The 72,089-nt window shown below is 33.2% G+C and overlaps 4 protein-coding genes across 4 annotated transcripts; 1 reads left to right on the forward strand and 3 right to left on the reverse strand.

The window, feature by feature from the left end:
• Positions 1–7,730: 7,730 nt before the first annotated feature.
• Positions 7,731–9,738, reverse strand: LOC148193929 (uncharacterized). Its single transcript, XM_088095626.1, has 2 exons — positions 8,347–9,738; positions 7,731–8,164 (listed from the first exon to the last, which is right to left on the reverse strand). The coding sequence occupies exons 1-2, from the start codon at positions 9,649–9,651 to the stop codon at positions 7,925–7,927; spliced, it is 1,545 nt and encodes a 514-aa protein (XP_087951752.1). The 5' UTR covers positions 9,652–9,738; the 3' UTR covers positions 7,731–7,924.
• A 5,674-nt stretch (positions 9,739–15,412) lies between these two features.
• LOC148193930 (uncharacterized) lies at positions 15,413–15,968 on the forward strand. The gene is made up of 2 exons (XM_088097046.1): positions 15,413–15,598; positions 15,711–15,968. Exons 1-2 carry the CDS (start codon positions 15,413–15,415, stop codon positions 15,966–15,968), a joined length of 444 nt encoding a protein of 147 aa, XP_087953172.1.
• Positions 15,969–24,593: 8,625 nt separating this feature from the next.
• LOC148193931 (putative glycosyltransferase At5g03795) lies at positions 24,594–28,334 on the reverse strand. Its single transcript, XM_088097324.1, has 4 exons — positions 28,108–28,334; positions 26,119–26,357; positions 25,637–25,985; positions 24,594–25,496 (listed from the first exon to the last, which is right to left on the reverse strand). The coding sequence occupies exons 1-4, from the start codon at positions 28,306–28,308 to the stop codon at positions 24,813–24,815; spliced, it is 1,473 nt and encodes a 490-aa protein (XP_087953450.1). The 5' UTR covers positions 28,309–28,334; the 3' UTR covers positions 24,594–24,812.
• An 18,180-nt stretch (positions 28,335–46,514) lies between these two features.
• Positions 46,515–51,238, reverse strand: LOC124831818 (threonine dehydratase biosynthetic, chloroplastic). Its single transcript, XM_047305904.2, has 9 exons — positions 50,738–51,238; positions 49,978–50,157; positions 49,584–49,853; positions 49,287–49,493; positions 48,102–48,350; positions 47,957–48,027; positions 47,607–47,724; positions 47,213–47,347; positions 46,515–47,058 (listed from the first exon to the last, which is right to left on the reverse strand). The coding sequence occupies exons 1-9, from the start codon at positions 51,173–51,175 to the stop codon at positions 46,918–46,920; spliced, it is 1,809 nt and encodes a 602-aa protein (XP_047161860.2). The 5' UTR covers positions 51,176–51,238; the 3' UTR covers positions 46,515–46,917.
• Positions 51,239–72,089: the final 20,851 nt, after the last annotated feature.

A 72,089-nucleotide genomic window follows, 5' to 3' on the forward strand; every position in this document is an offset into this window, starting at 1 on the left:
ATTATAATAAACCTTGAATAAAATTAAAAAAAAATAAAAGTTGAACTATTAATAATTGAAATTTATCATAGGTTATTCATTTTTAAAATTTTAATATATGTTGGATGATGATAAAACCTATTCATGATAATGACATTAAATTATTATAATATTTTATATAATTACAACGATAAAATTACACTTATAATAATAAGTTAGTAAATAAAAATAATTATATAAAAGTATCCGAAAAGTATTTTATTTTATTAAAATAAACAATAAATAAAATTATTTTAAAAAGTAAAAATGATCAAATAAGTGTCTTAGAAACAATGTAATAAACCATTGAATGAAATCATATAAAGGAAAACAAATATCACTAGTAAAAAAACTGGTTTTAAACTCACGTTATAGGCACCGATTTAGGTGAAACCGAAGTCTATTAAAATACGGTGTCATTTTTGTAGTTTAAGCGAACTTATATGTCTCGGTTCAAAATCAACCGAAGTATATAAGTCATATTACCTCGGTTAAAGCATCGACCGAAGCCTAAAAGCCCACATGTCCCCTGACAATCTTTGAAATTTGAATTATGTGCAGAGTCTATGGCTTCGGTTTGTTCAGAACCAGTACGAAATAGTGTTTATGCCTCGGTTTAAACGGAAAACGAGGTATATAGTCATTTTATATTTTTTTTTTCATTTTTTTTTAGGACTATATGCCTCGGTCAGGTGTAGAACCGAGACCTATATGCATGTATTGTTTCGGGCGAGAGAGAACTGAGTCATATGTGCAGCACACACTTAACCAAAAAACGTAAACTTTCATTTCCTTCTTCCTCCAGATCTGCAACCCACCCTCGCTCCCTCGCTCTCCCTCCTTTCCTTCTTCCTCCCCACCCTCGCTCCCTCGCTCTCCCTCCTTTCCTTCTTCCTCCCCACCCTCGCTCCCTCGCTCTCCCTCCTTTCCTTCTTCCTCCAGATCTGACTCCCTCCCTCCCACTCCCTTCATCGCTTTCTCGCGTCGTCCAGTCTCGTTCTCGTCCAGTCTCGTTCTCGACCATTCCGGCGGCATCATCTACTCCAACTGCGGCCTCGTCCCCGACCGCGCCACCGGCGACATCGCCTTCTCCAACTGCGGCCTCGTCCCAGACCGCGCCACCGGGGACATCCTCTGCTCCGAGTGCGACAACGACACCAACGTCCTTGAGTCTAGATCCCGTCGCGACGACGACACCCACACAGCCAGCACAGCCGCGAGATCGGTGGTTTCCGGCGAGAGAGAAAGGATGGTGGACGCGGCGACGGCGAGGACGCGGGGACGGCGAGGACGCGGCGACGGCGAGGACGCGGCGGCAGCGACAATTCCTCGATCTCCCTCACCATCTCTGTTTTCTCTCCTACCGTTTGAGTTTCTGTGATTTGATCTTCGTTTCTCCGATTTTTGAGTTTCTGGGTTCTGTGTGCAGGTTGGGGTGGAGAAGATTGAATCATGGAGGCACAATTTGGGTTTTGGGTTGCTGTTATGGTGGTTCTGGGTTCTTGTTTTGGGTTGCAGGTTGTTGTTCTAGGTTATGGGTTGCGCTTCTGGGTTCTGCAGTTGCATTTTTGTGAATCTCGGTCACCAAATCCTCCTGCTTGAACTGAACTGGGTTACCTAAATTAAAAAAAAAAGTGTTACGGCCTCGGTTATCTAAAATTCGGGGCATAATCTTACCACTTTTGTCTCGGTTCATGACCGAGGCATAAAATCTATATTTTTTTAACTCGTCTGGTTATGCACCGGTTGTAGAACCGGTGTCTATAACCAATTTTAACCGGTGCTATATCCTCCTCCTGTACTAGTGTATATAACTAAGGGTATGATGAGATGAAAAATAACTTAGAGATGTAAAAGAATTTCTATATATCAATGGTTTATTAAATTGTTTTATAAAAAAATAGTTTTTAAATAAAATAAAAATTAAAAATAAGAGAATGAAAAAAAATAAGTATTTGTATTAATAAATGAAAACTTTATGCTATTGAAAAATTAAATTAAAAGTTAAATATTCTCATGTGAAAAAAATAAAAAATAAATAAAAGGGAGTAAAAATATTTAAATGTGAGACGTAAAAAATATTTAACTGCAAACAGGTTGGGATAAGAGGAAAAATATTGTAACATCCCAAATTTAGTAATGTAAAAATTACTAAAATGAAACATTACATGCATAATGATAAAATAAAACTACAAATTTGGTGAATAAAAGTTTTCACCAGAATAAGAAAAATAACTACCTATTCTACAAGCTTAGCTTTTTCCCCTTTGACTGCTCCATGGAAAACACTACATCCCTAAGCTCACACCATTAAGGTGATCATCACAAAAGAGTAACAACATACAACAACAAACCATAGAAAAACAAGGGTAAGCTAGAGTAATTTAATTAACGATGTTAACATATAATTCAAACAAATATATAATACAATCATACATATACAGACATCATACAAGCATGTTATAACCGACCACTTTTACTCTGACTGTCCGGATTGTATGAATTATGTAGTTACGACGTTTGTGCACCCGGATGGTGTAGTAGCTGGGATGCCCTCAACAGCTGTCACCCGAGGTTAGTCCGTTATACCTCGCCCAAGTTCACCTTATGGACTAGGACCTCCTACCATTCTTGCACATGAGTTACTATTCTTTACTTGAGAATGAGTAATCACAGAATATTAGGATAAATGTCAGCTTAGCATAACCACATTCATACTTTACAATTCCATAACCATCCACGAGAGATTCCTCCTTGGAACTCTCTTTCATACAAATTGGAACATAAAACCTTATTTGAATACTAATACTAATAGTGAAATCAACCTTTAAAGACCAAATAACATTTCGTAGTAGAAGACCGAACGATAACAACACAACCCCCAAATTACGACCGAACGGTAAATGACCAGTCAGACCTAAACATATTCCAAACTCAGGTATAGGAACGAGTACTTAGACCATACCGAACACCTGGACAAGGCTGATTACTGAACACCTGGACAAGGCCGATTACTAAAACTACAGTAATCATTGGTACAAAACCGAACACTTATGTAAACTAATCAATAATACAAAACCGAGCAGTTTCTCACTTCCCCAAGAGAGAGGACCGAACAGTTCATAATAGATAAGACTGAAGGAGTGGCCGTACACTATTTATAACCGACCACTAAGAGAGACCGAATGGTCGTTAACAGGTAAGGCCCATCAGAGGTCGAACGTAGTTAAGACCGAACACCAATACCAAACCAAGTACCAGTGCAAGACCGAGCACTACCAAAACTGAGTGCTAGTACAAGACCGAGCACTACCGAGACCGAGCGCTAGTACAGAACAAGCACTACCGAGACCGAGCGCTACTAAGGACGAACGATCAAGAATTGGGAGGACTCCAAAGAGACCGAACCCAGTTAATGATCGAGCACAGAACAAGGCCGAACGACCAAATCAGCGCATGGCCGAGCGGTCAACAGCGAACCCTCAGTTTTCTGCATAATTTTGTAGAAACTTCTGCAGAATTATGAACACATCAAATTTTACCAAAACTAAACATTTTTCCAAACTTCTAATCTTCCAAACACGAATCATATACAGATATACACCTATCCAAGAGTACCTAAATCTTTCTAACATCATTTCAAAGAGTCTCGTTCCAGATTTCACTTCAAATTCTGCATAATCCACAACCCAAAGACCTAAAATCTGTTTTCCTACTTTTTACACATTTTTAAAGGTTCTAAGAGCTCTAACAGGTGCAAAACAACTTGTCCAGACTCTTCCTGTCAACCAACTCCATACCCAATCTAAATTCCCCAATTTCACTACTCCAATTCATAGAAATTCACACGACACAATAACAAAACACTACAGAAGCAAATCAACATGTTCACAGAATATAATAGTTCATGGGACAATGCCGAGCACACCAAAAATCTAATTTCATACACATGTAGGGTCATCAAACATCATTTTCATACTCAGAAAATCGTAATTATATTAACTAGCTTCCCTTACCTCTCAACCGCACAGCACAACTTGACATATTTTAACCTTCTTCACAGCTTTGCTAAACCGCAAGTGATCCTAGAACATCCTACAGACTTTGAATCGGTGAAAGGAAACCAACCACCGAACTAGAAGCAGAATCAGAACCCAGATGAAGAGCTGATGAACACATGCAAAGCCGAACAGTGCTTGCATGTACCAGAAATTGCAGAAATTTCAAGAATCAAAGAGAGACGCACTTACCGGCTCTAAACAAGAAATTGACCGGTGGAAAAGGAAGCCCTTGACACCAGGATGTCGTAGGCGCAACATGATTTTGAATCAGATGAAGTGAGATGAGAGAAATCTAGAGAGAAGGGAGAGAAAAATTAGGAAATAGTGGTTCTAGAGAGATAAACAATTTTAAGATAATGAACTGAGTATTTAGAAATTTCTATTTATATTGTTGGTGTATTTCAACCTTAAAAGCTCATTTTAGTCTTTTTAATACCTCTATCTACTCTATTATTCTATTTTCTGGGTTTTTACAAATATCTTATGTAAATGAATTTTATAATAAGTCAAACAATTAGAAGAAAAAGAAAAGAGTGTATGGCTAAAAAAAATATATATTGAGTTATCTAGTAGATTATGAATAATTTAGTAATTTAAATAAGGACGAGGATAAGGGTAGGGATGAGTATCAGGACGAGTATGGAGACGAGGACGACACAAATATGTACATATCAATTTCTAGAGATGACAACGAGTCAGTTAGACACAAATAATGTCTTACTCAATACCCGACTCGCAACAAAAGAATTCACGCTCTATCTGTACGCTACCCGCGCGAACACCAGTTTAAAAAATATCTACGGATATTTTAAAATGCGCGGGTATCCGTGAATACCCACAAATATTTAAAAAATATATTTGATAAATTTTAAAAAAATTACAAAGCTTATATAAAATATATATAAATTAAATTAAATTTTAATTTAATTTAACCTCATAAAATATAATTTAATTTTAATTTTAACTAAATTTAACTTAATAAAATATAAATTAATTTTTTAATTTTATTTGTTGTGAATAAGAAATATTGGTGGGTACGAATAGTATAATACTTGCACCTGATTTGTTTATAAGCTAATATTAAAATACTTGCTATCCATGAGTACTAACTATCCGTCGCAAATTTTATCTATATATACCTACGAACATGAATATTTTTGCCATCCTACTCATTTTGATCTTCATTCCCAATTGCTAAATCCAAGTATTACTCATATCCATCAATGTGGGGGATTTTCTATCAAATCAGGAACAAATTTAGATAGTATTATAAAAACGAGTTTATTTGTGTGCAACTGCGTCTCTTCAAGCTCTAATATCTGCCTTTTGCGTTTATTTTGAGTATCTGAAGGATCAAAATTCAAAAATTTTAGAGCCCACAAATCTTTATGCTCCATCTCCACTGGCAAATGACATGCTTTCCCATGTACTAGCTGAAAAGGTGATAAACCCATTGATGTCTTCATTGTCATCCTATATGCCTAGAGAGCATCATCCAGTTTGTGTGATCAATCCTTTCTTGACGAAGCAACTGTTTTCTCCAAAATCCTCTTTATCTCCTTGTTAGACACCTCCGCTTGCCCATTTGTCTGTGAATGATAAAGTGCAGCCACCTTATGTCTCACACCATAATGTTTGAGTACTTTTGCAAGCTGAAAGTTACAGAAATGAGATCCTCCATCATTAATAAGTACTCTTGGAGTTCCAAAGCGTGAAAAAACTTGCCTCTTCAAAAATTTAATCACAGTGCTAGCATCATTCTTGGGACAAGCCAAAGCTGCCACCCATTTACTCACATAATCTACTACCACCAATATGTATTCATTGTTGAAAGATGATGGAAAGGGTCCCACAAAATCAATACCCCAACAATCAAAGACTTCAACCTCCAAAATGCCTTGTAATGGCATCTCATGACGTCTTGAAATAGCCCCAGTCCTTTGACATTTATCACAATTTCTGGCATGATTATGAGCATCTTTAAACAGGGTAGGCCAATAAAATCCTGGCTGGAGAACTTTTGCTGCTTTTCTTTCTCCATTAAAATGTCCCCCATAAGGTGAATCATGACAGTGCTAGAGAATTCCTTCTGCTTCTTCATTTGTCACACACCGCCTCAGAAGGTTATCAGCTCCAATCTTGAACAAGTAAGGATCATCCCAAATAAACTGCTTGGTATTATGTAAAAAAATTTTCTTTGCTGCCAATTAAGATCTTTTGCAATTATTCCTGCAACTTTGAAATTAGCCATATTAGCAATCCACGACCTTTGTTGGATATACATGAGTGTTTCATCTGAGAAAGATTACCAGATTTCAGCTTCCTTGCTTGTAACTTCATTGTTAACCAACCTAGATAAGTGATCAACTATTATATTTTCACTTTCCTTCTTGTCACGGATTTCCACATCAAATGCTTGTAGTAAAAGCACCCATTTAATCAATCGCGGCTTAGAATCTGGCTTGGTTAGCAAATACTTTATAGCTGCATGATCTGTGTAGATGATCACTTTAGACCCAATGAGATAAGGTCTAAACTTCTCTAAAGCATGCACAATAGCAAGAATTTCTTTTTCTGTGGTGACATAATTCAATTGAGCTTCATATTCAAAACCTTGCTAGCATAATAGTATGGAATACTTTCTCTTTTCTCTGACCCAACACAACACCTATTGAATAATCACTGGCATCACACATCAATTCAAAATTTTGATTCCAATCTGGGGCTACAATCACTGGGGCTGAGATCAATTTGCTTTTCAAGATGTCAAAAGCTTTTAAACATTCTTCATTCATCACAAAAGGTACATCTTTAACCAGCAAATTACTCAATGGTTTGGCAATCTTTGAGAAGTATTTAATAAATCTTCTATAAAACCCAGCATGGCCTAAAAAACTTCTAATTCCCTTCACATTTGTTGGTGGTGGAAGTTTCTCAATGACCTCTACTTTGGCTTTATCCACTTCAATCCCCCTAGTAGAAATCTTGTGACCTAACACAATTCCTTTTGTTACCATGAAATGACATTACTCCCAGTTAAGCACAAGATTCTTTTAAGCACAAGATTCGTTTGAACATATCTCTTGATGACAATATCTAGATTTTCCAAACACCTTTGGAAAGAATCTCCAAACACCGAAAAATCATCTACACTTCTTTGTGATCTCATACACCTTTGAAACGTAGCTGGAGCATTATATAACTCAAGTGGCATCTATCTACGAAGCAATTAAATGCCTGATCGATGATCTAGTGGCCTTGTTTAACTTCCTTTATTATTATTTAGTAATGATAAAATAATGTCAAATATTTGTGAAAGTATAGAGTAAAATAATGATAAAAGGGTAAATAATGAAGTAATTATTTTCAAGACTCTCAAAATATTATATAATTATAAACCTCATTATTTTATAGACTTTTACTGTAGTAAGCAGAATTATTAATTCTAGTAATTTGTAAAGTTTTTATTGAATTAATTAACACTAAACATGTCAAATCAGAATTGAGTTTACTCAAATCAAAGTGTAGTTTTAAGATTTATGCATCACAATGACTTCAAAGAGTTCTAGTTGAGAGCTTTATCCTCAATTAGACCATGCCAAACCTAATTTAAGTTAGGAAGTTCGAGATGAAGAGCTTGCATATTCTGACTTATACAAAGAAAGAGAACAATGTTTATTGATGTAATAATGGTTCCATGGTCACTACATGAACCTATACAGAACCAATATTCAAAACCATACACATATTTTGAAAGAAAACCACAATTTAAACAAACAACTTTTATAACATAACATATACTCCAAATACACTAAACAGTGATGCTATATATAGTAAGTATCGCATCATTTCTTTCTCACGACCCCGTCTTCATCGAAGCGTCCCACATCGTTGAAGGTCTGCCCCGCCATCTGATCCGCCGCTTTCAGTGTATCCGCCATTGCCCCTGGTCGACTCTCTTCCACTTTCATCACAACCTTCTTATTATCTCCACGCCCCTCAGATAAATCTTTGAACCCTTTATCTTGTAGCCGTAGCTCCTCCATTTTCCTCCTTGCATCTTCATCTACGCCTCTCACATTCTCCTGTGTCACATATATACACAATGGTTCCATTCTTAAACTGATTTTGATCCTTTATGAGTACATTTTTCCTTGAAAAAATTTTCCACATTTGAAGAAAAGAAAACCAGAACTACAGTAAAACATTAACAGATTCTAAGACATGTTAGGCTCAAGAAATTTAAAAGTGAGAGTGAGAGTTAGACCTTGTTGGTTCTGTCCCAAGCCTGTGCAGTTTTCTGTTTTGCTGCCTGTGTGGCATCCGCAGCCCTGTCCGCAGCCTTGTCCTTCATCTCCATAGCCTTATACCTCGCAGCATCAGTTGCTTCTGAAGTCTTGTTCTTTGCTGCCTCTGCATTTTGTGCAGCCTTGTCTTTCATCTCCACAGCCTTATTCTTCGCTGCCTCATTAGTTTCAGCAGTCTTGTTCTTCGCTGCCTCAGTAGTTTCTGCAGCCTTGTCCTTCATCTCCCTCCCCTTGTTCTTTGCTGCCTCAGTCGTTTCAGCAGTTTTGTTCTTTGCTGCCTCCGCAGTTTCAGCAGTTTTGTTCTTTGCTGCCTCCGCAGTTTCAGCAGTCTTGTTCTTTGCTGCCTCCGCAGTTTCAGCAGTCTTGTTCTTTGCTGTCTCCGCAGTTTCTGCAGCCTTGTCCTTCATCTCCCTACCCTTGTTCTTAGCTGCCTCAGCCGTCTCAGCAGTCTTGTTAATCGCTGCATCAGCAGTCTCGGCAGCCTTGTTCTTCGCCGTCTCTGCCGTCGCCGCAGCCTTGTTCTTTGCGACCTCGGCAGATTCCGATACCTTCTCTTTGGTTTCCTCTTTCTTGCCGCTCAAGTATTCCGCAGCCCTCTTAGCAGCATCCGCAGCTGAATCCTTCAGCTCCCCAAGCTTCTCCATAGCACTGTCTTTCCCTTCTTTCGTCTTCTCCGCAGTGTAGTCCTTGTACTCTCCCATCTTATTCAGGGTAGCATCTTTTCCTTCCTTAGCCTTCTCAGCAGCGTAATCCTTATACTCCCCACCCTTCTCCATAGTCTTGTCCTTCGCTTCCTTCGCCTTCTGAGAAGCATAATCTGTGTACTCACCAGCTTTTTCCATTGCTGCATCCTTTGTTTCCTTCGCCTTCTGGGCAGCATAATCTGCGTATTCACCAACCTTGGAACCGGTTTCGTCCGTGGCTGAAGAATCGTAGATCCCAGGATTCTTGGCTACTGATATGTCTCTCACTTCCCCAGCAGTCACGTCATCGGGTTGGAAATTAACATCATGAATCACCTCTGTGGTGTGTGCTTTCGCAGGAACTGATTCTTTCTTCCCAGCCACTGCCTCTTGCACCGCCCTTAACATGGACCCTATCACACCACGCTTTTCTTGATCTTGATCGTGTTGCTTATCCACAACACTGACATCATCCACAACACCCACACCATCACGCACTCTCTCTCTGTTGGCTTGTTCAAGCTCGTTGGCAGCAATTTTCGAAGCTGCCTCAGCCCGATCCTGATGTTGCCCCGATGCCATTGAAAATTTGTTCTTTTTTTTCTCACACTGTTTTCACTACTTTGTGGTGGAAGTTTGATCTGTGTATATAGGATATGATATAGAAATGTTGAGGAATGGAAGCAGGATTTGATGGTTTATATACGAGTGAATGGAATGAGAAATGGAAAAGGAAAGGAGAAGGTAAAGTGACACGTGGGTGCAAAGAAGAGCAAGGTGGACATGTGGGTGCAGGCATGGTTGCAAAGTGACACGTTAGGATGAGATTGTTCTTGGTGGTGACATCTAACGTTAGGTAAAGGATATATATTATATGTGATATGCATGCATTGGGATTAACCTAGATATATGAGGATTAGTAGGTTGTTCGGTTGCCTAGAAACCTGGCATTGTCTGATGAAGGTGCTTAGTATTATCTCAAAATCGTGGCACATGTTAGGGGAAGGAGTAACCAAATCGAAGAGTCAAACGATTGTATACGGATTCTTGTTTAATTGTTCATTGTAGTGGAGTGGTGAAAAATCAGAAAGATTTTTCTTTCACTGTTCTTTATCAGAGATTCTTAGGTAATTATGTGTTTTTTTACTCTTTTTCCTGTGACACATACAAGTCATATTTTGAAACTTCTGTATCATTACTATATAATTAATTTAAATTTTAAATAATATTTCTTTTATTAATTTATTTATTAAGAGTTTATTAATGAAAGTTTTCATTGTTTATAAAAATTGGTTGTAAAAGGATAATTTTCTATTTTTTTTACATTGACAAGGTAATATAAGGTGTAGAAAGAGATTTTTCTATTTTTATGACAGTAATAAATGTTGAACAACAAACTTCCTAAACATTCTATTAGTATTTCTTTTTTTTTCTACTGTTATATTTTAGTATGTGTCAAATGCATTATCAGACTCGGTATTATTTCTTTAATTTAGAGAGAAAAAAAAGATGATGATTATTAATTCAGTATTCAAAAGTAATATATACCAGTATTTTATTTTATGTATCTTTTTCCTTGTTACATTGTAACACTCGTGTTCTTTTATCTCTAGGACTTATTTACATAGTATTTATAATATTTTGTCTCTTTCCATTTATTTGTTTTTGGCAAATATCAGTATTTTTTTAAATGATAGAATGAACAAAAAAATATAACTATGATGAGATAATTTTCTTTTCTTGAAAGATTAAAACTCGAATTACACTTCACACAATCTATCTATATCAAGAGACTTGAATATCAAAAATTTAATTTTTAGTTACCGCTCGGCGACTCATTTAAACTCATGAAAAAGAAATTTACAGAAAACTTAGTTCTCTCCTATTCCGGAAAAAAAAAGAAAAATTCTTAATACAATACGTTATATCATGAAACCAAACAAAAATGCTATATATATCCAAAGTTTCAAGGTAAGTAAGAAATGTGGATAACTTGAAAATCTACCTCAACACAAAAATTCATAAATTATGATTATTTTTATCACATATATATTTTCAAAAATAAAACAAAATTCATAAATTGAAATTAATTAACCCTAAACCCTAAACCCTACCTCAACACAAAAATTCATAAATTATGATTATTTTTATCACATATATATTTTCAAAAATAAAACAAAATTCATAAATTGAAATTAATTTATATGTAAGTCAATAAAAAAAATATTTCTTATTAGCTTATCTAAAGCTTAATTTTTATTTTGTGTATACATTACTTCTATTTTATAATTGTCTTATTTTTATTTAAAAATAATTTATAAATAAGCTTACTTTGAAACATTGTGTGTTAATCCTAAGAAAATAAAAGAGATGTTATGTTTCCTTAATGAACTGTCTCTTCCCTGTGTCAAATGAGATGTTTAGTTTCTTAAATTTGCACCAAAATTTTGCTCTTCAAAGGAGATAACCATATATTTGCACCAAAAATTGTGTTCCAAATAGTCATATTTTGCAAACTTTTTGAATCCTTAAGGATTCTTTGAATTTAATTTCTCCTCATCAATTTCGTCGAGACGCACCACGTTTGCTTGCGCTCTGAGTTGACCTTGAGCACAACTTTTGACCCGCACACCGCTCGGCGCCATAAGTGGGGCGCTGAGCGCCAGTCTCGTGGGCTTGGACCCATTTTCTGTTATTTTTTATGTTCTATTTAAGGACTTGTACGTTCTAGGGTTCACATCTTTGGACGGAATAGACTCAGAAACACACTCCTTGCTCTCTTGAAGGCGGATTTGGCTGCGGAAGCTCCTATCTTCAATTTCTAGGGTTTTATCTTTCATTCTTTTTTCATTGTTCATCTAGTTTCACCGTGTCAATGGTGAACTAACTCTATTTGTTATTGGGGATGATGTAACCTTTGTAAACTCTCATGTATTGAATTGATTCTTGATTATATATGCTTCTTTCATTAATTGTTAGAGTAATTCTTCTTTGCGTAATGCTTGCTTCGTTTAATTCATTCTTTAGCATGATGTATGATTTGCATGAGTACTAGAACGTATCTTACAATTCATGGCCGGAGAATTATTCCCAGAAGCAATATTGCTCAGGAATGGGGTATGAGTTTTGGTTGTTTTAAGCTTTTGTTCTTCAGAATTAATTATTAGGAATACTATGAATCGTATGAACTAATAGTTAAAGATAGGCTTTCTTCACCGAGGAATCAGGTTTTAAGTACTTTAGATAGTGACATTAACATTAATGAAGAAGTAGAATTCATATATGTATGAGAGTAAACTAGGTGAAATCTAACTCCAATAACATATTCATTCCACAATATCAAACTCGTTCATCTTTGCACTTTTGTCCAATTGATCAAATTGCATGCATATCTACTTTTCAGTATTTGCATTCTAAACCTAAACGAGTTTGTTTTCAAGTCTTATTTAATCAAGAAATCACATAACTGTTTAGGCCGTGAGTTCTTTGGGATACGATACTTGGTCTTACCATTTTATATTACTTGATACGATTCGGTACACATGCTGAAGTCTTAACAATATGCAAGGTTGTTTGGGTATTGGTAGGTATTGCATGTCTTTGTTTGTTGTAAAATATTATCAGGTTTTGTATTGGTATGGAGAATAAAGATCAATGCACTAGATACATATATTAATGTTATCGATAATTTTTTTTTTGATAATGTCACATAAGAAATCTTTCAACTTACAAACGAATCATAATTTAGTCGATAAGTCCATGTTCATCATTGCTTCCCATTACTGACAGAATTATCCTTCGCTTATAACCGAAGATCATTACCAATTATGGAGTATGTCTCACCGATAATTATCGATATATTTGATAAGTCCATCAGCAAATTTTAGAGATGAGCCAATTATCGACATGTTTTGTTTTGTCAATTTTTTGTCAGGAACTATGAATTATCGACGAATTATGGTTGTTGGTAATAACATACTTGTTTTATATCCTTTATCATCTCTTGAGCATTATCTTCATTATTATCTTTCTTCTTCTAGTAAAATAACCCAAACTTCAACAATTTTCTAATCATTTAATTTCTTTCTTGTATAATATTCAATCATTACATATGTATCTTTTCATACTTCATTCCTATATGTTAGAGGTTTATCAATCACAATATACTCCCACAATCCTTGTTATTAGAAGTCCTTGTTATGTGTTTTGGCAGGTTTGGGTTAGTTGGAATAAAATTTAGAAGTCCTTGTTATGTGTTTGGACTTTTCCTTTGTATTTTGAGTCCTTTCTTTTTCTTTTTAGTTTGTCCCTGCCCAGGAGGGAAGTTGTCTAAGTGTGAGGTGTGATAACTCTCCAATTTTACATCTTTTTATGTGTCTAGAAGTCCTTGTTAGTGTATTTTTGTTTCTAATTGTTTAAAATTAGGCTAGTTTTAAGTTTTTCTTTTAATTCTTTAGTTTTGTAAAATTGTAGTTAAAAATAGGTTTTTAGGAGTATTTTTAGTGTTTGTAAATAATTAGGAAACTAATATTTTTTTTTTAGAAAATCTTTTAATAAAAAAATATTTTTCTTTACTTTTCTTTTAATTTTGAATTGCTGAAATGCCCTTCAATTGCTAATTGGTCCCACTTTTTTGATGCAGCTTGGTTGATTCTTAATTGGGCCGTTGAATTGGGCCACTAGAGATGCAACATTGGATGCTGCAGCTACACTTAGAACTGGACTGCTGCATGGGCTGGCTTCAACTAAGTGGAATGCTGCGTTTTTGAGGGGCTTTTTCTGCTGCACCTGCACATTTGGGCCGCTTGTGCTTGCACTGCATTGTCGCTGCTGTTGATAATTAAATGGGCCGTTGCTGATCTAAGGAAAATGCATTGGAATAGGCATAAGTGGTTGAGATTTTTGATAGGAGGAGAACTAGTTTAGCTGAACCCACAATCTTAATAATGTCTGAGTTTTTGATGATGACAACACATAATTAATAACACATGTGTACTTTGTGTTACATGCTCTATGCTTACATGTTATATGAGTATATGAGAACATGATTGTGTTGATTGCTGTGTTGTTCATTTCATTTCACTGAGTTATATATGTGATTTTATACATGAATGCATGACATGTTTTTGGATGAAAAACCACAAACACTATTGTTGAACTTTAAAATGTGTGGAAAAACAACAGTTTGAAATCGATTACATTATGGGGTGAATCGATTAAAACTCGTGTATTTGCACAAACTTTTTCAAGTGTGCTGTGAGAGTTTTTCAAAGAGAAAAGTTTTCAAAACTTTGCATAACACCGTTGCATAATCGATTGCATGCGATATGTATTCGATTAAGTTTGTTACTGTTTTGAAATCTATTAATACTTGATATAACTGTTACAACGACTATATTTTTAAATATGTTGACCAATCATTAAATGTTATTCGACTGCATTAATTGTGAATTCAATTAAGTGCTTTGACTGCTACTATCTGTTATAATTGAATTGGTGTATTTGATTACATTAGTAGCAAAGTCGATTATGTTGCGTCTGATTTCTGTAAGAGACTTTGTGATTCTAACATTTTCATATTATTTTGCAGAAAAGTGCAAAGCTTATAAAAAGGGAAAAAGCTCCAAGAAACTAGTTTGACCGTGGTGATCAACTAGGTGTGATTTCTTGAAGCGCAAGATTGCTGAGTTTTCAAAGTCTGATCTATCTGCACATTTGGGTGTCTACTGCAAGATCAGGTTCTACAATCTGTTGAAGATTGGGTTGAGTTCCCTGTTGTGATTACAGGAAGAAGGACGTGTTGCGTTCTTGACTTTGAGGGTGCCTCAAAGGGGTTAGACTACAGGAGAAGGGATTCTTACTACTAGTCTGTTTGTATACTACCTATATTTTGATTAGAGGGTTAGAGATGTGTTTTATATTTTTTACGTGAGGTTTCTATAAAAACCTTGTTGTAAAAACCTTGATCATTATAGTGCATTGGCTTCTTGTGGTTGGAAGGACACTAGATGTAGGCTTGGCCAAACTAGTATAAAAACTCAGCGTTTGATCTTTCTTATCCCTACTCTGTTACATTCAATAGATTATACTTTTTACGCATTTGATTAAATTTTCGCTGCATTGAAAATCTTTTAACTTGCGTTTCAAGAAAAGTATAAAGGCATCTCTTTTGGTGAAAAAGATTTTGAAAGTTTTAAAATTTTATACTTCATCTATTCACCCCCTCTCTTGGTGTGAGAAATTGAGCCATTCTATTTTAACAATTGGTATCAGAGCTGGTTTTCATAAAATATTTGAAAAACTAGTTGATTACGATTTTCATTCAATCGACTGATCCTGGAAAATGGCTTTCAATTCTCAAACCTTTGGTGAAGGGGCATCCACAAATAGACCACCACTATTTGCTGGAGAAAACTATGATTTTTGGAAAATAAGGATGCAAATCTTTCTTGAATCCGTGGATAAAGGAGTTTGGGATGCAACTCTAAAGGGTCCATATGAACCCACTCAAATTGTGAATGGAAAAACTGTTTTGAAAAACTTTTCTAAGTGGACTCAGGATGAAAACCATAGAGCACAATATGATGTTAAAAAGTTAGGAATATAATTGCTTTTGCGCTAACAATGGATGAATTTTTCAGGATATCACAATGCAAGACTGCCAAGGAAATGTGAGAGGTTCTTATGTCACGCATGAAGGAACAAATGAAGTGAAAAGGGCCAAAAAGAACTCTCTTATACAAGAGTATGAGTTGTTCAGAATGAAAGCTGGTGAGACTATCTATGAAGTACAGAAGAGATTCACACACATAGTCAATCACCTCATGACTCTCGGGAAAGTGTTTGATAAAGAAGAAATCAACATAAAGATCCTGAAAAGCCTCAATAGAAGCTGGTAACCGAAAGTCACTTCAATATCCGAATCAAGAGACTTGACCAGCATGAACATGGCTACGTTATTTGCTACTAACCTTGCCTTATACTTCTCTATAGATCCATCAGAGTGATAATTTTTCTTAAAGATTCACTTACAATCAATGGGTTTTGCTCCTTTGGACAAATCTACTAAGTTCCAAGTATTATTTTTGTTAATTCAATTTCAGTCCTAATGGCCTTATCCCATTGTTTTGCATCAGGAGCACTAATAATTTATACAAAGCTACTTGGACCATTATCGATACGATAAGTATAGAAATCATTACCAAAGAAAGTTTCTTTCCTCTGTCTTTTACTTCTTCTTAAATCATCACACAAGGCATCATTATTATTATTATCTACAGGTTGATACGTCTGACAAACCTTTAAGGGAAACATATGTTTAAAAACCTTAGCGTTTTTTGTCTCCACTATACAATTACTCTCAAGTATATCACTTTTAAAAACTAGAAACATATAGGAAGCACTACGTTCATTATACCCTATGAACATGCAATAAGAGATTTTAGAGTCTATTTTTCTTTTCTTAGGATCAAGTAACATCACCTCAGCTAGATACCCCCACACTCTTAGATATTTATGATTATTTGATAACATCTCTACATCTGTAAGCAGGCTTTCTCCCCAAAGATTATCAGGTGCACTAAAACTAATAAGCATGACATTCATCATTTCCTTAGGGGTTCTATTCTTTCTCTCGACTACTCCATTAGACTCAAGTGAATATTGAGGGGTTACTTCATGGATAATACCTTCTCTAATACAAATATTCACCATATCTATTTGATCTAATCCTCTTAATTTTCTTATATAGTTGATTTTCTATTTATGCTTTATAAGTTAAAAACACATCAAATTCTTCATCTTTATGTTTGATTTAGTACACTTTGGTGTATCTAGAATAATCATCTATAAAGGTTACAAAATAATTTTTACCGCCTCTAGACATGGTTTGTTTTAAATCAACTATATCTGTATGAATTAACTCTAACAAGATGATCTATGGAATAACATGTTTTCTTTGTTATTTTAGATTCTACACATATGTCACATTTGCTACTATGTTTATCATGCATATTAATTAATACATTAATTAATCATAGTCACTGTAATTTCATAACATATGAGGAATTTACATGTCCTAATCTATCATGCCTCATGTCATATGAATCAACAATATAATTAGAAAACAAGATTCATTAATATTTTCAAAAATGTTGAGTACAAAGAGAGATACCTTGAACACAATGTCTCTTTCCCACAAAACATTATTTTTTGTCATTACAATTTTGTTAAACTCGAATGATACTTTAACCCCACGTTTCCTAGTAGTGCTATAAAGATTAAATTAACCCTGATTGATGACACATATAACACATCACTCAAGGCCAAAGTCTTTCATGATGTGAGTTTGAAAAAAACTTTACCTTTTCACAGAACATAAGTCGTAAAGGAATCACCAAGGTAAGCGAGTTCTTCTCCATCCGCTACACTAGTGTAAGAGGTAAACACACTTATGTTTGCACAGATATGCCTAGTAGCACCAGAGTCTACCACCCACTTGCTCACATTGGTCATCAAATTTACTTGAGAAATGACCGCAAAAATAATATTATCTCCTTCAACTATATTTGCTCTAGGAGAATTGTCATTTCTTACTCTGTGCCTGCACTATGGTGTTTGATGGCTCGACTTTCCACACACAATGCAAGTTCCTTTCTTCCTGTTGGGACGAGATTTTCAAAAACTAGTTTTTTTTTGTGGTCAAGTTTGTGTTCATACCTTTTTGAACAAGTTTGTCTTCTATCATATTTGCTTTTCCAGACAAGGCTTTTTCCTTTGTAGTCAAACATTCTTTTTTGTTGGTATCTTCAATAATTATGCGTGTAATGAACTCTGAAAGTGACAACTGCTTGTGTTTTTGTTTCAATTGTTGTTTGTAATCAATCAAGGATGACAACAATTTTTCGATTAGAAGTTTTGAAACAAATTCATCCGGTAGAAGAATGTTCTCCACTTTGTATCTTCGAGCATCTTGTGGTACTCATTGATTTGAGATTTTATATACTTATCTTCAATCATTTCCTAACGGTCGTAATTCCTAATGATGAACCTTTGTGTGATGTCATCTTCAGTAGTGTATTTTAGAATCAACGAATCCTAAATATCTTTTTCTTCCTTATAGGAACAGTACATATAGAATAAATCATTAGAAAGTACATTAAGTAAAGTATCTTGGCACACCTTGTTTGCATAAATCCAATCTTCAACTTGTTTTAAATTTAAAGGAAGACTAAAGTCAGGTTTTGGAGATGAAAGAGCAAAAGAACCCTATAGATGTCTAAAAGGGTAGACAAACATTCTTGCCAATGACAAAAATTCTGACTAAAGAAGATTTCGATTTTTGACACATCCAAAAAAGGTTTACAAAGACCATATGAGTTCCGAAAACAATGTTTTGATTCTCCAGGTTTATGTTGTTGGTGTCTGCCATAAGTCCTTAATATTATTGTAAAATGCTGGCAAAAATAATAAAACCACAAACAAAGATTTCTCGAGACGTGTAAATTCACTATCCTTAAGGACTTATCTGCAACATGTTGTACAAATCTCCAAGATACAACAAGAACTTCGTAGAAATTTTTGAGTCTTAAACGAAGATGAAGGTTTTCTTTACATGATTGGTCCAAATTTGACTAAACATTACACATATAAACAAATTTAAAAAATATTACAAAATTTAAGTAAGTTGTGTGAAAGAAAAAAGATTTTAAAATATAAGTCGAGCCTTATACACAATTTTTGCAACAGCGTAAAAGATAAAGTGAAATTATACTCGTAAAGACTTACAATTTCTAAAATTTATATATATATATATATATATATATATATATATATATATATATATATATATATATATATATATGTTATTTTTATGTAAAATTAATTTTTAATAATTATATTAATTGGATTTTAAAATTTATAATCATATATGTTTAAATTTGAAGATATTCCTTTTAATAATTTAAATTTTTTTATAATATTTAATATATTAATTTTTTAATAATTTGATTAAAAATAATTTAAAACTTTTTAATTTTTTTTGTAATTTGTTTATCTTTTTGAGATATTTTTTAATAATTTAATTCACATATTAAAATAAAAAGTGCTAACTTTTTTATTATTTTATTTTTTTTAACTTTACAGAAATCATGTGAGACACAAACTCGTTTTTCCAACTTATTTAAAATCTATAATTATTTTTAAGTCAAATCTACATCATGTAAAAATAACCCGGAAATAAAGAGGAAGAAAGGACAAAGTAAATAGGATATGCGATGGAGAAAAACGGAAGAGGATAAAGAAATTTTTCACTTAGAAGTTATTGTCCATAAGTTTATTCTCACCATATTTTATTAAATTTTTAGTTTTACAGAAGTCATGCCAACGATTCTCAACTTCTCTTTCCTAACTTTTTTTTTTACCTTTTACAGTTTCTAAAATTTTAATATATGTTATTTTTTATGTAAAATTAATTTTTAATAATTTGATTAATTGGATTTCTAAATTTATAATACTTTTAATATATTTATACAATTATATATGTTTTAAATTGGGTTAAAATATGTATTTAGTCTTTCAACTATTAAACGTTTTTAGGTTTAGTCTCTTTTTCCAAAGTTTGCTTGACTCTCATCGTTCTCCTCAATGAAACTGATATTTAGTCCATCAAAGCAACGACGTTAATTTTTGAGTAATGTGACTAATAATGTGTCACATTTCATGTCATATGTACAATTAGAAATTGCGAATGAGAAGGTTATTCACGATAAAATAAGAAAAATTAGGCTATTTTACAAAATCTTCAATCCAATTAATGAAATTGCGATTAGGATTATTTTCTACCATCAAATTGTGGTAGGAGTAGTTGGTGTGGTTATAGTGTTTGGTGTGGTTGTGGTGCTTCGTATAGTGTCATGCTCTGCAAGTGTTTTTCTGAAATTGAAAGTTTCCTTTTGTTTTTTCAATGGAAGTTCATATTAGGATTATTAGGATTATTTAGGGGTTCTTTAATTGGAAATAACATCAGTTATTTTGGCATCATGAGTGTCCAAGTTATTTTCGTTCTGCTACATTTTTATGAGCTCCATAGTAGAACTTATCTGTCCTCTTATTATAGCTGAAACTTTAGCACTTCAACTGGTTTTCATAGATTTATTTGTTTCCATCTATTCAAGATTGAGAATGACCGGTGGTTATCAGTAACACAGATAAAGGCGAGAAAAAAATTCTACCTCACCAACAACATTTAAACATTTTTCTTCTTTATATTACAATACATCAGTATTATGCCCAGCAGAAAAAAAAAGTGGATGAAATTTAAGGTAAAGGATTGAAACTTTGGAAGCCATGAATATGATGTGTGAATGAAATAATTATTTGTTTAACGTATAGAGTTTTTGTACTTTGGCTTTTAACATAATTGTGTTGCCTATCATATTAGCATTGATGATTATCTGCTAGTACCTTTTCTTTGTCTTTAAATATTAATAAGAAAAGAAATCCAGAACTTTAATTTCTGCATAGGCAAAGAGAATGAAAAGTTCACTGTTTCATATCCATCTATTGTTGGTACATGGCCATTGGTGTTATCGGCATTTATCAGTCTTAAAGCCATGGATCCATCTATTTCTCAGTCTTAAAGATTTAGCGTTCACCTACTCAATGCTTTCGCAGTTTAACTTTAGTTTCCTCAATGTTCTCAAGTAACAGAAAACAGAGAATAACAAAATTCGACAAGTAACATAATTCTGGACAGTTATCAGCTGAATTTATCTTTGGCATGTAGGTTTCTTCTTTCTGGTTAGTATATATTGATGCTATTAACATTTTAATAATACAAAATGAATAAAATAGGGTAAATTGTTATAACCATATTTGTATTATGTTAATAACACGATCCTGCATGGGTTTCAATTAAATATAATATGTCATCAATTGTAATTTGAGTACTCCGAAAAACATGTACATTGGTTACTTTATTATCTTCCAAAAACAGTACATTGGTAGTTGATCTAAACATAAACATTCTTGCTGACACAAAATGCAACAATAACAGTTTACAACTCATTCCAAAATTAGATCATTCTACCGTAGCAATCCAATTTCATGAAGCATAATACCAGGTACAACGTTTAGTGTTTTGGTTCAGAATACAATAACACTGAATTGAAAACTGTTTAGTGTTTTGGTTCAGCCACATAAGCCTCTTCCTCAGCCATGTTTACCTCGTTTTCTCAGCCACATTCGTCTCTTCCTCAGTGATGTTGACCTCTTTCTCCATGACCTCTATATGTCCTGTCTCTCGCTTTCCATCATATTTGAAATCCTTAACAATTCCCACTGCTTCAAAGTAGGACCACGTATCAGGATCAACTTCTTTAATTATGTGTACCTCTCCTCCAACATATTGTAAGTCCCTTGTTCTTTACGAATTTGTCCATGTGATGCAAAGAGACTTTAAAAACTATTTCCAAACCTACATTGTAGCATAAACAATTTAACTCAAATAACAATAACCCTAAACGAAAACGAAAACATGAACTTGCTTACACATTTCTTCGAATAACAGCTCCATTGAAGATGTCTTTGACAACAACCACACCAAGCATCACAACCACACCAATTTGATGGAAATAAATAACCCTAATCATGATTTTATTAATTGGATTGAAGTAATCGTAAAGTTTGGAAGTAAAGAACCCTAAGTTTCGTTCCACTGAATAATCCCTAATCTGAGCTTCAAGATCAATTTCAATTTCTAACTGTACACATGGCATGAAATGTGGCACACTGTTAGCCACATCACTCAAAGATTAATTGCTTCTGGAGAGTTTCGTTAAGGAGAAGGATGAAAGTGAAACAAACTTTGGAACAGGGACTAAACCCAAAAACACTTGATAAAAACATATTTAATCCTTTTAAATTTGAAGATATTCATTTTAATAATTTAAATGTTTATATCTTTTATATCTTAACTTTTTTAATAATGTGATTAAAAGAAATTAAACTTTTCATTCTTAGTTTTTGTAATTTGTTATATTTTAATAATTTAGTTCACATACTAAAATAAAAAAGTTCTAACATTTTTACTATTTGATTTTTCTTAACTTTATAGAAATAATGAGACAAGAAATCATAAGAGACACAAATTCGTTCTCTTAAATTACTTAAAATTCATAAATGTTTTTAAGTCAAATTTACACAAACTATGCAAAAAAATCCAAAAATGGAGGATGAAAGGAGTAAGTAAATAGGGTCTATAGGAAGAAAAAAAAAACGAAGAAGATAAAGAAAACTTTCACATCATGTGTGAAACAAAATTTCGCGCACCAAGCATTTTCTTAAATTCATATACTAATTTTTTTTGGTAGGAGAAATAAAGAAATGATAACAAAAACAAAAATACAAGTGCTACAATAAATAAAAGGTTTAATGTCTCAATAGGTCCCTATTTTTGTTCAGAATTTGAAATAGGTCCCTTTATTTTTTGGCGTCTCAATTGGGTCCTTATTTTTGTTAATTTGATGCAAATAAATCATTTCCGTCAATTTCATCAAACGGCGTTAATGAATGTGTGATGTGGCCTTACACGTGTCAATACTGTCCTCGGGCCACGTCACACATTCATTAACGCCGTTTGATGAAATTGACGGAAAGGATTTATTTGCATCAAATTAACAAAAATAAGGACCCAATTGAGACGCCAAAAAATAAAGGGACCTATTTCAAATTCTGAACAAAAATAGGGACCTATTGAGACATTAAACCTAAATAAAAGAAAGAAACTAAAGGGATTAAAGTAAATGAAAATATATTAAGATAAAATGACATCAAAGATAGTTGAAGTTCATGAAAAGTTTCCATAGCTTACTCTTCTTACTAAACACGACAAAAACAAAACATTAGAAACAAACATGACAAAAACAAAGACCACATAAGCAAATAAGACTAACTCAATATACTATTATTGTCAAAGTGAACTTGTATTGAATAATTCATCAAACATAGCCAAGTTACTAACTTAAGAAATTTTTTATCATCGTGAACTTCGAAATTGTGTCTCTTAATCCACATAGAATGAAGAATAATGTAAAACACATCGAATCGCTTGAGAGTATAATGTACTTCAAAATGTCTTCTAATTCATTTCACTCTTCTTTGCATTCTTATGTAAAACTACACTCGGAAAAGACGACTTCCAATTCAATAATGTTCATATTAAAAGTGATTATCGTATTGAAACTTCATTAGTTTTTTACTATTTTATTATACTTTTAATTTTTATGGAAATAACATGAAAGTTTCTTAACTTCTCTTTCCTAACTTTTATTTTTTTACTTTTTACAATTTCTAAAATTTTAATATATATTATTTTTTATGTAAAATTATTTTTTAATAATTTGATTACTTGGATTTTAAAATTTATAATACTATTAATATATTTATATAATCATATATGTTTCTAAATTTGAAGATATTCATCTTAATAATTAAAATGTTTATAATCTTTCATATCTTAATTTTTTTAATAATGTGATTAAATTTTTTTTAAAACTTTTTAAGTTTTTTTTTAATTTTTTTCTCTTTGAGATTTTTTTAAATAATTTAATGCACAAACTAAAATAATTTTTTTTAACTTTTTTACTATTTTATTTTTCTTAACTTTATAGAAATTATATGAGACACAAATTCGTTCTCTCAACTTGCTTTAAATTCATAATTTTTTTAAGTCAAAATTTACACTAACTATGTAAAAAACATCCAAAAATAAAGGATGAAAGGAGAAACTAAATAGGATCTATAGGAAGGAAAAAAAGAGAAGAAAATAAAACAAAAATTTCACATTATGTGTGAAAGGAGATTTCGCTCACCAAGCATTTCCTTAGATTTACATACTAATTTGTTTTTTAGGAGAAACAAAGAAATGGTAGCAAAAACAAAACCACAAGTGTTGCAATAAATAAAAGAAAGAAACTAAAAGGACTAAAGTAAATGCCAATATATTAGGATAAAAGAACATCAAAGACAAGTGAAGTTCTTGGAAAGATTCCATAGCTTACTCTTCTTACTAAACACTATAAAAACAAACACGATAAAAATAAAAATGACAAAAACAAACACCATATAAGTAAATAAGACTAACTGAATATATTATTATTGCCAAAGTGAATTTGTATTGAGTAATTCATCAAACATAGCCTAGTTACTATCTTAAGACATTTTGAACATGGTGAACTTTGAAGTTAGTCTCTTAAGCCACACAAAATGTATTTCAAAGTGTCTTCTAATTTTTTCCACTCTTCTCTGAATTCTTATGTAAAATTAGACTTGGAAAAGACAACTTCCAATTTAATAATCTTCATATTAAAAGTGGTTATCATATTAAAACTTCATTAGTTTTTTATTATTTATTATATTTTTAATTTTCTTAAATTTGTACATACTAATTTTTTGGTAAGAGAAATAAAAAATTTATAACAAAAACAAAACAACAAGCAATAAATAAAAGAAAAAAACTAAAAGAATTATAGTAAATGCAAATATATTAAGATAAAACAACATGAATTACAAGTGAAGTTCTTGGAAAGGTTCATGATTTACTCTTCTTACTAAACATCACAAAAACAAACATGATAGGAACAAACATGACAAAAACAAACATCACATGAATAAATAAGACTAACTCAATACATTATTATTGCTAGAGTGAACCTGTATTGAGTGATTCATCAAACATAACAAAGTTACTGACTTAAGACATTTTGATCATTGAAAATTTTGAAGTTGAATCTCTTAAGCCACACAGAATGAAGGATCATGTGAAACACATCAAATTGCTTAGGAGGAGAATGTACTTCAAAGTGTCTTCTAATCTGTTTCACTCTTCTCTCCATTCTCATGTATTGTGCTGGAGAAATACTCTTCAAGATCTCCTTCAAGTTAGGAATGTCCTTCACCGAAACCTGAACTGAAAATGACTTCCAATTCAAAACATCACTGAAAGGAGGGACATAGTGCTCCGAAATCAGCACAGGAACACACCCACTGTAAATTGCCTCCACCACTCTAGCGCTAGCCACCTCAGACCCACTTGGACAAAGGCAAAACTTGCTCTTCCTCATCATCTCATGGTAAGAAATACCCTCTTGGAGATACTTTTGAACTTGAATACCTTCATCCTTGTTTTCCCAATGCTTAAGAAGATCTGGAATGATGGGGCCCTGAACTCCCCCAGCAAAGAAAGCCAAAACTGAACGTTTAGATGCAGATGGCCCACCAACGAAACTGTTTGTTGAACCAGTTTTGAGATTAATTTCAGGAAATGAAACATCTTTTGCAGGCTTAAATCCTTCAGCTGTGTTGGCATTACAAAGTACTCTAATAGAGTTCTTGAGCGGATCAGATAAGGATAATGATGTCCCTCGGCACTAAACAAACAGAAAAGATGAACAGATGCATGTAATCATCTAACTATTATAATAAAATGTAATGAAATTTTAAGTCTAAATATTTATGCCTTTTAAATCAACAATGCAAGGAAAATGAACAGTGGTACTGAGGTGTTTACCATGTCATGGCAAGCAAGGGTGAAGTGATCTGCTCCAAGACTTCGATTCCAATAAGGATATCTTGCAGCAATGACATTGACATAATCTGTCACAGTGTTTCTTTGGGGACTAGAGTCTTGTGAGACTCTTTCGTAGCCATATCGAAGCCCCGTTACTACAGTAAATGGGAGGAAAAACACATGTGCTTTCTCTGGATCTTTAGTTCGAAAATGGTCATTCCTTTCAATAGCATGCATGAAGTTACCCTCCATGGAGTATATGCTTTTGCATGGTGGATTGAGGAAAATTCGAGGCTCCCCTTCTCCATACACAAATACTTTGAACTGTTTTTCCATTTCTAAGTAGCTCCTGTCATAGCAAGTTTTTAAGAAGAGAATGATTAATGAGTAATTTGCTATGAACAATGAACATCTGGTCATTCTCCTGATTACTAAACATTTAAGGGGTCATTATAATCAGCAATGCATGGAAATAATTGTACCTGTGAAATGTCTTGGCATTCAGATAGACTGGACCTAAGGGAACATAATCTGAATCTTGTGTTCTATTTCCATTTCTGGCTTCTCTGATTGCAGCTCGAACTTGTGCTAAACCAATTTCGGTTTTTTCTAAGATGTTTGACTTTCTGGTTTTCTCCAGTAGTAGGTGAGGTTCACTAGTTTCGTCCACATAAGGTTCATTGAACGAAGGTTTGGAGTCATTGAAACCTCCTGTTTCATTCTGTTCAAACAACACAAGTGAGTGATTTAGTTAAACTATCAAATATTAATATTATATATGTTGATATAAAAGCTTAAAAAAAAGTGTTTGGAACTTGATGATCTGATAATCATTACAGTTTATTTCTAAGTGTTAGATGTATGGTTTCCATTTAACGAATTAATGTTTCTTTTAGTATTTTTAAAAAATGCTGATAAAAAAAAGTATCTTAAAAATAAATATATGATAGTTGAGTTAACAACATTTTAATCCATTTAAATTCCTCTTTTAGCATTAGTAGTAAAACCCACATTTAAGATGTCACACATTGTGACTCACATTTTTTAAAACCCACTTGTTATTAATTATAAATTTGTCTACACTTCTTATTATAAAAGTCTTAAATATTTATTTTAAGACATTAAATATAATTTTATAAAATAATATTAAAAATATTTATAAAAGTTTTTATATAACTGTTATGTAGACAATCCCAAAAGTCTACAAAATTTAAACCAAAATGTAGGATTATATATATATATATATATATATATATATATATATATATATATATATATATATATATATATATATATAAATTTAAACCAAAGTATTTATGTTTTAATTATGATCAAACTTTAAAAGTAACTAAATTTTAATTTTATGTAATAAAATAAATTAAAATATTTCTAATTATATTTAAAAAATAATATGTTATAATTAATTATTAACATTAATAAGAATATATAAATATATTTTTAAAATTACTATATTTTAATTACAATATATTTATATTTATTAGAATATAATAATTGATTTTGTCTTATAACTTTTAACTATATCTTATTTATAAATATTAAAAAATAATTATAAGTATAATAGTTATTATTTAAAAATTATAGTATGTCAGTTCAATTAAAAAATTTATTATAAAATATTTAATATTTTTTGTTTGAAAAAGTTACATTTTGTAAAATATATTCAATAATATATCAGTAATAAAATTACAAAAATCAATATAAATTAACATACAAAATATCTGGTTCTTTTTACATTTTATATTAAATTAGAACTGAACAAAATAAGTCACCTTAAAATAGACCAGTACATAAAAACTAATTTTCCATAGGTCAAATGTTTCATATGCAAAGAAATAGTTGGCAACTGCATTAAATCTACATCATTAAAGCAGCAGCAATGTTTTATGACAATAACTATTTTAGCAGCACAGATATGAAAGGTCTGACAACTCACCAGCAAGTATTATTTTTTAAGCATAGCACTTCATATTACATTATAATTAATTATTAAAAAAAACAAATTACATTGAATTTACATCTAATTAAAATGATCCTTTTTATTATCTAGTTTTTATTGCACATGCATGCATGAAAATAAAATAGTGTTGTGTCTATCTTTAATCAGTGACTTTTCTTTAGAAAATTATTTATCCTTTCAAACATATACTATTCTCCAATTATCCAATGGATTAAGTAGTTTTGTCTTCAGATATTTTTAGTTAATATTTTTTTTGTGTTAAGTAAAAACAGTAGATAAATTAAAGAAAATTAAATGAATAAAAAGCAAAGAACTAAAATGGCATTTATCTTGGGATTATTATTTTTTTCTTTTGCATCAGCCTTGACATGAAAAAAAGAAAGAAAATATAATAAATTTGTTGAGTATTATGATAATGATTTAAAAAATGGAATGAGAGAAAATCAGCATAGTGAAAGATTGAAAGATTGAAAAGAGAAAAGTGAGGTCTTACAAAGGTGGGAGGAGATGGAACATCAGCTCCTGTATCTCTTTGATAACAATTTACAACCAAACTCCATCTGCAAATGTGTGAAGTCTTCGCAGTGGCAATCGCTGTAAGCACGAACAGAGGCACAATCAATATCGCTATCTTTATCGTTTGAAGGTCTTCCGATGAAATCCACCATGCACAGTTCCATTTTCCACTACTCATTATTTCTGATAACTCAAGTATCTCTCTGGAGCAAAACCACACCACAACATCTCTATTTAACGACCACAACAACTCTTCGTTTATACAACAGCTGTCTCAGATTCTTTACCACACCAGTTACATTTCATCGTAGCAGAAGAATTGTTCGCATGTAACTGTTTGGTCTTGTCTCTTTCCCACCAAATTCTGAAAGACGTATTTAAGAAAATTTGGAATCCAAAGTCGTTTAGTATTATTTTTGTATAATGTAATTTTTGAGCTAATATTAGAGAGTTTCAACTTTATAGTTAGATAGATGAGTTTGATGGAAAATTATATTGAAGCAATTTCATTGACAAAATATAACATTAAATTTTGTTCTATATAGTTAAACCTGTTCACTCCTATTAAAAGTATGTTTGATATGATTTTTAATTAGTTGATCAAATGGACTTTTAATACTAACAATATTTGAAGGTTAGAACCATAAAATATTGTTTAAGAGTGCCGTTTTCTTACTTAAGTGTAACCTTGTATAGACTGAAAGAATCTTATATTAGGGTTTTCCTTATATTTGTTTCCACGTGTCGTTTTTGCATGTATTATTTTCTTAACGTGTCATTTTAATATTGAAGTGAAGAATTAAACAACATGCATTGAGCGATCAAAAAGAGAATTCAGAATTTCTTTAACGCATTTATTGTTTTCAGAATTTCTTTAACGCATTTATTGTTTCTTTCTTCGTGCAGCATCTGATCTTTCATGCAGTGGTCAATTTTCGTATCAAATATATTCTTCTGAGAAAAATATATGTTGCTAATTATTTAAAATTGTTGAAATTTTTTTAAATAATTTATTTCAAATATTAAACAATTTAATATAATAGTGTATAATTATATCATAACATGAACCTATCAATTGCCCAGTAAAAGAATATCAAATGTGTTATATTCTATTATTTTATTAAGTCAATACAAAATTATAATACAAACTCTTTACATAAACTATATAAACTCTTTATTGTCAATCCAACTTTGCATTACATTACTTTTATGTATTTTTAAAATACTTAATCCGTTCAAATAATAGTACATATCTTGAAGAGAAGGACACTCAGACATCTAATTTTAAAATGCATATTTATATATTTTTCTATATTTTTAACGAAACAATACTCATCTTTCTAAAATTTCATAAATGATATTTATTTATATTTGTAATAAAATGATACTTGTTTCACTTATTTTCATTTATTTATATTTAATAAAGTTTGACAACTGTTCTACACCTAGTATTTTTCTTAGTTTCAAACCAAACACTACCTCTTTCTTAACCTTCAAATGCATAAATTTTATGTTTTTAATGATAATATTCATTTTTACCAATTTTTGTGTCTATTGTCATGAATAAATCAACTTTTTCCTAGCTTTAATCTTGTTTTATCCTCAAATTTAGTATATTTTTTATTGTTTTGTATTTTAATTGTTTTATGCTTGTTTTACCTATAATTTCCTAGTTTATAAGTGTAAGATAAACTGATAGAAAGTTTTTTTTATGAAGGACAACAAGCTAGAACTTAAGGGAGCATGTTTCTAAAAAGAATTAATCATTTTTTATCAAATACCCGCGCTGAGTGGCACCAAAATTGCGCCAAGCGCTGCAAAGTCAAAGAGCAACCAGTGTTGCAGATGAGCCTGACAATGAGCGACACAAAAGTGGTGTTGCATGCCATCTAGTCCAGCAGCCTTGCCATTGAACTGTGAAATTGCATTGGTTTGACAGAGAGCCCATTTTCGTGTTTTAACTGATATTGCATTGAATGGTGTTGATATGGCATTGAGAAACGACGTTGTTGACATGTCAAAATGAGATATTTAAACATGTTTATCGCGAGCTTCGAAAAATCCTCTTCATCCCATATTTCACTCTCGACCTAAGGTGATTGACAAAGACCCCTACAGATTGTTTAGGGTGTTGGGAAGCTACCCCACTCCTCCTTGGGTATTCGATCTTCATCCATGGTTTTCTCCCTCTTTAGGATTGATGAGGGAGAGGAACTACAAATTAAAGGAGTTTATGCAAAGGAGATGCGCAATTAGAGCTTGGAGCAACTACCAAGAACCTTGGGAGAGAGCTTGCATCTTCTCTTTTGTTTCCATTTCTTCCATATCTCTTCAATTTATAAAACCCTAAGTTCTCCACCATGGAGGTCTAGCCTTATTTGTTGAAATTAGTATTAAAACATGGAACTCTTGTGTAATTTTATGCTATTAATTATATATGTTTTTCCAGTTCATGTTTGTATTCAATTTCCATGCTTCATGCTTGACGTGGATTATTCTAATGCTTGATTTGTGGTTCTTGATGTATTGGGAAATATAACTTGAATCTATAATTGAAAATAAATGCCTAAGGATGCTTGTATCTAAGAATAGAACATGATTCAATAGAAATCTTAAGACTCTTGAACTTAATGCATGATTGCTTATTGAAGATTCAAGGTATTGAAATTTGATATAGGCTCAAAGTCACTAGGGATAGAATTTGAGTATGTTTGTGAGTTGATTTTGACTTGATTATGGAATTGATATGTTTTTTAATGCATGAGAGTGAAGTGAATGAACTCTAGTCTTAACAATTTGTAAATAATCTATGTTACATTTCTTTGCACAACAACTATTTGATAAAAATACCAAAAAAAGTTTCTTGTGTTTTTTTGAACTTTGTGGTCTAATTTGAGTTAGAATGCAAGAGTTGTTAAGTGTTGCACGAGTACCTTGGGAGAGAATGATATTTATCATTTGCTACGTTGCAATTAATGCACTTGTAGTTGGTTTTGCAACCAACATTCTCGTAATATAGTTTTCCATGAACATAATTTCCCATATAAACAAAAACATGATACCAATAACTCTTTGTCTCTCCCTATACCAAATCATTATAACCATAACTATGGTGACATTTTTCATCCTTCTAACATTATTGTTAACCTTCATTTGCATGACACATCTAATACTACTGATATATTTCCTTTTGAACAACTTACTTATGATAATTCTTCAATTAGCCCACCTATTGACATTTCTAGTGATAATAATTCAAATCTCGCTAATCCACCAGATAACGTAAAACACTTACACACCTTCATGATTTTCACATAAATGCTATTTCCCGATACCCAATAATAAATTATCTATCATATGATCATCTTTATAATTCCTTTAGTGCATTTAGATCTCTGAATTGGTTGGTGCCATGAAAGACGGGCTTGATGCTTTACATGCCAACAACCATTGGGTTTTAACAACTCTTCCATACAACAAGGTTGTTATAAGATGTCATTAGATCTATAAAGTTAAACATCATTCTGATGGTTCAGTTGATTGATACAAAGCAAGGCCCGTAGTCGAAGGCTACAACTAAATCGAAGGAATAAAATTTCATGACACCTTTTCCCAATTACTAAACTCACCACCATGCTCTTGGTTTTACCTTTTGCTGCCTCTCAAAATTGGCTCCTCAAACACCTAGACATAAATAATGCCTTCCTGCATGGCAAACTTACCGACCTATACATGAAACTTCATCCTGGCATGAGTTCTACTTCACCTAACCAAGTTTGCAAGTTACAAAAGTCTTTCTACGACCTTAAACAAGCAGGACATTAATGGTACAACAAACTACACACCTTTTTGCTTTCTCATAATTATAAATGCTCTTTGTTGATCATTCTCTTTCCCTAAAACATGATGGTCATATTATTACTGCCATTTGCATCTATGTTCACTAGTGTAACAAAGGGAAACGACAACAGTTGTTTTTGACAATACGGTTCGGTTTTCGAACCGAGGCATATACTAACAAGGTAAAAAGGTAGGGACTTTTAGCCTCGGTTCCAACCGAAGTAATATCCCCAAGGTTTCTGCTTCGGTTCTTCTGCACCCGAGGTCATAACATGGATCTATAGCAGCAGTTCAGGCTAGAACTGATGTCAAAGTCCTTTATTTGTTTTTTAAATCACGTGCTCTTATATGAAATTTAAAAAAAAAACCCAACTCAAACAAAAATTTCCAAAACCAAAACAATTAAAACCCTAATTACAAGAAAATTTTGCAAGCATAGAAACAAAACAAGAAGAAAAGAAAAAGATGAAGATGGGTACTTCCCCTTTCTTGTGAAGCCGCGACAGAGGAGTGAAGAAGAGAACAAAACATTGGCGAAGAGAACCCTAAGGGCAAGAGAGAGTAGCAGCACAATTTAAATCGAAATGAAGGCCTTCTGTCTAAAAATGTCTATGTTTGTGAAATTTAAACCTAAACGCATGTTATTACCTCGGTTATTTTTTTAACCGAGGCAGTAAGCCTCTACCGACTCAGTTCTTTATAGAACCGAGGCTTAAAGTGCCTAGAAAAAAATTCAAAAATTATATTAAATGGCTTTTTTTTATTTTAATGAACCTTTTTACCTCGGTTCCATGTAGAACCGAGGCCAAAACCCCTGCACAAAATTAATTACCTTCTGTGAAAATCTAAACGTTACAACTGTCTGACTTAATGAGAGGAGAATATGGTCTCGATCCTATAGGGAACCGAGGCCATAGCCCCCTTTCAAAAAGTCTGTCAGTTCAAACGTCAAAGTACAGAGCGGGAATGTTAGTGGAGCAAAGGGGTTTTGGCCTCAGTTCAGAGGAGAACCAAGAACAAAAACCCTGCATAGAGATATTTGTCAGCTGAAAAGTCTTTTCTTGGCAACTTTCGCGGGCTTTATGGCCTCAGTTGCCCTTGTAACCGAGGTTGTAGGTGCTTGATGGCTTCGATTAAGATAGAACTAAGGCATATACTTCCCAATAATATCAAAAATGCCACCGCCCCATTTTATGCTTCGGTTTCTAACCAACCGAAGCATAATGGCCGCGTTAGTAGCCCCATTTTTTACTAGAGGTTGATGATGTCGTTGTTATGGGCAACAACATTGAGGAAATTCAATGTATCACTACTTGGCTACATTTCACCACATCAAGAATATGGGCGACTTGATGTACTTCCTTGGCTTTGAAGTTGCTCGAAACTCAAATGGTATTCACTTAAGTCATAGAAAGTATGTTCTAGACTTGCTTCATGACACTAACATGCTCAATGATGCTCCTGTTAATACTCCTATGGTTCCAAAACCATCCTCATATCGAACTAATCAACCTCTTAATGATATTGCCTTTGTTTCATATCGTCGGCTCATCGAGAAATTAAGTTATCTCACTACTACCCGTCCCGACATCACCTTCCCCATTCACTATCTCAGTCATTTTCTCTCAATTCCAATGACCTCTCATCAACATGCGACACACCTAATCTTAGGTTATCTAAAAGGTTATTCTGGCTTTGGCATTTCCTTTCACAGTAAGTCAGCTCTTCAGCTTAAAGCTTTCAATGACTCTGACTAGGCAATGTGCCTTAACACTCGCAAATATATCACAGGTCTTCTATCTTTTTGGGTGACTTTCTTATCTCCTGGAGATTAAAAGAAGCAACAAACTGTTTCTTGAAGTCCGTATGAGGTAGAACATCGAACCCTTGCAACCACCACTTGCAAGTTTCATTGGTTGACCCTTTCTTCTTTAAGATTTATGAGTTTCTCTTCAAATTCCTGCTCTTCTTTACTATGAAAAGCAATCAACAGTTCAAATAGCCTCAAATTCGATATTCCATGAACATATTAAGCACATATTGAGATAGATTGTCACATTATACGTGATAAAGTTTTCAATAACTTTCTCAAATTACTTCCCATATAAACCACCCTTCAAATTGTTGACATCTTTACTAAACATTTTCACCATACCACTTTTCATGGTCTTCTTTCCAAGCTAGGCAAGCATAATATATGCCCAACTTGAGGGTAGTTGATAAGTTTGGTACAACCCAATACAACTAGGTAGTATAGCTCGACAACACTGCTAGGCAGCACAATTTGACTACATACCAGATAGATCATTCATAGTTGTTACTCTCGTTTTCCCATTTCTGTTTTTCCTGTTTTTCCTTTTTTTCTATATAAGTTCACATAGAACCAGATAATACCTTTTTTTTACTTCTTTTCAATAATATTCAAGTTTTTTTTCTTTTCTCTTCTCCCTCGGTTTACTTTTTCCCTTCCTAAATTTTGAATGCAATAACCACTAAATAGTTGTAGTTTTAAGATGTCAAGTTAACTTATCCAATAAATTCCTATAATATTTGAAAGTAAAAGACTAAAATATTTTTAAAAGTATACTTTAAAATATTAATTTATGTTTATAAAATAATGGTAAACTTGTTTCAAAATTAAATAATTAAAAATATTATATAAATTAACTTTTCTTTTTAGCTCTTTTGTTCTCATGTGTCTTTTATGCGTGCATTTACTCTTGACGTGTTATTTTGAAACCCAATAAAAGAATTACGAAGCGTGCATTGAATAGACCCGAAAGAGATCAGAGAAGCTATTGACTGTCGTTGCTTTCCACCATGAATGTGATATATTAAATAATAATTTATATGACTTTATGATGTAAAACTCTTTTTTATATTTTGTGAATATTTAATAAATGTTATGCAATCAATTTCTCCAACCTGTTTAATTATTCTCCATCCTACAACAAGGAAGGAAAAATAAAATGAAGGAGGTAAGCTGGTACTTTATTTGTTTTTGTAACTGAGTTTGGATAACCTTCGTTAAAACTAATATGAGAGTTCATTTAAATAAATGTTAACTATTTATTAGTAAATCTAACTGTCAAAATAAAAACAAATAAAAACAATAAAAAGTAGTGGAAGCATAAAATATCTAAATTAGTGGAGATCATGGGTTATTACTTTTTATTTCAACTGCGTGAATATTAAATGATAAACGCAAAAAACATGAATTAAATTTAATAATTACGTCTTCTCTTAATACTTAATCGTGATCTAAATTTATTATAATTCATTATCGTGTAATTTATATCTTAGTGCGTGTCTCAAAAATTTTGTCTTGATCACTGTTCATTCTGAATTTAATTATTGGTAATCATTCCTTACTTTAAATTAATTATTGTTAATGATAATTAAACTGTTCAGCATATGATTGATAGATGATCGTCCAGTGTCTCGCGTGTAAACACGATCTGCGATCATCTCGTTTAAGAAGCATATTTAAATTTTAAGTTGTATGGAGTTTTATCTCCAAAATGTACCAATGTTAATGTTTTGTTACGCGTATAATATTTTAAATGCATATAAAATATGTTTTGGAGTTGTTATGCGTCTTTTATGTCTCTTTAGAGAGTTTTATTGAAAGTACAAAGAACCTAAAAAGAGACTAAAGAAATATGTTCTGATATAATTTTTTTTTTTCTAAAACAGAGTGATGCTTTATTTTTATAGGCTTTATACCTTCTGAATGTGTTCAATAGCATAGGTTTCCTTCAATGGTGAATTTTCTTCAAGCTTAGGCCTTTGCTTTTGGTAATCAACACTTTGGATTATTTTTACCCATACTAAAATTTTTGTCTATTTTCTTAATAATACTGAAATTGTTATAAGTAGTTTTATTTTGGACAACATTATCAATAATATTATGGATATAAATAATGTTTGGAAGTTGTCTCTTAAGTAGGTCAAATTTAGACTAAAGTGATAAACATTCATTTCTTCAAATTTAAGCATTGTTATTTTTGTTTTATAAACTAATTAAGAGAGAATAACAAATAAATTACAAAATAAATTAATTCTATTTATATAATGTTTGTTATTAGCTAAACCAAAAAGTTGTTATTATTATGTTATGCATTCTATTAAGTTTTTATTTTGTTTTATCATACATAAACTCTTGCATCTTCCTTAAAGAATATAGGAAACTTTTGAGTCCAAGTTTGATTTTATAAGCTAAAATAAATTAATAATTAAAGAATAATAATACATAAGAATGTTATTAAGTTTTTATTTTTACAATATTGTTCATCCGGTCTAAAAGATCAGTAAGACCATAAGTTTGTTGGCAAATTTTAGATAAACATCTACTCCTTTAAATATTTAATGAAAAAAAAGAAATAAAGAAAAAAAATAAGGAGTAGATAAGAGAAAAAAAAAAGAAGAAAGAAGAAAAATAAATGAGAAGTATTTTTAAAATTATTTTACATTGAAAACAATAATTATTATTATTATTATTATGATTATTTATTAATGTAAAGATCTATAAAATAGTTTTAGAGTGATAATATATTAAAAAAAATCAATTATTTAATAATAAAAATTTTAAGTATAAATAATTTTTTTATTAATCAAGTTTCATTTTATAAAGTTTTATCATCTCTAAAAACCTTTTTAAGCCCTCCTTTAACATTTCTCTAAGATTTATGAGTCATTCTTCATTTGTTTCTTGACCAGAGGTTGTTGTTAGACTCACACCAAAGAATTCTACTACTCTATCTAATCAGATTTTTGTGAATAGAATAAGTTCTTTTTTACTTTTTTTATAAAGTCAATTTTGTGTACTCTTTGCATGTGGATATATACTTGTTGCATGTCTCTCCATTATATTCAAAGTGACTCTCACTATGTGTCTGGTGTTAGTGGTGTGTTCATATCATTGATTATGTGTATATAGAATAATCTCTGAGGTTGAGTTATTGGAGGAGTACTTTGAGAACTCTAGGAGCATGAATCTAAGTAAGGGAAGTTAGATTAAATTTAAATAGTACTATTAAATGTTTGTTTGATATGATGACTGGTTGTGAAATTGTGATTGGTATAATGAAATTTATTTATTTAATCATATGTTTGTATGTGTGTTAATCTAATATATCTAATTGGGTATCTGATTGCTTGAGGTGGTCTGTTATAGTCTTTGAGTTACAAATGACTAGAGATTAGCGACACTTAGGCATATTGGATAGACAATTTGAATGTTAGATTAGAAGTTAAAAATATGTAGTTGAACTACTCATGTATTGAATGGATATTGATGAGAGTTTCTTCGTGAGATATCAAATTGATCAAAGTGGTGCTTATTGAGTTGAAATAGAGTTATATTGTATTCAAATGAAACATAATAAGTAGTAAATAGCTCAAAGAGAGTCAAATTGATAACAAAGAAACTCAACTTTTGTAATGCAGCATTAGGCACCCCTACATCGTTGTTTGAAGCCAACCAAACAATGCCCATTATCTCAATTAGACAATGAGCTTATTGTTTTGTTAGCATTGGGTGCCACTTGGTGACCACTAGGTGCAACTTGGAATCTAACTTCAAATGAGCTCCAGGGAGTCAGGTGTTGGACATAATTTAGATTTTGTTAGGCATCAGAAGGGTGATGAGCACCACCTTAGTTGCATTAGGCACATATCTTCTAGAGGCCCCCTGTTTGGTTTACATTAAGAGAAATTCTAGGGGAGCTAGACGAAAATTCTTGGATTCTTAGCTTTGATTAATGCTTTAATATGTTTATATTAGTTGTACAAGTGATTTAATATGTTTATATGTTTATATTCCTAGCATATCAGTAGGTGTATTGAATTGAGATTTTGGAAGGGACTGATCCTGACTCTACTTGTAATGGACTTAAATAGAGGAAAAGACTTAGTTATGGGAGTTGAAGGAGGTCTTTTCATCTAGATATGGGGGAAGGCAGAACCATACAAAATTAATGTACAGATTTATCCTGTCATACTTGTGTGATGAAGAACAAAGTTTCACATTTCTTTGAGTATAACTATAGTTCACGGTGTTAGCAGGTATCGAACGATGACAAGTGCAAGGTTCCCGAATCAATTCAATATACTAAATTTTTGAAATTAGAATTTTATGTATTGTGTCAAGTTATGCCATGAGGGCTTAGGCCATTAAGGTTATCTGCGTGTGACATGTTCATATTATTTCTGATGCTTGAGTTGAGAATGATGTGGTATGAATGTTATAAATTATATTTCTATAAAAAGTAGTTTATTAATAATTTACCCTAGCTTACATTGTGTATTGTGGTATCCACTTCTGATGATTGTGTATTTTCACATCAGTAGAGGATAAAGGCTGCTTAAGTAGAAATAAGTGTTTAGGTTAAATATGTAAATATATTTTTTATATTGCTAGTGATGGCAAAACAGGCTAGTTCAGCCTGTTTTATCTTGACCCAATGTTACAACATTGATAATTGTACCAAATTGTACAAGTAACAAAGTACAAGTAATAAAATAGAAATCTAGATATAATTTTTCCAAGAAAAAAATTTTGTTTAGTGAAATTATAATTATTTACTAATTGAGGCTAAAACACTTTGAAATAATGAAAGAAATGAATTTTAATAAGATAATTTGAAATTCTAGAAAAGAATTAAATTTAAGACTTCATCGATGTTGGATTCCATGTTCCAATTCAATGTGAAAAAAACACTAAACAATATATTTCCAATTTTTACTCTAACATTTACACCACAAGCTAACAAATCCTAATTCCTTATAGACAAGTCAACTCCAATCCTTTAGATATTTTTACCAAAAGTTTGCATAAAATTCAGTGGTTTAAAATGACTAATTGATAAAACTATATGTCTAAAAGCAAAATTTGTTCTATCCTAATCAAGGATCTAAATTATTTTCGAATAAGCAGATACCATCAGATAAGCAATCAATAATCATGCAATTAATAGCAAGACCATAATACAAGAATAATGGAAAAGAAATATATTAAATAATAGAAATCACAAAGAGTAAAGGTAAATTACATCCAATCCCAATTAATAAGGGTTCTTAGACATTTTGAGCACTAGAAAAAGGTTAGATGATGACAATAAAGAAGATGATGAGTGTGTCTAGCCTCTTGAATGTGCCTATGTCGCTTCTCCCTTAGGGTTAGTTCCCTACTCCCCAAAAAGATACATTTTCAATCAATGACCCATATATTTAATAGGTTTAATACATCATTTGGTCCCTACTTTTGGGGGTTTAGTTCAAACTGATCCTACTTTTTGAAAAAGTTCAGTAAGGTCCCATATTTCGTTTAAAAATGTTCAATAAGGTCATTTTTTCTAATGCCGTTAAAATCATAACGGTGCAGATGTCACCGTGGTCAAACCTGAATGAACTTTTTTGTTTGATAATTATGTGGCACTGTGAAGTGATGAAGAAGCAAATAACTGACCCCTTTTACCAGTATTATTATGATTATTAGTCATTTCACCATTGTAGACTCTGTCCTTTCTCTTTATTGGAATCTTCTGCTTCTATCTATTAAGCATTTATCAATCCTATGATATTTTTTTCATCTATGTTCAATACTAAACTACAGATCCTTGAATCTTTTCTTGTTATTGTGGGTAGAATTTACCTTCCTTCCATGGGTTCTGTAATGTCACACGCTCAGATCTACACTTTTCCCTGTTTGCTTTGTCATTCGTTTTCATATCAATTTGTAATTAAAAATTAATAGATCTGAGCACCATTAGTATAGAATAGAAAAACCCTTTTGAAGTATGGCTGTATTTTTTTGTCTCTATTGCTGAACGTTGTGAGTTTTTCAACGGGCAACTTTAAATTTTTCGTCTTTTTAATATATCTCATTTGATAGTTGAAACCCTAATTTGCACAATCATAGAAACAATGTGCAAGATGGTTCCTTTTTTATCGGTCTAGTTTTGATGTTGGCAGAGAAGAAGTAAAGGCAAAACGAAACTCCCATCATTAATAGTTACAGTTCTTCGAGAAAAAGGAACAACAACAACACTTGTCCCATCACTGTTTTGGTAATTATCAGTCCACAAGTGCAAATGTTGTGCTTGGCGTCCACTTCTCAAGGATCGAAATATATTATCCAAACCCACTGAGTTGTTCTCCAGTGAACTATCTGAAATATTTAAACAAGATACCAAAAATCCCAAATGTCATTAAAAATATCAAGTCTTGAAATAACTAATAAGCTAAGAAAAAACCATTGTTGAAATAGATTATCAATAACAAGAAAACTCAGAGAAACTAGCCTGAGATCCCAGTAAGTGGGGGAAAAGAAGAAGGTTCAAGCAATAGTGGATGACGAGAAGGCAACGTAGTATCACCAGTTCTGCCCAAAAGACTATAAATAGATGTTGTTTGTACAGGACGTTTAGATCCGAAAACTTCAAGTGCAATCGCATGAAACGCCTCATTTTCAAAACTATTATCTCTGCCAAAAACGTCAATATGGTCAAAAACATTAATTCCATTAATTCCCTCCTCAAGTCGCAGTATAACACCATCTTCATCTTCCTCATCATCCTTATCCTCTTCCTCCATCACTTCATCATCAAAATCTTCATCGTCAATCTCATGTTCATCTTGATCTGTGTCAGGAAGTGGCAAATGATGGACTTCTTCCAAATCATTGTGTTCCTCGTCATCCTCCTCGTTTTCATCCACATCCTCACCTTTATCACCAAACATATCATCATCATCTTCATCAAGGTTTTCTTGGCCACGAGGTTGAATTTCAAACTGTAGACCCACATTTTCCATTCCATTTTCAAGATCTCTTGCATCCTCGAAATTCTCATGCATGTAATCATCCTCATTACCAGGAGAAAAACTTCCATCAAGATCTTGATCATGTTCCATGTCATCAGTAACAACTTCTGAACCATCACCATAGGAACGAACTGCATAAGATCTGACATGGTCAACTTGAAGGGAATCGGGATTGGCTTGTGAGGTCGTTTCCATGGACTGAGAGATCTCACCAATATTATTAGTTCTTCTAGGTTGACTTAGAACAGAAGGTTTTGCAGAAATATCACCCTTACTAGATTCAACTAAATGGACATGCCGGTTACCAATTCAAGAGCTTTAATAATACCAGTACCAACTTCAGATGAATCAGGATGGTCAAGGTCCAAAACTTGTAAAGTACAAGTGAATGGTTTAACCAATCTAGTGGCACGTAATCATTAAACAAAATAGTTCACTCAGGTTTGACCACGATGACATCTGCACCGTTATGATTTTAACGACGTCAGAGAAAAGGACCTTATTGAACATTTTTAAACGAAATATGGGACCTTACTGAACTTTTTCAAAAAGTAGGATCAGTTTGAACCAAACCCCCAAAAGTAGGGACCAAATAATGTATTAAACCTATTTAATAAGTCTCGCAACACATACTCGCAGGACGAAATAGAGTCATGAGACTACTTGACCGTAGCTCGTTCGGAGAATTGGACAAAACTAAATGGATCTGAAAAATTTACTTGAATGAATTGTAACTTAATGTTAATCCTAGAGATCTTCTTTAATATTTTAAGATTTCTATTTATCTAGAAAATATTTTATAAATAAAAACCAAATACTTTTATTTCCAAAATTATTTAATAAAACCTTAATTATTTAATAAAACCTTAATTATTTAAAAAACACATAATAAAAATTCCAAAGATAAAAATGTACAAGAAAAATTAATGATAACAACAATTATCACCCACCCTTAATTCAGAAAAATTAATGATAATAACAATTATCACCCACCCTTAATTTGTTAAAAATATCATGTCAGATGACTCATCATCGAAAAAATGTCTAAAAATTATGACTCGTCTCGTGATACTAGTGAGTTGTCACTCTTGTATATTATTAGTATAATTTATGTAACATCCCAAAATATAGCCTTAAACCATATTATAGTAGTCACATAAATAATATAATAGAACAATTATAGACTAGTAAATAAAACATTAACTTTACAGTCATCCAAAATAATCATAAAATTTAAAACTTTATATACAAGAGAGTATTTCAAAATTTAACACCAAAATAAACATTCTAACGACACTAAGCAATTGCATCTTCGCCATCCAGAGCCTACTCCAGAGGCACCTCCTCTCCCTCTGCTCACACCTACAAGGTGACATTGCAAAAGAAGAACACCAAATATACAAAACACAATCACAAACAAAAGGGTCAACTAGATATAAAAGAATTCATACAATTGCACAACATATAACATATTCAATATTAAACAAGCAAGATAAACTAGTTCAAACGTCCTAACATGTTATAACCTAGACTTGACCGTCCAGACTTAGAATTATTACTGAGCTATGGTGGGTTTTGCACTCGTGGTGGCCTCTACTACTTTGCAAAGTCATTGTCAATGGGTTTCACCCTACCACACTCACGATGTTAGCTTGTACCACACCTACGATGTTAGCTTGTACCACACCTTGGAGCATACTGGAAGCCTCAAAGACTAAAACCTCCTGCTACTCCTCACGACATGGATCAATCCTCTCTATATGAGAACGAAAGTCCATTGGAGTTTCAGGATAACCCCTAAGATTGAGCTCTTGCATTCATTCTAAACAAAACTTGAATCTCACCAAGAGAGTCTACATTGATACTTACATTCATCACTTTGATTCACATACTTTTACTTGGAACATGACTCATAATCATACTAAATCATATACCATATTTTATACATCAGACAAGCTTTACAATGCATTACAATTCATTCAGGTTTAGTGAATACCAGAAAGAAAAAGGTGAACTAAAACTTGGACCATTCGCACAACGCACATATTCGCAAAGCGAATCCAGAGGTTTCTCGCACAGCGACCCAACTCACTATGCGAATCCACAGATAGAGACCCACCCCTCATAACCATTCACACAGCGATTAAATTCGTTGTGCGAATAAACTCTTAATTGTATCAAACCCTAACCCCTCGCATATCGCCCCAATTTGCTATGCGAGAGCCCCAAGCAGTGGCTCAGACTCCCCAAACACTCGTAGAGTGCACCTATTCGCTATTCGAATAAAAATGGCAGTAGTCTGAGACCGCAACCAAGCGCATAGTGCCCTGATTCACCATCCGGATCATCCGATAGAGAGCATCTCGCCAGGGTGACTCGCTATGCAAATCCATTCGCTCAACGAGTCTGCATAATCTGCAACACCAAATTCTGCAAAATTATGCAACTCAACACCCTTTACCAATTCTAACTATTTTTCCCAACTTCTAACCATCCTAATTCATGTTATACACCTAATTAGATTTGACTAATTGATTTTAAACCTTCCTACCATTAATCTAAGGCATTTTATACACAATTTCTACTCCAAATCATCAATTTCATCAACTTAGAGACTGAAATCCCATTCTACCACTTTTGACACTACTTTCAACCACTTAAGGATTCAAACAAGTCCTAATTGACCTATCTAACCTATTATAACTTACCAATACAACCTACAACTCCCAATTTACAATTTCACTACCCCACTTCCTCAAAACTTACCTAAAACCAGTATACTTCATTCAAATTTCTCATAAGTCAATCTCATAACAGATTTTAACATTTCATCTAGTCTATAACATCAGAATCATCATCCAAATCAGTTCATATTGATAGTTTCTTCACACACACTTACAACAGCCACAATAAGCACATTCATTCTAAAATCAAAGTCAACAATTCAACTCATTATATATAACTAACATACTCTTCACACATGCACAATGTAGTTAAATAAACAGAGATAAAATCCAGCTTCCCTTACCTTAGAGAAATACTACCCAACTCTAGAAAACCCCAACTTGAAACTTGTGCCTCAAGAAAACTCTACAGAAACCTACAACTCATCGATTGGTGATAAGAAATCAACTTTAGGACCTAAATTGAGCTAGAAATTGAAGAGAAAACAACCAGATACATGCAAACAGGAAATTGATTGGTAGAGATGGTAGCCCTTGACGCCATGATCGTCTAGGTACTCCCTGATCGTCGAACAGATACCCCGAGAGTGAGAAAAAGTAGAGAGAAGTGAGAGAAAGAGAAGAGAACAATATTTTAGAGAGATAAAAGTATTTTAGATAATGAACCAAGCTTTAGAAAGTTCTATTTATACTATAATGTTATATTATAATAAAATATTCGGTCTCATTTTTTTAATACGTCTATCTACTCTAATACTTCATTTTTCTAGGTTCTTACAATTTAATTATTTTAAAAATTTTATTTTAAAATATATATGTTTTATGAATTTATTACGGAAGATGGTGCAAGTTATAATTAGTCCCGTTTAAACTTTTAGTATGCTTTAATATTAATCTTGTGATAACCTAAAGAGATTTTCTCTATTATATTTGGAGTGTTACGATTAACATTGTTATTTGCTTTATCCTTTTAGTTTTAGTAATATGCTTATTTACTTATTATTATTATTATTATTATTAATATTATTATTATCATAAAAACTGAAAAAAAATCAAATATAATAAATTATGTTATATTTTCAGAAAATTTTTGCTTAGGTTTCGCCTAATATAGCGTGGAATCAGTTTTGGTGGGTTTCAAATAATATTTTGTTCTTTAACATTTGTATTCATTTATAGCATGTTAACACACTGTGGAAGGGAAAGAAAAAGAAATATTGAGAAAATAAATTTTATTAGCAATGGAGTTTTCTTACAAAAACAAATAATTGATGAAATAGGTAAATATTTTACATCAATAACATATTTATTAAAAAATATATATTTCCACGTACTCTTTTGTTTTTCACTTACATTTTCTGACTAAGCCGTGAGGCAGAGGGTGAGAGTCCGACAACCTTTTTCGCATCCTATATGGCTGCTACAGCCTAACTCTCCGGCTTTAAGAGTCTGTCCGTTTCAAGGAGATGCACTGTTTATAATAATTTTTTTTATAATAATTTTTACAATTATATAATATTAATAATTATTATTTATTATTTATATTATTAAGGATATTTTAATAATCTTTAATTTCTATTAATTAAATTTTTTTTTGTCATTTTTACTTCTAAATTGATTCACATTCTCTTCCAAATTCCTTATAAAAAACAACCATCAACTGTCAAATATTGTCAAATTTATTCACTTCCTCTTTCCAAATCTATTCTCTAAAATGAACACAGTCTAAGTTTTAGAAAATTACTTCCTGCACCCTCAAGTTTTACCCGCACCTCTCCAAGTTTTATCAGCACTCCCACAAGATTTTAAATTTCAATTTTGCTCCTTCTATTTGATCAGAAATGGTGTCTTTCATGGAAGTTAGAAGAGAATTATTCCGGCAAGGGGTGGTGGAGTTTGTGGTGATGTTTAGAAGTCAGTAAGGTCTAAGGGTGGTGAACCTCGTGGTGGTTTTTCAAAATGGTGAAGTTCTGGTTACCGGAATTAAAAAATATGCTTCTTGATTGGTGTTTTCAGGAGTGTTGGAGGAACCTTCCAGAAAAGAAAATCTAGAATAGTAGTTGGAGGAAGTCTCTACCCATAATTTCGTCATTCACCTTCTTAATCTTTAAAACCATCATTTTACTTCTTAATTTTTGCCATGAGTTTTCTTAAACAAGCTTTCATCAAGTGTCTTAATTATTTTAGGTTAAAAATGATGTTATGTTGTTTTCATTTAAACTTGTTCAATTCATATTTCACTAGTGTCGAATCTATAGAATCTTCCGATAAACTTAACAGTAATATTAGATTCAGTTTGAGAAATGATATTTCAGTGTTTTTCTGTTCATAATGATGAGGGTGTAGTAAGCAAAAGCCTGTGTATTTAGGCAAGCAGCAAGGAAACATTTTTTGTGTGCAAAGTTTCAAGCCCTAAGGGAGGTAGGTTTTCGAAGCTTCTGAGTTATCCTAAGAGGGAGTGACATACCTGAGAGATGTGAGGGGCAAATGAGAGAGAAGGTAAGGGTAAGGATATTTAAAAAGATTTAATAACCAAAGATAGAAAAATGCTGTTTATATTTAGTAATTATGGCAGGTTTGTTGTTTAACAAATTGGAACGAAATCTGTTGTGTTTTAGATGAAAATCGAGTTTATCAGAGTTGTAATTTCTAGGCATGGCTCTTTTGTTAGCCAATGTTATATTTCTGATTATTTGTTTAAACTTAATCTCATGTTCTATTTTGTTAATAAAATTCCTACAAGTTTGAATTCGAGCTATGGAAATTCTCAAACTATTTGGTTGAACTCAATATGATAATATATGTGATAGCAGTAAAATGTTAAGTGAAAAAGGAACCTCACTTTTATGAATGACTTGAAATATTACTTAGTTTAATTAGTTATTTACAAAAGTTATCTGAAATTGTTTCAGTGGAAGAATATTGGGTCAAAGATTAAACTCTGCGCTATCGGCATTTGAGGTGCTAAATAGAATGATGTTTGGATTGTTCTTTCCTTTGAAGGTGTTCTAAGATTAATGCACAACATTAAATAGCATTTAATTAAAGTAGGGCCAACCCCATATCATGGTGTCAGCATTGGCACCCGTGATCATTGTTGTTCCATTAATGCAAGACGAAAAGTTCAAGTTTTTCAAACATATTCAGGCTGCTGAGTTTAGCAGACAACACTTTCGAAGACGCTTATATTACAGAAAAAATAAGAAAAAGATCAGTCAACAATATTATATAGGACTCCAATGCTTTCCAAAATAAACATAAAATAAAACTACACATTATAAGGATACCGCACTAGGTAACAAGAGCTACTTCCTCGAATCAACCGATGACATGTCTGAAGAGCCACTTCTTTTGAACTTGTAGAGGTTATTGATGAAACATTAAATATGGCCATGTTGTCCACTAAAATGAACAGTAATGACAAGTGCTTAAAACCATGATCAGTGCATTAGAAGCTGGAAGTCACCATCATTGTTCACCACTTGATAATCATATCCAAGTCTCTGAGCACGGTCATGGAATTCATCCATCTCACTTTTGGGTACCTGTATTCCTACTAGAACATTTGCTCCAGTCTCACCCTGTTGGTTACCAAAGTGAAACTCTAATTAAGATCAAAGAACAACACCAAATTGACCTAATGAACTGCTTTTAAGTTTTTTTTTTCAACATTCATAATAACTTCATGATGCTGTGTGTTTGACTAAAGGAATAGAAAATAAAATAACTTCCCACCTCCCCTCGGTAATGGAATAAACTAATATTCCAACGTGGACTGAAGGAGTCTAAAAATTTCATCAAGGCACCGGGTCTTTCAGGAAATGTAAAACGACAAAGAACCTCATTCTGAACATCTGATCTGCCTCCCATCTGAAATTTGTTCAAAACAATACAAACACAGATTCAGTCATTCAACTGTTTGAGAGATAAACAAATTAATTGGGGAGGCTTAGCTGTGTGGTGTTACTTCATTTTCAACATCTAAGCTTAATTTGGACAGGGATCATCAGAAAATACAATATACCTAACAATAATAATGCTACACTGTTTGATGGTTGGGAATAGTGCTGAGAAAAGGGATGTGATACAATAACTTTCATTATGAAGGAAATTTGTGAGGCCAACATACCAGGTAACGCAAGTGGTCTTTCACCAAGTCACTTTCTGTGAGGTTGTAAGTTTGGAGTTGAGAAGATTCCATCCTCTCCTGCATTGCTCTTAGTTCGGAGACTGTGTGAACCCCAACGCTGCACATTTACTATATGTTATGGGTCATCTTAAAATAATACTAGTTGTTAATAGAGATATATATCAATAATAATAAAAAGTTGATAACAGATAGTTCCCTAGAGAATTTTATAGTCAATGAAAACTAATAAATTTGGATAGAGAGATGTCAATATTCAGCGAACATATTGCTCTATAAAAAATTGATTGACAATGGATGACGAGAAAAAAATCAGGGAATTATGATCTCACCTGTATAGGACAACCGCCTTTTTATCAGAGTTGTATCTGTATTTGAATTCTGTGATATTCACCTGCCCCACCTGTCGGACAAGATAGAAAATAAGAATGTGAAGAAAACTTCTAGAAGAAATGTTTGCCAAAGGAGCAGACATACCAATTGACAAAATTGTTTGAAACTGCCAGGTTCCTCAGGCATAACAGTGGCCAGCACAGCCTCTTGTTTACGACCAACATTGGCGAGCTCAGTTACAACGCGAAGTTTATCAAAATTCATGTTTGCTCCACTGGTAATTACTACAATGTTTTCACCCCGGATCCCATTGTACCTGCAGTATGCCTCAGCTCCAGCAAGTGAAAGTGCACCTGCTGGTTCCAATATGTTCCTTTTCTCCTCAAACATATCCTGCAATAAGTTTGATCCTTGTCAAATCCCAAAAGTCCAACTTATACAAAAGATGCACTGTTTTTCATTAAATGTACAAGACAGAGGGCTATGTAAAATTAAGTCCCTAATTCTGATGATACAAATAGAAGAGCTACATTTGGATCTATTGGAAGTCCTACATCGACTAGAGATAAGGTCAATTTATAATATAAAAGTGGGTGGAAACTTCACCTTACAAGTCGGTTTTGTTGAATTGAGTTAGGCTTAAAGTCCTTTTCTTAATACGGGTCATTGTTAGAGTCTATCCTACTAAGATTTATATAATATATAAGTAGGTGTAAACCTTGAGTTAGACTTAGAGTCCACTTCTCAACAAAACCAATATAACTCGCACAAAAGAACAACCTCTAAAAGTACAGGTGAATTTAGTAGCAAGTTCATCTAAATATAACACATGCCTCCCTACTAAAGCTTCTAATTTTAACTAATTCCGTAAAAGGTTTTTCCAACTACTACCAACATTCTCTCGAGTCTCCTTCATCCAGCCCAACCAAGATACAGAAAAAAAATACATCCCAAATATAAAAAAAAAAATTGGTAATTCTTTAACTACACAAAAACTAGAAATAGTTTGTCAACATATCCTAGTTCCCCTAGATATTATATACACTATAGTCCTCCCGCTACAAATTTAAATTTGATATTACTTGTTGGCTCAGGTTCATCAATCATTGGAACAATTAGCTTGAGCAAACGATCTCTACTCTTTTCATGAGTAGTGAGTATAGATTTACTTCATTTGACAAGAGAAAGTAAAGTTCCTAAAATATGCACAAAAGATGCTACAGAAGCATATATATCATATATATATATGAAGTAAAAAGTATAAATCTGGAAAATATATAATGCATCAGAGATTAGGATGTAAACTTCACAAGCAAAAGAAAATGTTACCTTTATTGACGCACAAATTGAATCACGGCTCACAAGAACAACACCGTCTACCAACTCCTTGCATATTCGGAAAGTTTCTTCACCAACCTCTTTAACAGCCACACCATCTGCAAATCCTCCAACCTGGTCCAAAATCACTCTTTGATCATGATGAAATGACAACGCCATTGCATTTGCATCAGAGGGCTCCACCCCAATAATCTTCACCTAAGAATTCATACTAGCCATCAATAATCATCTCTTAATAAAGAAAGCCGTACAAAATCACAACAACCAATAACATAAGATCATGTAAACCTGTGGATTAACCCTCTTCACATAAGCAGCAATACCAGCAATGAGACCACCCCCTCCCACAGGAACAAAGATTGCATGCACTGGACCCTGCATTTGGCGCACAATTTCCATTCCAACTGTTCCCTGACCCATGATGACATCGGGATGATCAAAAGGTGGTACGAAAGTCCTACCCTCCTCTACCGCCTTCTTCTTAGCATATGCTTGTGCTTCATCGTATGAATCCCCCACAAGCACAACCTTAGCACCCAGCGCCTCCACAGATTTCCACTGCAAATTTACGAGAAACAAAAGCGCATAACTTAATTGAACAAATTTTCCTTCCCTGGGATATAATCAAAGACACAAATAAAAAAGAAAGAAGGCAAAAGGAAATATATAAACAAAAGCACACCTTGATTTCTGGGGTGGTAACAGGCATAACAATCACCGCACTGCAATTCAATCTCTTGGCAGAAAATGCAACTCCTTGAGCATGATTCCCAGCAGACGAACAGATAACTCCCTTTTCCAACAACTCCCTGGGAAGCTTTGCCATCATATTATAAGCTCCACGAATCTTAAATGAGAAAACCTACACCCCAATCTCAAATACTTATTCAATAACACGCACGAATCTAGTTCAACTCCCCCTAAAAAATATACTAACAACTAACATTTGTCCATAAAAAACAAAGAAAAAAACACGCTCGTACATTGTCCACTCATCTTTCACTGAACCATATAGCATATCTTAATGATCCACTTGTTTAAAAATCCAGGAAATGCCTTAAGCCCTTCACTACTAAAAGTTAAAACCAAAAACTTGGGTAAAAAAAAAAAACTATGACTGAACCACAGTTCCTTCAATCTCAAGCAAAAATTATAGCCAATTACATCACTGAAATATTTTATTAACAATAATATTCTTTCCTTAAAACTGGCAACACATGTTGTCATGTATAGTAAAGTATTGTAACGATATTTTCAAAATAACTGAGAAGTTATATCTTCACGATTAATAAAAGACAAAGATGATATCTGGGGAGTTCGGAAGTTAAAACTCTAACTTTTTTTAACAATATTAGGCAGGTAATGAAGCATTTAAACACCCATTGCACATAAAAATCAAAAATTGATATCAACCAGATGAAACAAAGGTGGTGGGAACTTACGGGTTGCAAATCCTCTCTCTTGAGCCAAACCTTAACCCCGAGTTTCCCAGAAAGCTTTGTCGCCAATTGCAGAGGGGACTCAATTGCTACATCGTAGACCTTCGAAGTGATAATATTCGTCAAATAACTCAGCGCATTCATCACGCCGTCGCCACCACTGTCGGAGCGTGACCGGTGGGGAACCGCACCGACGTATCCCGGTGGGTACTGGAGGGAATCTGGCGAGACCCGGGGGCGCGGGGGAGCCACTAGCTGGGTATCCTCAACGACGGCGGCAGCGGAGGAGGAAGAACGCGCGGCCTCCGGAGGCTTGGAAAGCGTGGCGGCGATCAAGGGCCTGGGGCTAGGACGTGCCGCGAGTGGGTGGCGTGCCATTTGGTAGAGAGCTTGTCGGCGGAGGAGAGGTGGCGGTGTAGTGGCGACGCGCAACGAATCCATGGCAGTGAGGGAGGCTTGGGTCTGCGGAACAAATTGTTCAGGTTGAAGTCGAAGTCGTTAAATAATATTTACAGACATAAATATACACACATACATATATATATATATATATATATATATATACATATATATATATATATATATATATATATATATACGTATATATATATATATATATATATGTATATATATATATACATATATATATATATATATGTATATATATATATATATGTATATATATATATATATACGTATATATATATATATATATATATTTATATTTATTAAGATTGGAATCTCACGTGTCTAAAATCATTAAATGATATAAAAAAATTTAAGTAACACTTTCTTAACAAGTAATTTTTATGAGTATTGATAAAAAGAAAATATAACTAGCATTTCCTTTTAAAAAAATTATTTATAAATAATATATAAATGTAAATGTTTATATAACGATAATCTCAAACAGTTGTGATTTTAGAATTGAACTGACAATCACGTATAAAATACTAGTATTTGTATCTGTAAAATTTTAAAAATTATAGTAGATTTATTAAATTAATTTAAAATTATAAAAATACAATTAAATTTAATATAAGTATTCTATTTTATAAAATTAAATAATAATATTTTAATTATTTTTATGATAAAAATGTACTGAAGTTATTTATATATATTTTTAATAAAATATATTGTATATAATTATTTTAAACAATAAATATAAATTGAGTTGATCAAAATTAAGAAATCAAATTCAATTTTAAATGAATTATTGATTAGATAATGTAACATCCCCAAAAATACAGTAATAAACCATACATTAGAAATAATTACAATTGGTAATATATCAGTTCAGTCTTATACTAATCAAGCGTACGATTTTGGCCGAACGACCTTACATAGAGCTATAAACTTAACTGCGCAAAATAGACAAGACTAGACCGAACGGTTTACAAAAGGGGTTACCGAACGATCATTCCTACCGAAAGAAAAGGTGATCGAACAACACCTTATACTAACTAAACTATACTACTAACCGAACGTTCTACGGTTCGGCCTTAACTTCAACTTCTACGAGATTATCTTCCTCCAAATTTCCTTCTTCCAGCGCCTCTTCCAGTAGCGCGTCTCCTTCTGCTCACATCCACACGGATGATCATTGCAACGACAAGACGAACGTACAAGACCAGATAACACAAGGAAAACACAGGGTAAGCTTATGTAATTTAATTCATGCTTCAACATATACGTTAAACAATCCAACACAAGAACATTTCAACATAAGTATCATTGCAACGCCTATCACTAGACCGACCGTCCGGACTGTATGAACTCTGTGTAGCTACAAGCGTTCGTGCACCCGGGTGATGTAGTAACTGGAATACTCTCATCAGCTGCCACCCGAGGTTAGTCCTATTCATCCAAAGTACCCCTAAGGACGGGACCTCCTACCGTTTCCACACATGACCTACCCTCCTCTATGTGAGGAGGAGTACCCACGAAACATCAGGATGAACAATCAGCATTAACATGCCTACAGTCATACTTTACCAATTCCAATATTCATACATGAGTAATTCCTCCCCGGAACGCTCGTCCATAAACCATAACATTTCAATATCACATTTTCTTCATCGCTCACTAATACATATCTCATTTAATCACATCGTTCAAAGATTCATAAGGATTACAAATAACGAACGTTCAACCCGAATGTAAAACTGGGCCGAACACATAGAGCGAGACTGAGAGATCTCCAAATTTGAGAATGGATTAAGACCAAGGGTTGACATCGAATAATAAGAAAAGATAGTGAGTATAGTAATAGATTCCAAGGAAATTGGGGCGAACGTCCATTTCAAGTTGAGTCAATTTAAATAAACGGACTCTTGATAATTCACTCAGAACGTAAAGAGAACAAACCAAAGACGTAGACTCTAGGATGAAATCAATGAATAGGAATATTTCAAGACACGAAAGATAAGACTTAGAATTGTCTCATATGAAGAAACCAAACGTTTGTGAATACTTTGTTTATTTGAGTTTAATACTGGACACTACAGTGAGCGAACCCTAAAGGGCCTGAACGAACGCTCATATCAAGAAATTTAGCTTAAAGTGATAGGACAAGTACCTGGTGTACGACCAAGCACTACTCAGCACGAGCGCTTGGTGTAAGACCGAGCACTAATAAACTTATAATAAACGTTTTGATAAATATAGTAAGATACTATTGAAGTAGTGCTTACGAACAACAAAATATACAATTACTTATATTCTTAGATCTATAACCGAACGGTAATGCCCAACTGTGTTTGGTCGAACGCTCATACACAGTACTCCGAAGTGCGGACGTTCGTCCTCAACTAGAATCCTTCCCAAATGAAAGAATTCACTACCAATTCAATTTTACTAGGAAACCGAACGGTCGAGGACCGTTCAGTAACGTACGTATACACTCGTAAGGAAAATTTCTTATCATAATCAATATTATTAAATTTCAGTTCTTAACATATAGTCTCACACATTTATATTCATACCATATTCAATTAATCATATCTTATATCACCAAATCACAGAAATCTCATACGTTTCATGCATCATAACATATCACCTTCATTTATCATAAAAAATCAAAACAGCGAACATTCATGCATCATATAGTCAATAAATTAAATTAATAAGCTCCCCTTACCTCTTCTGTGAACGTCCTAAACGTAGGTTCTTGGTTTGTCCGACTACAACTTCTACCCTCACGATCACCTAACTCTTCCAAACTAAACCAAACAGCAAGAAACCAGGATAACTTAGTCTACACCCTCGCATGAAACCAAAACGTGGTTTGCATGTAACAAAAGAACAAACCACTAAGGGGAGAAGACTTACCAGCTCAAACTTGAAACTCGTTCGGTTCAAGATGAAGCTTGGGACGCCGGGAATGCTTCCACGGTACCTGAACGGTGATCGGAGTAGAGAAAGGTAAGTTACAGTAGAGAGAAGGAAGGGTTTTCTAGAGAGAAGAAGGAGGAAAATGAAAGATCAGATTTTGGAAAGAGGGTGCATGCAGAGGAGAGTGGGCAGGGTTTTCAGAAAATCATTTTTGTTTACCCCACGTCCAAACGGACGTACGCTCTCCTATCGACACCTGCCATCCACTAATTGATTTTCGAAACTTCGATTCTTGACACCTGGCGTTTTCGCAGAGGATTTGGGTGCGTTTTTAATGAGTCTGAGCAGGGGTTTTTGGGTGCATTTAACGAGGCCTGACAGATAACGTAGAAAAATATAAATAATAGATTTTCTAATAATAAAAATAATGAATGATACAAACATTATTAAATAAACTCTCTAAAATTACAAATGTTAGATGATAGAAGGAAACTATGTGCAACATGTCAAAAAGTAAAGCAAGTTAAGTCTTCTTTCTATTCAAAAAATGTTATTTTTACTTCAAAACCTTTAGAATTGTTGTATCTGGATTTATTTGGTTCTTCAAAAAGATAAAAAGTTTTAGTGACAATTACTTTGTTTATGTAATTTTTTATGATTATTCAAGATATACATGGATTTTTTTTTAAATTATGTAAGGTGAAGTGTTCAAGGCATTTTAAAACATTTGTGAAAAGAGTCCAAAATGAAAAAGGTTTAAAAATCAAAATTTTGAGAAGTGATAATGGAGGAGAATTCCAAAATGAATTATTTGAAAAATTTTGTGAAGAACATCACATCACTCAAAAAAAATTTGTATTTAGAACTCTTAAAAAAATGGAGATGTAGAGAGAAAATAGATCATTGGAAGAACTTGCTAGAACTTTATTGAATGAATCCTGTATTCTTAAATATTTTTGGGTTGATGTTATGAGCACTACTTGTTACATATTAAATAGAATGCTCATTAGACCCGTTCTAAAAATTATTCCTTATCAACTTTTTAAAGGAAGAAAATCCAATATATCTCATTTGAAATTTTTTTGTTTCAAGTGTTTTGTCTTAAACAATGAAAAATAGAATTTAGAAAAATATGATTCTAAAATCGGTGAAGCGATATTTTTGGGATGTTCTCTTACCAACAAAGAATATAGAGTTTTTAATAAGAGAACCTTATTAATTGAAGAATTTGTGCATGTTGTCTTTGATGAAATTATAAACCATAAGGAGAACCTTATTGAGTCAAATAGACCACTTACAAGTAATGAAGATTACTTAACATAAATGTGTTGAAGAGATGTAAATCACTGACAATCCTCCTTCTCAACCTGAAGATGTCCCTAAGAATTGCCTAGAACTACATTGATTGTCTATGGATAATATCATAGGAGATATTTCAAAAGGGATAACTACTATAAGTACTTTAAGAAAGGCTTAATTACCTACTTAGTCCCCATGTTAGGAGGTAATTTTCTGTTCAGTACCCAGTTTTAAAAATGTAGGCATTTGGTACCTATGTTTTGAAATTTGTATCAATTCAATCCTATCCAGTTAACGGCGTTATAATTGATGCGAGAAATTAAGGACGTTAATGATAGTCTGGGTGGAATAGCTATCAAATGTTTGAATGCATCTTCATTAACGTCCTTAATTTCTCGCATCAATTATAACGGCGTTAACTGGATAGGATTGAATTGATACAAATTTCAAAACATAGGTACCAAATGCCTACATTTTTAAAACCGGGTACTAAATAGAAAATTACCTCCTAACATGGGGACTAAGTAGGTAATTAAGCCTTTAAGAAATTTTTGTATGATTGTGGATTTTATTTTTCTCAACTAGAACCCAAGAATATTGGAGAAGCTCTTCAAGATGATAAGTGGTGTGTTGCAATACAAGAAGAGTTGAACCAATTTGAAGGGGATGATGTCTTGGAACTCATTCCAAGGAAGGAAAAGCATAAACTTATTGGAACAAAATGGGTGTTCTGAAACAAGTTGGATGAAGATGGTCATATTACCAAGAACAAAGTCAGATTTGTTGTATAAGGATATGGTCAAGAAAAAGGTATTTACTATGATGGAACTTAGCTCATGTTGTGAGGTTCGAAGTTATACGTTTACTTCTTGCTTATGCCTCTATTATGAAATTTAAACTGCATCAAATGGATGCTAAGAGTGTTTTTTAAATGGGTTTATCAAAGATGATGTTTATGTTGAGCAACCTCCTAGTTTTGAAGATTATAAATATCCAAATCGTATTTACAAACTTAAGAAACATTGTTTGGACTAAAATAAGGTTTTAGGTCTTAGTATGAGAGACTTAGTAACTTTTTGTTAGAAAATGACCTTTCTAGAGGAAAAATTTCATTTAACTTTGTTCATAAAGAGACTAGGAGAACATGTCCTACTAATTCAAGTATATGTTGATGACATTATTTTTTGGATCTACTGATAATTCTCTTTGTAAAGAGTTCGCAAGTATTATGCAAGGAGAATTTGAGATGTTAATGATGAGAGAATTGACATTCTTTCTAGGACTTCAAATTAAATAGATGGAAGGTGACACCTTTATCTCTCAAGCTACATATTACAGAGAGACTTTTAAGAAATTTGGAATGTGAAGTACCCAAGAAAGACTAGGGGGGAGGGGTTGAATATTATCAATGGAAAAATATTTTCGTAATTAACCTTTCTGATAACTTCTTTGAGATTATGAGATTTATCAAATCATTAATAAGCGCTCGACTTCGTGTGATTATAAACGATAACTTCTTTTCATATGTTATTCAATATATATATATATATATATATATATATATATATATATATATATATATATATATATATATATATACTGCAGAGTTTGTAAGAACTTTCTTAGTTAAAGAATAATCGTTTAGTATGGGAAGATTCTTGTTTTATAAATCTAAAGGGCAATTGAAGGTTTTATGAGAAAAACGTTTAGGAAAAGGTAGATAATAAATGCACATATAGATTCACTCTAACTGAGCTATGTCCAGTCTCCTGTATCCACAAAGAGTTTCACTATAATTTTCAACAAGATTACACAATTGAGTATTCTCACCACTCCTGGTATTCCTAATCAGCGAATAACCTTTTGTACCTTAGACTGGTTGAGTATTTGCATCATTCCTGGTATCCCTATTCAGCGAATAACCTTCTGTTACCCTAAACTACTTGAGTATTTGCACCACTCCTCGTACTAGACAATCCTTATATCCTCTTATACGTTGCCTAGATTTTGTCAAATTCTAAGAGTTTCAACAACACGTGTTTTAATTCTCTTCAAAATTGCAATCAATGCTTACAAGTCGCTTAGACTATTACTTTCGTAGAGAGGATGTGTGTACAATATAATACAGTCTAGAAACTCGTTGGGTGTTTCTCTCTTTTCTCTTTTTCTTTCTTCTTACAATAGTAAGCAAAAATTACAATGAAGCTCGAGAGCGTTGCTTGACTGTTCTTCTTTTTCTCTTGCTCAAATATTTTCTTTTCCTTGAGCTTTTCTTTGCTTATCTTTTAAATGCTTTTCGTAGGATGAATGTTTTCGTTGTAAGCTTTTTCTTATGTTATCCTCTTGATTCTTCCTTTGAGTGATCTTCTATTTAAAGGCTCTTGAAAAGATATCTGTTAGATTGAGTTATAGGCCTTGAATCTTGTGTCTTCTCTTTCTTCCAAAGCAATCGTTGGTTAAAGTCAACTTTTCAAAGCAAACATGCTTTTTCATTACTTTGCTTGAAGTATGTTGTACTTTCTTTTAGACACTGCTTCTTATGAAGAGAACATTACGTGAATGTCTCTTATGTTTCTAACGTCCACTTCTGATATATTTCAAATAAAGTAGTGGATGCATGTAGTAGGCTATCCACACATAATAGAGTAGATTGTGCATGCAACAAATATGTCTTATCTCTTATTACTTTTGTTATTTTGTAACGTTAAGCATTTAATGACTTTTAATACTTGTTCAAAATAACAAGTGTTTTTTCTATTTTCAATCGTAGAGGTAGCATTTATAAATAAAGTTTTTTTTCTATGATACCAAGCGTTGAGTTGGAACTTCATCGTTGACGAAGTAGAGATTTTAGCTTATGGTATCGTCTAAGTTGATATAAATGATTTTCGGAATATTTCCTTTATGGGCTTAAAGGTTTAGCAGTTATCTTTTCTTTCTTAATCTTTTTTATGCTTATTGAGGGTTTGGTAAAAGACATTGTCTTGACACCTTTTTGCTTCTTGAGAGTTTAATTGAATACCCTTGGGTACAAATAGCTCATTTGTTTAGCATAACTCTCTTTCAACACTTTGACTTGTGAGTCGTTTAATGTTATGTTTGGAAGCTTTTATCCTACTTGTTTTCCTAAAGATTTTCTATGTTGACGGATGATTTGGGAATCTTGTTTCTATCCTTTGTGTTTAGATAAATTTATATTCTCATCTCGTTTAATGTTATTTGATTAAACTTCAAAATCTGATATCATTGGGGCGCGTAGACGATTTTGGCTTAATAGAATGGATATTGCAAAGGAGGAAAACACGTATATGGCTATCTCTTGCTATTTAGATAAAGATGATCAGGTACTAAGGTTAATTAAACCATGCTTAAAGGTATGATTGGTTCTTCTATATCTTATTGCTAGTAGGCCTGATATTATGCATAGTGTATGTATGTATGCTAGATACCAAGCCTATCCTAAGGAATCTCATCTTGTAGCAATTAAACGTATCTTAAAATATCTTAAGGGAACTACTTCCTTTGGCCTCTGGTATCCTTTTAATACGTCTCCTAATCTAATAGGTTTTTCTGATGCTGATTATGAAGGGTGTTAAAATAAATTTGTCATTTTCTTGGATGTTCTTTAGTTTCATCGATTAACACACTTTACTATGTAACTTTAACTTAAAATCTTGTCGTTACAATGGTCATAAACGTCTAGAAATTGGTAGATTCCCTTTAAAAGAGTTGTTAGGATTTGATTTATATATATATATATATATATATATATATATATATATATATGCCTCTATAATCGATTATTTCTATCTACAAACCAAATTATGAGCATTCTTGATACCTTGCCCTCCTTCCCTTTGTTTTTGAGTCTCTGTATTTCATTCCTACACCAAATGGTTGAACCTTCTAAACACAAGATCCCCACATTTAAAAGAATTTGCATTCTAGACCCTACTCCTACACTTCTTGTGAGACTTGTAAATCTTGAAGGGTGGGTCTCTAGTCCTAAGAAAAGTGTTACCAATAAGGAGTATTGGTAAATCTTGAAGAAATTTGTTTTGATGATGCTACAAGATGTTTAGTTGAAGAAGATATTAAAATTAGTTAAAAGCAATTTGTAGAAATTAAATGTAGTAGGAAATTCTTGTAAACCTTGTAAGCTTGCATTTTTATCTTCAATAATCGATTATAGAATAGCAATAATCGATTATCACAGAGTCATACAGGAATAATCGATTATCACTTCATATAATCGATTATCACTTTTTGAAAACCCTGTAACGGACTTGAATAATCGATTATCACTTACAATAATCGATTATTCATGGCAGTTGGGAGTTGACCTTTGGCATTCAGTGTACTTGGCTATATATTTTGTTTTGGTGAAATTAGAAAATAACAGTTGAACAAAAAGCTTTTGAAAATACAGTGTGATCTGAGGAAGTTCCAAAAGCTTGTTCATTACATTGCCTGGTCTTGTGAAAAGGAGAAGCTCGCGCTTTGTGGGTCAAAGGTCGGAGCGGTTCTCTTCAAGTTGGCAAAGTTTCTGTTCTTCCGGTTCGTTCGTTCGAAGGAAGGTTTTATCTGTTTTCTGTTTCATTCACTCTATTGTAAACTTGTGAAACTATTTTTAGTGAAAACGTTAATCACTTTTTATAGTGATTAACAACTGGACGTAGATTCTTTTGAATCGAACCAGGATAAAAATTCTGTGTTGAATTTTCTTGCTCTCTATACTCTTTACTGTTTTATACACATCAACTGTTTGGAAATTTGTCTCTAAGTAAATTAAATTTATAAAACTGACCACCTTATTAAGAGTTTGACTGAACACGCTTTCCGCTTTATAAGTTATTCCGCTGTGCAAAATTCTATAACGGTACCGATTGTTCCAACAATTGGTATCAGAGCTTGCTTTGATATTTTTTCAAATCTTTTCGAAAATGGCCGGTCATCAAACTCAAGTATATGCCGAGGGTGCTTCCATCAACAGACCACCACTCTTTACTGGTGATAACTATGCATTCTGGAAAGTCAAAATGGAAATTTTTATGGGGTCTGTTGACAGAGGCATCTGGGAAGCTGTACTAAATGGTCCTTATATTCCAAAAAGAACTATTGATGGTGTAGAAGTAGAAAAACCATACTTTAACTGGACTCCAGAGGAAAATAGAAGAGCTCAATTTGATATTAAGGCTCGCAACATTATTTCATCTGCTGTTGTACTTGATGAGTTTTATAGAATTTCAGTTTGTAAGACAGCACAAGAAATGTGGGAGGTTCTCAGAGTCACACATGAAGGAACAGAGGACGTGAAACGTGCAAGGAAGAACACTCTCATTCAGGAGTATGAGATGTTCAGAATGCAACCTGGAGAAACAATTTCTGATGTCCAAAAGCGATTCATTCACATAGTGAACCACTTGACAGGGTTGGGTAAGACTTTTGATACTGATGAATTAAATGTAAAAATCTTGAAATCATTGGATAGGTCTTGGCAACCAAAAGTGACTGCCATCTCTGAGTCTCAAAATCTTACTCAAATGTCTATGCCAATCTTGTTTGGGAAACTCCGTGAGCATGAACTTGACTTGAGAAGATTGACGGCTGAAGAAGATCAAGGCAAAAGAAAGACACTAGCCTTCAAGTCCGAGATCTCCAAAGGAAAGAACTCTAAAAGGATTGAAGATGATGACTCCGATGATGATGAAGAAAAAATGAGTCTTATGATTAAGAAGTTTGCAAAATTTATGAAAGCAAAGGGAAAAGACATATACCGTGAAGAAAGGAAAGAAAATCATGGATCTTCTTCAAGCATTAAATGTTATGGATGTGGAGAAAGAGGTCATGTGAAGACTGACTGTCCTAAAAATAAGAAAAGTGAAGAAAAGAAAGAAAGAAAGTTTCCAAAGAAGAAGAAAGCTTACATAGCTTGGGAAGAGAATGCTTCTAGTTCTTCAAGCTCAAGCGAATCAGATGAAGAAGCAAATTTGTGCTTAATGGCAGACCTAGAAGATGCAGGAAGCCAAGTAAGTGATTCTAGCTTAGAGTCAAGTAATGAGTTTGACTTACAAAAGGCATTTCTTGATTTGTTAAATGAATCTGAAAAACTTGATGTTGCTCATAAAAAGCTAAAGAAAGAGCATAATGAATTGAAATTGAGATATGAAAAAGTTCTAGATGACGAAGTTGTTTTAAGAAACAAAGTCAGTAATTTGGAAACTAAATTATCTGAATCTGATACTATTGTACATCCTATTGAATGTCTATCATGTAAAAGTCATCTATTTGATATTGACATTCTTGAGCACTTACTTGCAAAGGCAACTAAGTCTAAATCATATGCCAAAACAAACTTTGAGAAAAGCAATGCAAGAAGTGGAAACACACATCTACACAAAAAATCTAAAGTGATAAGAACCCGTAGAGTTTGGGTAGAAAAAGGGACTTTTGTGAAAAATAACGTGGTTGAACAGAAGCTCTTGTAGAATACTGTTTGTCAGAGGAAGTTCTCAGAAGCTATAGTTCAAGTTCCCTTGCTTGGTCTCGTGAACAGGAGAGGCTCGTGTGTCGTGTGTCGATAGTCGGAGCAAGCTCTCTTCGAGTTAGCAAGGTGCTCTGCCTGGTCTCGTGAATAGGAGAAGCTCGCGTTTCGTTTGTCGATATTCGGAGCGTTTCTCTTCGAGTTGGCAGAGTGTTCTTCTTCCTGTTCGTTCGTCGAAGGAAGGTTTATTTATCTGCTTTATTCACTATTTGTTGTAATCTGTGAAACCATTTTTAGTGAAAAAGGTTAATCACTATTTATAGTGATTAACGACTGGACGTAGAATCTTTTGATTCGAACCAGGATAAAAATCCAGTGTATCAATTTTTCTACTCTCTATACTCTTTACCTTTTACGCATGTTAACTGTTTGATTAATTTTCTCTAAGAAAATTGTTTTTCTAAAACGGACCATTAAACTTGATTTGTGACCGTAACACGCTTTCTAAGTATTTTATTCCGCTGCGCGACTCTATAACGGTACCGATTGTTCCAACAATTGGTATCAGAGCTACCAGTTTCAAAAATAAAGCCGTTGGAGACTCCATAACGGCTCAAAACGGTCATAAACGGCTAGTTCTTTCCTTCTTCTTATAAATAGGCCTCTATAATCGATTGTTAGCCATCTTTTTGCACCTAGAAACTACTGAAATCAAAATCTTGAGCTTCAAATCCCTCCAATTTTACTCACTCTCTCAAACTATCACTCCCTCAACCTTTCTCCATGGCAGATTCAAGGAGACATCGCCGCAGAGCTATTGGAGCATCCTCTTCCTCTCAACCACGTCCGGCAACGATTGATGGATGGATTTCAGATCAAGAAAGACATGCGGACTATGTTTCTTCCTGGCAAGAGAGACGAATCATGGCAGTAAAGTATATTCGCCTTGATTTTGTTCGTTTCTATGGATTTCAATTTCCAGCGCTGTTTAATGATCAAGGACTCTCAAATCTGGTGGAGCAAAACGGTTGCATTTATCCCGATCTCATCAGAGTGTTCTACTTCAACTTGCGATATCGAGATGGGATTATTTCCACCAAAGTCAAGGGTGTCCCTATAATTTTAGATGATGATGTGTGGACCAACGTTGCCCAACTACCCATCTGGGATGATGCTGTTAAAGTTCATCTCGGACTCCAAGATTTCGATCGATTATCGACCTTCCAATCCTTCCTACGTCACCCTGAACAACAGACTAATCGAAGGCAATTGCTTGTTGGAGGTTTCAAGGTTGAAGAAAGGATGATTCACTACTTACTTGTCTGGATCCTATGTCCTAGAGCAACCAATCATGCTCAATGTTCTGAACAGGATCTACTTCTTCTGTATGGGATCCTGAATCACATCCACATCGATTGGCCTGCTCTCATTGCTGACACTATGGTAAAAGCTAAGAAATCCCATTCTTATCACCTTCCTTATGCTCTTCTTATTTCTAGAATCTTGGAGTACAAAGGGGTCAATATTGAAGGAGAACTTGTCCAAGCCACTCAAGTTGTTGGCTCGGAAATTGGCGATACTACCTTTCGTCAGATGGGATTCATTACTAGAGGCAGGGTCCTTATTCACAAAGATGATTATCATCCTGATGTAGATGAAGATGATGACATGGACACTCATATGGCTGACCCCGTAAGTGCCGCTGCTCCGTCTGATGCTGGACCATCCAACATACCCTCCTCTTCCTCAATTTCTATGGAAGAACATTTTGCAAGGTTATCTAAACAATTGGAGGATATGAGTCTTGCACAAAAGACTCACTTTGAGGCGATTTATGATTGGCAACGATCTGTTGATGAGCACATGGTTGATCAATTTCTTGATCTTGATGTTCGCCTATCTAACATCGAGAATCATCTCAACATTCAACCTCCCGCGAGATCTCCTAGTCCTGAGTTTTAGATATAGGTTCTCTGTTAGACTGTTTTGTTGTTTACTTGCCATTTCATCTATGTTAAAATTCAGTCTGTTATGTGTCTTCTTATAATGTACCTTTCTTTTCATAAATAAAATGATCTCTTGATTATATGCATCCTTTGATTAATTGAGGGGGAGATCATATTTAGGGGGAGCCTTTACCATTCGATCTTTTTGCTTCTGATCAAAAAGGGGGAGAAGAATAATACAAAGGTAAAAGTATAAATTATTACAGGTATTGCTAACCTTGTTGCTGTTTGTTAGCTTATATGTTTTGCAGGTAAGCCAAACTTGCTTTTAAAATTGAATTTTTGATCATCATCAAAAAGGGGGAGATTGTTACCAATAAGGAGTATTGGTAAATCTTGAAGAAATTTGTTTTGATGATGCTACAAGATGTTTAGTTGAAGAAGATATTAAAATTAGTTAAAAGCAATTTGTAGAAATTAAATGTAGTAGGAAATTCTTGTAAACCTTGTAAGCTTGCATTTTTATCTTCAATAATCGATTATAGAATAGCAATAATCGATTATCACAGAGTCATACAGGAATAATCGATTATCACTTCATATAATCGATTATCACTTTTTGAAAACCCTGTAACGGACTTGAATAATCGATTATCACTTACAATAATCGATTATTCATGGCAGTTGGGAGTTGACCTTTGGCATTCAGTGTACTTGGCTATATATTTTGTTTTGGTGAAATTAGAAAATAACAGTTGAACAAAAAGCTTTTGAGAATACAGTGTGATCTGAGGAAGTTCCAAAAGCTTGTTCATTACATTGCCTGGTCTTGTGAAAAGGAGAAGCTCGCGCTTTGTGGGTCAAAGGTCGGAGCGGTTCTCTTCAAGTTGGCAAAGTTTCTGTTCTTCCGGTTCGTTCGTTCGAAGGAAGGTTTTATCTGTTTTTTGTTTCATTCACTCTATTGTAAACTTGTGAAACTATTTTTAGTGAAAACGTTAATCACTTTTTATAGTGATTAACAACTGGACGTAGATTCTTTTGAATCGAACCAGGATAAAAATTCTGTGTTGAATTTTCTTGCTCTCTATACTCTTTACTGTTTTATACACATCAACTGTTTGGAAATTTGTCTCTAAGTAAATTAAATTTATAAAACTGACCACCTTATTAAGAGTTTGACTGAACACGCTTTCCGCTTTATAAGTTATTCCGCTGTGCAAAATTCTATAACGGTACCGATTGTTCCAACAAAAAGAAGGGAGTTCATTACCTTTTGGAAGGAAAGAAAGTTAGTGGCTCCTAAATTCATCAACATAAATTTGTTTGCCAATAGTAGCTTCCAGTTCCTTAGTATTCTCGATAATCAAGGATCGCAACCTCTTTTAGAGCTCAAGGGCGCATACTACCCGGATTTGGTTTGGGTCTTTTATTTCAATTTCAAGGTTAGGGATGATGTTGCATACACCAAGGTTAAAGGGATCAATATCATTCTTGACAATGACATCTAGACAAATGTAGCACATCTTCCTTCTTGGAAGACACAATGAAAGTGCATCTTGGAATTGAAGGCTTCAACTGCATTCTTAATGTCATCCATTATCTAGTTGTCTGGATTCTTTCTCCATGAGCCATAAATCATGCTCAATGTTTTGAGCAAGACCTACTCATTATCTATGGACTATTGAATAATATCATCATTGAATGGTCCAACCTCATCATTTACACCATTTTGAAGGCAAAGAGGTACGTTGTATATTACATCCTCTATGCCTTGTTAATTTCTCGAATTTGTGATTACAAGGGTGTGAACAATCATGGAGAGAAAGTCTCCCAAACCTTGCCCCAAAATGAGATTGGACAAGGAACCTTAAGGCAAAATGAGTTGTACTCCGCAAGGTAACATTTTAATCCACAAAGGTGATGTGGCTACTGAAGAGGGAGAGGAAGATGCTCCTATGCAAGATGTTGTTGTTGGACCATTAAGGGTTCATGAAGTCTCTTCCTCATCCATGGAAGAAAATATTACCAACATCAATAGGAGGATGGAGGAAATGTTCACCTTCCAATTAGCAGACATGAAGAAGTTTGTGGATTGCTTCATGATTTAAATGCTAGACTATGCAATATTGAAATACATTTAGAAGAGGAACTAGATGATGACCTTAGTGATGAATTTTAGATGTAGTTTCTTTTTCATTAATAAAGTCCTTTTAGTTGTTTGAATCATCTATCTATTCTTTCCACTTTACTTACCTTGTCTAATTATAGGGGAGCTTCTTGATAATTGGATTGATACATCTTTTAGGGAGAGTTATTATATTTTTGTTTCTGATAAAAAAGGTAGAAAAGAAGGTTAAATGTTTAAGCAATATTTATACCCCTAATATTTTTTTTTTCCTTTTTAAGATGTGCATATGCAAGTAATCACAAAAGCTTTAAACGAGTATTATTCATTTAATTACCTTGTATGTTACTCCATAGCCAATCTTGAACACACATCAATGCCTCTAAAGTGTCTGGGTGTAATCTATTGCGATGTGGAGTAATAAATCAACCAACAGTACTAAAAGAACACTCAGAAGCAATTCTTGAGATAGGAATGACTAGAAAATCTCTTGCAATAATTTGTAAGATTGGATATTTTAATCCATTAGTCTTCCACCAAATTAAAATGTCAAATTCTTCACCTGAATCTAGTAGTTTCAGTTCCTCCAAGAAATAATAAAGTTCTAGCATATAATTTGATGGTTCATTTTTCTTAACAATATCATGTTTTGCAATCTGGTAGTGTCGATTTCTTGCTGTAGCATATTCCAGATTATCCAGTTCCATCCAGTCAGCAAGTGATATTCCTGCAAAACCTTTCCAAATCTTTCCATATCAAGCCTTTTAGAATCAATGTTATACACGAACTAATGTGTGAGTATGCAAATGTATGAAAGTAACAATAATCAATAATTCATTCGCATACAAGAACAATGTAATCGATTTAATCTATTTTATACTACAGTCATCCAAAATTCCCAGTTCATTTTGAATGGTATAAAATCTCTCTTTGTTCAAAGGCTTTGTAAAAATATATACCCATTGGTGTAAGGTATCTACATATTCGACCTTAATTTCACCCTTGAGGATGTGGTCTTGTATGAAATGATGCCTTATTTCAATATGCTTAGTTTTAGAGTGAAGAACATGATTTTTTGTCAAATTAATTGCACTGGTATTATCACACTTTAAGGGAATATGATCTAATGATATGTCATAGTCCTCTAGTTGACTCTTAATCCAAAGAGATTGAGCACAACAACTTCTAGCTGCTATATGTACTCAACTTCTGTGGTAGATAAAGCCACACAAGCTTGTTTCTTTGAATGCCAAGAAACTAGAGAACATCCTAGCAGATGACAGGTACCACCTGTGCTCTTTCTATCTAGTTTACAGCCGCCAAAGTCAGAATCACTATATCCCTCAAGAAAAATGTTCGAACCATTTGGATACCACAAACCAAGATTCTTAGTTCCTTACAAGTATTTCAAAATTCTTTTTACAGTAGTAAGATGTGATTCTTTTGGCTGAGACTAAAATCTAGCACAAAGACAGACACTATGCATGATATATGGTCTACTAGCATTTAAGTACAATAGGGATCCGATCATACCTCTATACATTTTCTGGTCGACAACTTTTCCTGCTTCATCAAGGTCAAGATAGCAGTTCGTTGTCATAGGTGTTGCATCCTATTTGCATTCCAACATGTTGTATTTCTTTAACAAGTCATTGCAGTACTTTGATTGATGTATAAAAATGTCATTCTCAGTCTGCTTAACTTGAAGTCCCAAAAAGTATGTGAGTTCTTCCATCATGGACATCTCGAACTCTTCCTGCATAGTCTTAGAAAATTCCTTGCATAAAGTAGGATTAGGGCAGCCAAAAATAATATCATCAACATAGACTTGCACATACAACTTATCCTTTTTGGAATTCTTAATGAAGAGAGTAGAATCCTTTCTTTATCAGGAATTCACTTAGACGTTCATACCATGACCTTGGTGCCTATTTCAATCGATATAAAGCCTTTTTTAGTTTGAAAACATAATCTGGATGCTCATAATCTTAGAATCCTGGTGGTTATTCCACATAGACTTCTTCCTTAATATACCCGTTCAAAAATGCGCTCTTGACATCCATTTGATACAACTTAAACTTCATCATAGATGCAACAGTGAGTAGAATTCTTATTGCCTCTAGTCTGGCTACTGGTGCATAAGTCTCATCTTAATCGATTCCTTCTTCTTGGCTATAGTCTTTAGCAACCAACCTTGCCTTGTTCTTTATGATTTCGCCCGAATCATCCATCTTGTTCCGATAGACCCATTTAGTGCCAATAACCTTTAAATTTTCAGTTCTTGGAACAAGCTCCCATACATTGTTTCTCTTAAACTGATTTAGTTCCTCTTGCATGGCCATCATCCAATTCTCATCAGCAATAACAACTTCAATATTTTTGGAATCATTTTTAGAAACATATGCTACATTCATGCAGAATTGATTAAGTTGACTCCTAGTGGAAACTCCTCTCGTGATATCACCAATGATGTTTCTTGTTGAGACACTTCTTGGTGTTTTCCACTCCTTAATCGATTCAGCTCTGGAAAGATTGATTACATTTTCAGAATCTTCTTGCCTTAAAACTTCTTCATCTTCTTTTTCCTCTCCAGCGGAATCATCTGCATCTATTATCTTTCTAGAATGAACAAGATTAGTGATAACATCAATATGCTCATCAAAGACCACATGGACAAATTCTTCAACACATATTGTTCTTTTACTATAAACACAATAAGCTTTACTTGTGACAGAATAACCAATAAAGACAGCCTCATCGGCTTTAGAATCGAACTTACCAAGGCTTTCCTTACCATTGTTTAGAACAAAACATTTGCATCCAAAGACCTGTAGATGTGAGATGTTTGGCTTTCTTCCTTTGAACAATTCATAAGGAGTCATCTTCAACATTGATCTTGTTACAGTTCTGTTTAGTACATAACATGATGTGCTCACTACATCTGCCCAAAAGTATTTCGGCAAGTCCCTCTCATTCAGCATGGTTCTTGCAAGTTCTTCTAGTGCTCTATTTTTTTGTTTCCACTACTCCATTTTGTTGTGGTGTTCTAGGAGCAGAAAAGTTGTGAGTAATTCCCATCTCTACACAATATTCATCAAATGCTTCATTATGAAATTCTTCCCATGATCGCTTCTTACACACTTTATTCTGAGCTCTTTTTCATTTTGAACGGTTGTAGCAAATTTCTTGAACACCCTGAAAGTTTCAATCTTGGCAGAGATGAAGAAGGTCCAAGTAAACCGAGAATAATCATCAACAATAACTAAGCCATACAAATTACCTCCAAGACTCCTTACCCTTGAGGGACCGAATAAGTCCATGCGTAACAGTTGCATAGGTCTAGTGGTTGACATTTCTCTTTTATTTTTAAAGGATTGTCTTGTCTGTTTTCCTTTTTGGCAAGCTTCACACAATCTTTCAAAAGTATAGCGTATATTTGGAAGACCAATGACAAGATCTTTAGACACTAGCTTGTTCAATTGACCCATATTTGTATGAGCTAGTCTCTTGTGCCATACCCATGCATAATCTTTTTTAGACATTAGACAAACAACGGATTTGAATGAAGTCTTTCTAAAATCGATTATGTAAATGTTGTTATATCCTTTTCTGATTAATAGCAGCTCATCGGTTAACCCGTTGCTAATCAAACAGTACTTTGGTTCAAAAATAATCTTCAACCCTTTATCACACAATTGACTAATGCTGAGCAAATTATGTTTCAATCCTTTAACAAGCAGCACATTATCAATTTCATATGCAGAGGGAGTTTGAATTTTACCGAAACCGATGATCTTTCCTTTTTTGTTGTCACCGTAAGTGCGTGTCCATTAGTCTTGTAAGAGATGCTTATAAATTTTGTTGGATCTCCTGTCATGTGCCTAGAGCATCCACTGTCCAGATACCACATGGAATCCTTTACTTCTTGTTCCAAACAAGCTTTCTCCTTTTCAGATTTTGCCATCATGATGAGATTGCTTTCTAATACATTTCCTTTATTTTCCTTTTGATCCCTGATGCTCTTCTTGTTGTTTAGGAATCTTGTAAATTTTCCCGCCTGCAGATCTATTCTTCCAGTTCTTGATTCCAGCCCATCTACACTTTTCTTGTTTTGGAACAGATCTATTTCAAAAGATTCATAAAATCCATTAGTAATGGAATTATGTTTATCATTACATGCAACATGCACTAGTTCAAAAACATTGTTGAGATTGTTGATAGGGGGAGCATTGGTTTAGCTGAACCCACAATCTCAGTAATATCTGAGTTTTTGATGATGACAACACATAATTAATAACACATGTATTTTATGTGTTACATGTTCTATGCTTACATGTTATATGAGTATATGAGAACATGATTGTGTTGATTGCTGTGTTGCTAATTGCATTTCACTGTGTTTTATATGTGATTTTATATATGAATGCATGACACATGTCTTTGGATGAAAAAACCACTAGCACTAATGTTGAACTTTAAATGTGTGGCAAAACAACAGTTTGAAATCGATTACATTATGGGGTCAATCGATTAAAACTCGTGTATTTGCATAAATTTTTTCAAGGTGCTGTGAGAGTTTTTCATAGAGAAAAGTTTTCAAAATTTTGCATAACACTGTTGCATAATCAATTGCATGCGATATGTATTCGATTAAGTTTGTTACTGTTTTGAAATCTGTTAATGCTTGATATAACTGTTACAACGGCTATATTTTTAAATGTGTTAACCAAGCATTAAATGTTATTCGATTGCATTAATTGTGAATTCAATTAAGTGCTTTGACTGTTACTATCTGATATAACTAAATTGGTGTATTCGACTGCATTAGTAGCAAAGTTGATTCTGTTGCGTCTGATAGAATTTCATCTATATATTGACGCAAATTTGATTTTTGAAAAAGACTTTTGTGATTCTAACATTTTCATATTCTTTTACAGAAAAGTGAAAAGTTTACATAAAGAGAAAAAGCTTCAAGAAACTAGTTTGACCGTGGTGATCAACTAATTTGTGATTTCTTGAAGAGCAAGAATTGTGGAGATTTCAAAGTCTGATCTATCTGCACATTTGGGTGTCTACTGCAAGATCAGGTTCTATAATCTGCTGAAGATTGGGTTGAGTTCCCTGTTGTGATTACAGGAAGAAGGACATGCTGCGTTCTTGACTATGAGGGTGCCTCAAAGGGATTGGACTACAGGAGAGGGGATTCTTGCTACTAGTTTGTTTGTATATTGCCTATATTTTGATTAGAGGGTTAGAGGGGAGTTTTATATTTTTGACATGAGGTCTCTATAAAAACCTTGTTATTATCATTATAGTGCATTGACTTCCTGTGGTTGGAAGGACACTGGATGTAGGCTTGGCCGAATCAGTATAAAAACTCAGCATTTGATCTTTCTTATCTCTACTCTGTTGCATTCAATCGATTATACTTTACACGCATTCGATTAAATTTCCGCTGCATTGAAAATCTTTTAACTTGCGTTTCAAGAAAAGTATAAAGGCATCTCTTTTGGTGAGAAAGATTTTGAAAGTTTTAAATTTTATACTTCACCAATTCATCCCCCTCCTTTTGGTGTGAGAACTTGAGCCATTCTTTTTTAACAATTGGCACAAGAGCTGGTTTTCATAAAATATTTTAAAAACTAGTCGATTACGATTTTTATTCAATGCAGTCGAATAACATTTAATGCTTGGTCAACACATTTATAAATATAGTCGTTGTAACAGTTATATCAAGCATTAACAGATTTCAAAACAGTAACAAACTTAATCGAATACATATCGCATGCAATCGATTATGCAACAGTGTTATGCAAAGTTTTGGAAACGTTTCTCTTTGAAAAACTCTCATAGAGCAATTGAAAAAGTTTGTGCAAATACACTAGTTTTAATCGATTCACGCCATAATGTAATCAATTTCAAATTGTTGTTTTGCCACACATTTAAAGTTCAACATTAGTGCTTATGGTTTTTCATCCAAAAACATGTGTCACGCATTCATGTATAAAATCACATATATAACACAGTGAAATGCAATGAACAACACAACAACAACACAATCATGCACTCATATACGCATATAACATGTAAGCATAGAACATGTAACACATAAAAACACATGTGTTATTAATTATGTGTTGTCATCAACAAAAACTCAGATATTACTAA

Source organism: Vigna umbellata, chromosome 8, assembly GCF_029865625.1.
Source record: "Vigna umbellata cultivar VRB3 chromosome 8, Vumbellata_1.0, whole genome shotgun sequence".
NCBI lineage: Eukaryota > Viridiplantae > Streptophyta > Magnoliopsida > Fabales > Fabaceae > Vigna > Vigna umbellata.

Bases quoted from the DNA above. Each gene is read 5' to 3' on its own strand.
- LOC124831818 (XM_047305904.2), bottom strand. From the start codon at position 51,175: ATGGATTCGTTGCGCGTCGCCACTACACCGCCACCTCTCCTCCGCCGA. The intron at 49,854-49,977 runs GTGTGCTTTTGT...GTAAATTTGCAG, and splicing joins TTACCACCCCAGAAATCAAG to TGGAAATCTGTGGAGGCGCT. The intron at 47,725-47,956 runs GTGAGATCATAA...GTAAATGTGCAG, and splicing joins AAGGCGGTTGTCCTATACAG to CGTTGGGGTTCACACAGTCT.
- LOC148193930 (XM_088097046.1), top strand. From the start codon at position 15,413: ATGGCTTTCAATTCTCAAACCTTTGGTGAAGGGGCATCCACAAATAGA. The intron at 15,599-15,710 runs GTTTTGAAAAAC...TGAATTTTTCAG, and splicing joins AAATTGTGAATGGAAAAACT to GATATCACAATGCAAGACTG.
- LOC148193931 (XM_088097324.1), bottom strand. From the start codon at position 28,308: ATGAGTAGTGGAAAATGGAACTGTGCATGGTGGATTTCATCGGAAGAC. The intron at 25,986-26,118 runs GTACAATTATTT...TTGCTATGACAG, and splicing joins AATGCCAAGACATTTCACAG to GAGCTACTTAGAAATGGAAA. The intron at 25,497-25,636 runs GTAAACACCTCA...CTGTTTGTTTAG, and splicing joins CCCTTGCTTGCCATGACATG to TGCCGAGGGACATCATTATC.
- LOC148193929 (XM_088095626.1), bottom strand. From the start codon at position 9,651: ATGGCATCGGGGCAACATCAGGATCGGGCTGAGGCAGCTTCGAAAATT. The intron at 8,165-8,346 runs GTCTAACTCTCA...TATGTGACACAG, and splicing joins CTTGGGACAGAACCAACAAG to GAGAATGTGAGAGGCGTAGA.